Source organism: Hemitrygon akajei, chromosome 18, assembly GCF_048418815.1.
Source record: "Hemitrygon akajei chromosome 18, sHemAka1.3, whole genome shotgun sequence".
Taxonomy (NCBI): Eukaryota; Metazoa; Chordata; class Chondrichthyes; order Myliobatiformes; family Dasyatidae; genus Hemitrygon; species Hemitrygon akajei.
Genome location: NC_133141.1, coordinates 43,842,300 through 43,902,160, shown reverse-complemented (window position 1 = coordinate 43,902,160; position 59,861 = coordinate 43,842,300). Strand labels below are relative to the sequence as shown.

The following is a 59,861-nucleotide window of genomic DNA, read 5'->3' as shown; positions in this document are numbered from 1 at the left end:
AACATCTGGCAAGAAATGGTACTTCGGATCACTGATCTTATTTCATTAGGAATGGGGCAATGAGGCAGTTGGTTGCAGAATTTTTTTTTGGAGGGGTGTGGGTGGAGAAAAGGCGTGTGTGGTAATGGATAGGGTGGTACTGACGGGGAAGAAGGTGGTGATCCTCTGCCTGTAAGGAGCAGGTAGACAAATCTTCAATAGTGGTTGGAAGGGAGTAGGGGGAAGCTGTATGATAAGAGTTGGATTATTGTCAGAAACCAATAAGTCTGGTTTACCATTCCTGCATGGCATTGTAGTCAAAGCAACACCTGTGCCCATTTAGGTTATCTCATGATCCAACCATTTCCCATGGAAGCTCTACCGCTTTGCTTCTGACTTGGTGCCCTGTACATTTGTTTATTCACTATGTGCTGCGGTATGATGTGGGTGATTGTGGTCTTTCCATAACCATGATTGTTCTGGGCAGAATTTTCTACAGAAGTGCCTTGCCATTGCCTGCTTCCGGGTAGTGTCTTTACAAGGCGAGTGACCTCGGCCATTACCAGTACTCTTCAGTGATTGCCTGGCATCAGCGGTTGCATAGCCAGGACTTGTGATATGCACCACCTGATCCCATGCCTTCACGTGACCTGAGCTGGGGCCTATGCAGCTGCCACACCTTGCCTGCGGGCTAGCGGGGGGAAGGAGCCCCTTGCACGTATGGTAGAGATGTATCTCCACCCTGTACATTAGAGAAGTGAAATGCCATCTCAGCACTGAATTTGCAAAAAGTTCAAAGTACATTTATTATTGATGTACAAATTATACAACTTTGAAATTTGTCCACTGGCAGGCAGCCACAAAACAAGAAACCTCAAAGAACCCACTTTTTATTTTAAAAAAAACACAAAAACACCTAAGATGCTGGGGGGGGGGACATTTTGTTGTGGAGCTTGCAGCTGGAGCAGCTTCACAGCCTCAGCACTGCAGCAAGCGGGGCAAACTTGGTGGAGCAGCCTGTCCCTCCCCTCTGGTCCTGACATTCTGTCCATCTGGCCCATATTTAAATGTCCAAGACTAGGTCATTCTCTACACTAAGACCCAGGCCCTGTCGCTTCGATACGCTCTGAGCCTGGAGCCTGCTGCCACATTTTAGACTGTAGCTTAGATCGATTAGACCTCTCTTGTGGTTCAGGTGGACAAGCTACAAGAACTCCTCCACTCTGGCTTTTCTCTGTGTGCCCCATCTCCGTCTTGACCGCGTCCCAACCTCACTTCGACTACTCCTTGACCATGCCTTGACCTCGCTCCGACTATGCCTCGACCCTCGGGTCATCCTCGCCTTCGCTCGCCTCGTCATTGTTTAGTGATCGCTTACCACAATTTCCCAGGTGCCCAGGTGCGAATGGGTAACTATGATGTTGTTGGGATAACGGAGACATGGCTGCAGGGAGATCAGACCTGGGAAATGAATGTACAAGGGTATACGTGCTATCGTAGGGACAGAAATGTGGGCAGAGGGGGTGGGGTGGCCCTGTTGGTGAGGAATGAGATTCAGTCCTTTGCAAGGGGGGACATAGGGTCAGGAGAAGTAGAGTCTGTGTGGATAGAACTGAGGAACAGTAAGGGCAAAAGGACCCAAATGGGTGTTGTCTACAGGCCACCAAACAGTAGCATTGGTATTGGGTGCAAGTTGAATATGGAGTTAACATTGGCATGTGGCAAAGGAAATGTCACAGTAGTTATGGGGGATTTCAACATGCAGGTGAACTGGGAGAATCAGGTTGGTGCTGGACCCCAGGATAGGGAGTTTGTAGAGTGCCTATGGGATGCATTCTTGGAACAGCTTGTACGAGAGCCGACCAGGGACAAGACTATTCTGGATTTAGTGTTATGTAATGAACAGGATTTGATAAGCGATCTTGCAGTAAAGGAGCCGTTAGGAGGTAGTGATCATAATATGATTAGCTTTTATCTGCAATTTGAGAAGGATAAGGGCAGCTCGGAGGTGTCAGTGTTGCAGTTGAACAGGGGAAACTATGGAGCCATGAGGGAGGAGCTGGCCAAAGTTGACTGGACGGATAGCCTAGCAGAAAAGACAGTGGAACAGCAATGGCAGGTATTCTTGGGAATAATGCACAAGGTGCAAAATCAGTTCATCCCCCAGAGAAGGAAGGATTCAAAGGGGGGAAAGGGGCCACAGTGGTTGACAAAGGAAGTCCGAGATTGCATAGCATTAAAAAAAAGGAAATATGACAGAGCTAAGATGAGTGGGAGGACAGATGATTGGGAAGTTTTTAAGGAACAACAGAACTTAACTAAAAAGACAATACGGGGAGAAAAAATGAGGTACGAACGCAAGCTAGCTAGGAATATAAAGGAAGATAGCAAAAGCTTTTTTAGGTATGTGAAGAGAAAGAAGATAGTTAAGAACAATGTTGGGCCCTTGAAGAATGAATTGGGTGAAATTGTTATGGGAAACAGAGAAATGGCAGAAGAATTTAATGAGTACTTCAGATCTGTTTTCACTAAGGAAGACACAAGCAATCTCCCAGATGTATGGATGGGCCAAGGACATAGGGTAACAGAGGAAATGAAACAGATTGACATTAGGAAGGAAATGGTGATGAGAAGACTGATGGGACTGAAGGCTGACAAATCCCCAGGTCCAGATGGTCTGCATCCTAGGGTACTAAAGGAGGTGGCCCTGGAAATTGCGGATGCATTGGTAATCATTTTCCAATGTTCCTTAGATTCAGTATCAGTTCCTGAGGATTGGAGAATGGCTAATGTTATCCCACTTTTTAAGAAAGGAGGGAGGGAGAAAACAGAGAACTATCAACCTGTCAGCTTGACATAGGTGGTGGGGAAGATGCTAGAGTCCATTATTAAGGATGAAATAGTGGCATATCTAGATAGCAGTGATAGGATTGGGCCAAGCCAGCATGGATTTACCAAGGGTAAATCATGCTTGACTAATCTGTTGGAGTTTTTCGAGGATGTAACCAGGAAGTTAGACAGGGGAGATCCAGTGGATGTAGTGTACCTCGATTTTCAGAAGGCATTTGATAAGGTCCCACATAGGAGATTGGTGGGTAAAATCAAAGCTCAGGGCATCGGGGGGAAGACATTGACATGGATAGAAAACTGGTTGGCAGATAGAAAGCAAAGGGTAGCGGTGAATGGGTGTTTCTCGGAATGGCAGGTGGTGACTAGTGGGGTGCCACAGGGCTTGGTATTGGGACCACAGCTGTTTACAATTTACGTCAACGATTTGGATGAAGGCATTGAGAATAACATCAGCAAATTTGCTGATGATACTAAGCTGGGTGGCAGTGTGACATGTGATGAGGATGTTAGGAGAATTCAGGGTGACTTGGATAGGCTGGGTGAGTGGGCAGATACTTGGCAGATGACGTTTAATGTGAATAAGTGTGAGGTTATCCACTTTGGGAGTAAGAACAGGAAGGCAGATTATTATCTGAACGGTGTAGAGTTAGGTAAGGGAGAAATACAAAGAGATCTAGGAGTCCTTGTTCATCAGTCACTGAAGGTGAATGAGCAAGTGCAGCAGGCAGTGAAGAAGGCTAATGGAATGTTGGCCTTTATTACAAAGGGAATTGAGTACAAGAGCAAGGAAATCCTCTTGCATTTGTACAGAGCCCTGGTGAGACCACACCTGGAGTATTGTGTACAGTTTTGGTCTCCAGGGTTAAGGAAGGACATCTTGGCTGTAGAGGAAGTGCAGCGTAGATTCACGAGGTTAATTCCTGGGAAGTCTGGACTGTCTTACGCAGAGAGGTTAGAGAGACTGGGCTTGTACACGCTGGAATTAAGGAGATTGAGAGGGGATCTGATTGAAACATATAAGATTATTAAGGGATTGGACAAGATAGAGGCAGGAAGTATGTTCCAGATGCTGGGAGAGTCCAGTACCAGAGGGCATGGTTTGAGAATAAGGGGTAGGTCATTTAGGACAGAGTTAAGGAAAAACTTCTTCTCCCAGAGAGTTGTGGGGGTCTGGAATGCACTGCCTCGGAAGGTAGTGGAGGCCAATTCTCTGGATGCTTTTTATGGATAGGGGAATCAAGGGATATGGGGACAAGGCAGGAACCGGGTATTGATAGTAGATGATCAGCCATGATCTCAAAATGGCAGTGCAGGCTCGAAGGGCCGAATGGTCTACTTCTGCACCTATTGTCTATTGTTATTGATGAGGTATTTAGTTGTTTTGTGTTTTCGCTTTATGAGCCACCAGTAAGTTGCCGCCTAACTTCAGTAATGTCGTCTTAAACTGGAAGACTGTTCACACTGAGAGTGATCCTGGGCTTCCAGTTGCATATCCCTGTAATTCCAACTTCTGCTTTTAGCCTTGAGCTGACTAATGGGTGGTGCATTTTAGTGGTAGGTATTTTTTTTTAAAAACGCTTGTTTACTTGGAACATGTGAGTACTTGGGGAAGAAGATAAAGGAATCGTGGAGTACAAACACATCAATCAATTCAAATGATCTTCCCTTTAATGGTGGCGCTGGGGAAGATGTGAGGTCCTAGTTTTGAAGAAAGTTCTAAAGCTTAAGATGAAGATTTAGCTTTACACATGTAATAAATATCAAAGCATACAGTGAAATGTATTGTTTGCATCAATGACCAACACAGTCTGAGGAAGGGCTGCAAGCAGCCCTCAAGTATTATCAGTGATTAATCTGGAGGAATGGTGGAGGTTTGAGTTGTTACGAAGGATGAACAGCTCTGATGGGCAGAAGGGTACAGAGTTGCCCATATTCCCCCGCTCCGAGAGAATCACAAACTGTTACTGTTACCACGCTGCTAATGAGAGAGAAAGAGAGACAAAGGGAAAACATACTGGGACTGGAACATCTGCTTTAGACAAGGGAGAGATAACACAGGGAGAAAGAGTCTTGTTGTTCCACCATATTATGACTCCTGAAAGACTTATGGCTCCAGAGAGAGCTGTTTACTTGGTACCATTCTGTTCATTAAAATTACTCAGTGGACAGCCGGAGTGGGCTGGTTTGATGGACTAAGCCATTCAAAACTGATTGACACCTGAGACCCCGTGAGTGGGGATAAAAGTGAGGTCTGGGGAGACACCCCTCAGACACACTAGTGAGCACTGCTTAAGTGTTGGAACCTACGAGAAGGTGTGGGGCATCGGGGACCGAACAAAGGATCGGTCAGTTTAACTCACAGTGTTATAGCGAGGCCAGTGGGGGCTTGTGTGTGTGTCCGCCCTTGCCTGGGTGACAAGTCCACCATAGAAGAACGGTCTAGCTGAAGGCGAGAGGGGTCATGCCTGAATGGCCACAACACATCGACGGATCAAGAACGTAAAGGAAGGTTTGACTGACAATAGCTGTCACTGTTTGCTCTCTCTCTCTCTCTCCAACGATTAAAACACAAGAACCAACAACTACCTCAGCACGTATGAACTGAACTGAACTTTATATTTACATGTGACAATTCATTATCCCCTAGACATCGATAGAGCTTGTTTATTATTGATTATTATTATACCCACACTTTTAGGTTTAGTATTGCTAATGTGTATTATCTATATATTTGCACTGTTGATATTGATTTGTATATTTTACTAATAAACACTGTTTGAAAATAGTACCACCAGACTCCAACTGATTCTTCTATCTTTGCTGGTCAGACACCCAGTTACGGGGTACATAACAGAGTGTGTTGCAAATGCCCCTATAGAGCAAATGCAATGCAGTAATGCTCAATGTAATGTAAGCTTTGGAAACAGCACTGCCTTCAGAATTCCACAGAAAATCTACGAATGTCAGGCAATTGACTATTTTGGTCTTGTATTTCCAGTGTTGTTTATTTTGTGTCCTCTGTTTTGAACTGCATTCATGAATTTGCAGCTCCTCCAGACAAACAGTGACCAGCACCACTACATGCTAGTCAATCTTTTTGTCCCCACTCTATCTTGTCTTCCCCTTTCCTCTACCACCACACAGCTATGTCTGCAACTAGAAACTTATTTCATTTTCTCCCCAGATCTTGTAACTGTTTCTTTCTCTGCAGATGCAAATGGTGTTTTTATCTCAGATTTGTGAGCATCTGTAATACTTTGCTTTTTTCTCACTTCTCCAGCCACACAATGGGTTATTTGAGAAGTGTATCTGGGCCTTGGCCCTGATCTTGTGATCATCAAGCTCTGATGCAAGAATGCAAAACTGCCTTTTCTACAGATCTGTCATTTTACCTTTTAACCTGTTTACCTTTACGGTGTCCACATTTTACCTTTTAACCTGATCTTACCTGGTCCCTCAACACCTTTTTTAGTCAAGAAAGTACAGTGGTGTCTCACTTCCTGAGGTGAATGAGGCTCCCCACACCACAACCCCCCCCCCCCCCCACCCCCACCCCCCCAGCCTAACCATTTTTTTTTACAGGAGCACAATTAAGAGTGTCCTGATCAGCTGCATTAATCTGGTACCAGAATTGCAAGGCATCTGCTTGCAATAGATTGATAACTGCTAAGAGGGCCTCACTTCCACCTGTAAGACATATTTATCAGCATCAGGAGCATTTGTAGGGCCCTTAGCATTATCAAGGATTCAAGGATCCCTCCCATCTGTCCCACGATCTCTTTGACTCCTCCTACCATCAGGCACGAGGTATGGTAGCATTAGGACAAGGACTGTTAAGATGGTGGGGTGGGGGGTGGGGGGGGGGGGGGAAGCTTCTCCCAGGCACAATGAGACCAGGTTTCGAATCTGGCCAGCTTCTTGTACGTTTTCCATTTGTGCTGGGTGGAGCCTTGAACTAGCAACTCAGCCTCATTTAAAAAAAAACAGACAAATGCTAATGAAACTGCAAAGTTGCTGCCTGATGTGGCACAAGGTGCAGAAAGGAACAACAACAACGTGCCGAAGTGTTTTTAGTTTGTGGTTGCAATCTGAACTTGTAAAGTAGAATTGATGTATGCATCTGATTTTGCATTTCTATATAATTTATCCAAGTGCCAATGTTTTGTTTGTACTGAATATTACGATTTATTAATAAAAAATACAGATTACTGTAAAATAAGTGGAATGTATTCTGGAAACTACATGACAGTAAACTAATTCTCAAGAGCATATCATCATTCAAAAGCATCCAAAGCAATTTGTCCAAATGAGCAACTGTGAAGTAACAGACCTTGACACTGTTCAGTATTTTGTTTATAATGAATGCACATTTTTTAAGAGAAAGCACACAATCAGCTCACACAAGGATCTGCAGCAAAATCTGTATAGTGCTAAAACGTTCTCAAGCTGGGTGATGTGACGTGTGATTTCACCGAAGTCCATGCTCTGCCAGAACTGCCAAAACTTTCTTCATGTAGTATGGGTCAGGGTAACCATGCCTGTGAAGAAACAAGAACCCCTTATTAGTTTTAAGGAATCAGTTTCTAAAAATGAATTAAATGGGTTATGTCACTGTATATCCTTCAAATATTCAGTATTTTCATCCAACAGGCTAGACGTGCTAAGCAAAACAAAAGGATATTAAAGGCCACTGAGCCATGAATTCCTTGTGCTTTTTCCATGGCTGTAAGTTATTCTTTAATAAAAGTCAAGTAATTCTAACAAAAATAATTTGGCTAAACAAGCCACAACATCTGGTTGATCTGTACTACCAGTGGGGCAGGCTGTATCCAGATATTGTGGGAGAGCCTGGCTCATTGCCTGCTTGTTTTGAATCTATGGACATAATTATTATGGATTGTGGAAATTGAGTCAAATGCAGTTCAACTTGAGGTTACCAGCCTTTGCGTTATCTCCTAAGGCTTCCAGCACCTGCAGTGTTTTCTTTGTATCCACTGGTGTTTCAGTTCCCCGTTTCACCATCAGTTATGGCTACCTTGAAGTTCTGCTTTATTTATCTCTGTTATGTCTACTTGTCTCATTCCATTTTTACCAGAAGATTCTTTTACCAGTGCATCCTTTACAACATCTGGCTGCAAGCAAATTCCATCCACATTCACACATACCTCCTGTGTGCAGCAATCTCTGTTCACTCTGCCGCTCAGCAAGCCATCTATCTAACCCTAGCCCAATCACGGGACGACTTACAATGACCAATTAACCTACCAACTGCTATGTACTTGGACTGTGGGAGGAAACCGGAGCATCCGGAGGACACCTACACGGTCACGGGGAGAACGTACAAGCTCCTTACAGGTAGCAGCGGGAATTGAGCCCCGGTCGCTATTATGCAAAGTGCCGTGCCAGACATCACACCTCTCCCGGAAGTTCCGGGAGTCTCCCGCATATTGATAGCGGCTCCCTGACACCTGCAAATTATATACAATATCCCAGAAGTCAATTTTTGAGAGGGGAGAGGGAGCATCCTGATTGGTCTCTTTTCGTGCTAAGTAGACCTATCAGTTTTCTCTGTGGGCGGGCTTTACAGTTGACCTCAAAAACAATGTCAGTGTTGCTCGCTGCACTGTTTGCAACAGTGACTTTTCTATTGCCCATGGTGGGTTAACTGACTGTAAAAAGACATGTTGAGGGGAGTTTAACAGGTGTCATTCGTTCATTAGCATAGCTAACGTTATTTAAACTAGCTGGCTAGCTGCTAAGGAGCTACTCTATTGATGTCCTACGTGATGAGGCCAAACTCCCTGTAGACCTGCTTAAAGTTGTAATAGAATAAAAAAAGTGACTCCATGATAATATAAGTACATATTTTACTGTCACATTTTCTGCATATCCCCAACTTGGTTTACAGATTAGACAAAATCACTAAACAATGTATTACATACACCCTTGGAGGTTGACCGGGGGGCAGGGGTGCTACCTCCCTGAAATGAGTTTTTGCAGGGTGGGATGTCTGCTGTGCTAACTGCTATGGTAATGTTGGGTTTGGAGGGGGAAACACTCTTGGAATCACTCCTCCTCGCACCTCAAAACTGAATCATGACAATCAGCCAAATCAAGCTCACTAGCACCATCAAGTCTCCAGTTCACTAATCAGCTCATTTCAGATGTTTGAGAAATGTACTCTTAGGCCTTACCTTAAATACATAAATTATTTACTATTACCTTATACTGCAGCCCGTAATTTCCCTTTAAGCAATGTACTTTTGAACTGTCTTAATGAACTAGTGATTTCACGATCTTCTGAGGACTTGGCGGACTTCACTCTCAAGCATTCAGGTACAGCACCTTTAAGCAAATTATAGTACATAGCCATGGCCAGAAGAGAGGGAGGAGGAGAGGACTCCAGGCCAGGCTGAGATGCAAAGGAATGAAAATCGCTCCACTTAGCATCTTGTTAGCAAATGTACAATTGCTGGAGAACAAGACTGAGAACCTAAGGGCAAGATTGGAGAGAAACATAGAAAACCTACAGCACAATACAGGCCCTTCGGCCCACAAAGCTGTGCCAAACATGTCCTTACCTTAGAACTACCTAGGCTTTACCCATAGCCCTCTATTTTCCTAAGCTCCATGTAGCCATCCAGGAGTCTCTTAAAAGACCCTATTGTTTCTGCCTCCACCACCACCACTGGCAGCCCATTCCACGCACTCACCACTCTCTGTGTAAAAAACTTACCCCTGATATCTCCTCTGTACCTACTTCCAAGCACCTTAAAACTATGCCCTCTCGTGCTAGCCATTTCAGCCCTAGGGAAAAGCCTCTGACTATCCACACGATCAATGCCTCTCATCATCTTATACACCTCTATCAGGTCACTTCTCATCCTCCATTGCTCCAAGGAGAAAAGGCCGAGTTCACTCAACCTATTCTCATAAGGCATGCTCCCCGATCCAGGCAACATCCTTGTAAATCTCCTCTGCACCCTTTCTATGGTTTCCACTTCCTTCCTGTAGTGAGGCGACCAGAACTGAGCACAGTACTCCAAGTGGGGTCTGACCAGGGTCCTATATAGATGCAACATTACCTCTCGGCTCTTAAACTTAATCCCATGAATGCACCGTATACCTTCTTAACCACAGAGTCAACTTGCATAGCAGCTTTGAGCGTCCTATGGACTCAGACCCCAATATCCCTCTGATCCTCCACACTGCCAAGAGTCTTGCTATTAATACTACATTCTACCATCATATTTGACCTACCAAAATGAACCACCTCACACTTATCTGGGTTGAACTCCAACTGCCACTTCTCAACCTAGTTTTGCATCCTATCAATGTCCCATTGTAACCTCTGACAGCCCTCCACACTATCCACAACACCTCCAACCTTTGTCTCATCAGCAAATTTACTAACCCATCCCTCCACTTCCTCATCCAGGTCATTTATAAAAATCACGAAGAGGTCCCAGAACAGATCTCTGAGGCACACCACTGGTGACCGACCTCCATGCAGAATATGACCTATCTACAACCATTCTTTGCCTTCTGTGGGCAAGCCAGTTCTGGATCCACAAAGCAATGTCCCCTTGGATCCCATGCCTCCTTAATTTCTCAATAAGCCTTACATGGGGTAACTTGTCAAATGCCTTGCTGAAATCCATACACACTACATCCACTGCTCTACCTTCATCAATGTGTTTAGGCTCATCCTCAAAAAATTCAATCAGGCTCGTAAGGCACAACCTGCCTTTGACAAAGCCATGCTGACTATTCCTAATCATATTATGTCTCTCTGAGAAATGAGGAATTGCTGTGTTTCACAGAGACATGCTCACTCCGGACATGCTAGTGACCCGAAGGCCTCTCGATATAAAGGTCGGAAGGAACTCCTGATTCAGGGAAGACAAAAGATAAGGGTCCGTGTTTTATGATGAACTCTATGTGATACTCGGATGTAGCGGTTTTAATGTACTCCTGTTCCCCCCGATCTGGAACATATAACGATTAAGTGCCGACTATTATACTTAGCAAGAGTTCATATATCAGGATGCTCTTTATCGACTACAGCTCAGCATTCAATACTATCGTTCCCTTAAAACTTAATAAGCTTCAAGACCTTGGTATCAATACCTCCTTGTGCAATTAAATCCTAGATTTCCTCACTTGCAGACCCCAGTCAATTCGGATGGGCAGCAACCTCTCCACAATCTCCATCCGCACAGGTCCACCACAAGGCTGTGTGCTTACCCCCTGCTCTATTCTATTTACATTTATGACCATGAGGCTAAGCACAGTTCCAATGCAATACTGAAGTTTGCAGACAACAAACAACTGTCACTGGCCGAATCAAAAGTGGTGACGAATCAGCAGATAGGAAGGAGATTGAAAATCTGGCTGAGTGGTGCCACGACAACAACCTCTCATTCACTGTCAGCTAGACCGAGGAGCTGATTATTGAATTCAAGGGGAAGGAAACCAGAGGTCCATGAGCCAGTCCTCATTGGAGGATCAGAGGTGGAGAGGGTCAGCAACTTTAAATTCCTTAGTGTTATCCACTTCAGAGGACCTGTCCTGGGCCCAGCATGTACAAAGAAAGCACTTCCACTTTCTCAGAAGTTTGAGAAGATTCGGCCATATATCTAAAACCTTGATGAACTTCTATAGATGTGTGGTGGAGAGTATATTGATTGGTTGTATCATGGCCTGGCAAGGAAACACCAATGCCCTTGAATGGAAAAGCCTACAAAAAGTGGTAGATACAGCCCAGACCATCACGGATAAAGCCCTCCCCAATATTGAGCACATCTACACAGAGTGCTGTCACAGGAAAGCAGCATCCATCATCAAGGACCCCTGTCACACAGGACATGCTCTCATCTTGCTGCTGCCATCAGGAAGAAGGTCCAGGAGCCTCAGGCTCCACTCCACCAGGTTCAGGAATAGTCATTACTCCTCAACCATCAGGTTCCTGAACCAGGGGGGATAACTTCACTTGCCCTATCACTGAACTGGTGCCACAACCTATGGAATCACTTTCAAGGACTCTTCATCTCATATTCTCAATATTTATTGCTGGATTTTTTTTTTCTTTTGTATTTGCAGTTTGTTGTCTTTTGCACATTGGTTGTTTGTCCGTCCTGTTGGGTGAGGTCTTTCATTGATTCTATTATGGTTCTTGGATTTACTGAGTATGCCTGTAAGAAAATGAATCTCAGGGCTGTATATGGTAACATATATGTACTTTGATAATAAATTTACTTCAAACTTTTAAATTTAGACTTTAAAAAAAGTTTAAATATATATTTTTAAATTCAAGGGCCTTTTTCATTTATTTGTTTTTTGGGGAGATTTGGACTTTGCGAGCTTTGTGTGGTGGTGAAAAACTACCCTGAGTCATTGCAATCTTTCCAGTGAAGCAATTGCACAGGAAGAATCCGTAAGACCGTAATGCATAGGAACAGAATTAGGTCATAACCATCCTTTAGGCACGTATCCTGGAGCTAAGTCCTGAGCCAAAATTTAAATTTTGCACAAATGCATAATATTCCACCATCAACAGTTCAAACACACATTTGTTTAAAAAATAATTCAATCCAAATGTTTTTTTAATATATTTGTGCCTCATCAAAGCCACTGTCAGTACATGAATTCCTTTATCAACTTAAACATGAAATCAAAAGCAACTTTGCAATCAAAATACAGTCTCAATGCACGTTACTTTTGGAATACCACGTTTTTGTGTTGTGGTTTTGAGGCTACACTAGACCGGATAATTTTGAAAACGCCGGTTTTGCGTAAAAACGATAGGCGTCCACACCATGCATTTTTGGAAATATCTCTGTCCATACTGAAATGGAGATTTCAGCGAATCTCCTCCTCCTGCACATTCACAGGACACATCTACCAAAAACAAGCGACATATTTAGTGTTGAATCTCGCTGTAAAAGTGCGCATCTGTGTAGTTACAGACTAGAAAAACTTTAAAAATGATGGACAGCTGTTGGCTCTCACGCAAGAGAACTTAAAACTAAAAAAAAACAAATTCTGGAGTGTATGCAGGCAACCGACAGGGAGTTCACGGACTGTATGATCCGGCTGATAACGAACATTGAAAAACTGTCTAACTCTGTTGCATTAATAAAGCACCTTGTTAAATGTATAAAACATGTCTGCATCAGTGTTATCTTGTATTTCCATACAATGTTACATTAGGATGTTACACATCTATTGTCAGAGAAGTACTTGCATAAATAGGTAAACTACCTTCATACAAGCAAGGACAGAAAACAGGGCAAAGTGAGTATACTCATTTATTCAGTAAGTTATGGGTCAATGTATTTGGTGAGTACATTTCTAACTCTTCTGGCTTCAGTCTCGTTGCTGTCTGTTCTGAAATTGTTAGGTTGCGTTCAAGAAAACAATGAAATAGCGCGCTACCGTCTGACAGCGTTTTCAAAAGTCTCCGGTTACCCTGTCCACACTGATCTGCGTGAGCAGCGTTTTCAAAAATACCCACTCTGTAAAGTGTTTCTGAAAATCTCCGGTTTCGGGGACGAAAACGCCGTTTTAATGTGCACGGAGGGTAAAAATGGAGAGAAAAAGCTTCGGTTATAGATTTATCCAGCGTAGTGCGATCGTAGCCTTTTTAGTAAAAGGTTTAAGAATAAATGCACTTATTCTGTTCTCGGTAAATTGTCAGTGTTGCCATTCCACAGAACTGATATTTTTTTTGTCTCTGACCAGGATGTGATGAACTGAAGCTTTGCCCTGAATTATCACCTTCATTGACTACTTGATCACCACAGAGTGGAATTTAATGAGAATGCATTAGCCAGCATGTAAAGTGTAATATAGTGTAAACTAGGCCTGATCATGGCTTCTTCTATTGCCCTAGTGGGTATAATAATTGAATAATCAATCTGAAAGGTAAAAAATAAAATTAACTTACTTTTGTCTACCTCCAGTTATGGCTGTTTTATGAGGAATCGCATTCCATGTCACGTAGTCTGGTCTTGGAGGATCAGCTGCTACTTTGAAGATCAGGCCTTTATTAAAGGCTTCCTTTAGCAATCCTAAAACCTTCTTTCCTTCAGGAGATTCGGGCAAATAGGCTTTAAACTCCCCTCCTTTGAATGGTTCTCCTGGGTTTGGATCACTTTCCTTTTAAAGAGGGGGAAAAGAATTAAACATTTCGGTAAGGAGCTGCAGATTTGTTTATTCATTCCTTGCATCCTCCTCCCCCTGTGCCTGAGAACAGAGGATGATTCATTTCTGCTGAGGAACACGGGCAGAAAATTCTGTCCTCAGAAAGGGCTTTACCTTTGTCCACCTTCACCTGTACCTCAATGAGTTCCACACCCACCACAACATCGAACTCTTCTTTGATCACCTCTGTCTCCGATCCCACTTCTTTGGCAAGAATTCCACACCTCACGTGGACAACCCTTTCTCCCGTCTTCAACCCTATTCCTCTGCCTGCTCTGGACCTTTTCATCTCGAGTTCCCGAGGAGAAATCAACCGTCTTGACTTCAGTACTCCTCTCTCATCCTTGAACCCTACCCCCTCTGAACACACTGCCCTCCACTCTCTGTGCAACAATCCCAATCTCACCATCAAACCCACAAAGGGGGTGTTGCTGTAGTGTGGTGTGGACACCTCCTCATGCATACTACCCCACTCCAGATCATCAGAAAACTCTCTGACACCACCACTGACCTCATCCGCTCTGGAGAACTCCCAACCGCTGCCACCAAACTCTTAGTTCCCTTACCCCACAATGCTCACTTCTACCTCCTACCCAAGATCCACTAACCTGATTATTCAGGTAGGCCTATTGTCTCTGTCTGCCCCACTGAATTTGTGTCTGCAGATCTCAACTCCATTTTATTCCCCTTGGTCCAGTCCCTTCCCACCTACATCCACAATACTTCACATGCTCTCGATCTCCTCAGTAACTTACAATTCCCTGGCCGTGAGTGTCTCATTTTTACCATGGAATTTCAGTCCCTATACACTTCTATCCTCCATCAAGAAGGCCTCAAAGCTCTCTGCTTCTTTCTCAACGGAAGAACCAACCAGTTCCCCTCCACCACCACCCTCCTCCGCCTGGCAGATCTGGTCCTCACCCTCAGCAAATTTTCCTTCGGTTCCTCCCAATTTCTCTAGACTGGAGGGGTAGCCATGGGCACTCGCATGGGTCCCAGCTATGCCTGCCTCTTTGTAGGCTTTATGTTCCAAGCTTCCCCAGTAACACTCCCCAACTGTTCCTGCACTACATTAACAACTGCATTGGTGCTGCTTCATGCACCCACGCTGAGCTCATCAATTTCATCAACTTTGCCTCCAGCTTCCACCCTGCTCTTAAATTCACTTGATCCATTTCTGACACCTCCCTCCCTTTCTCAATCTCTCTGTCTCTATCTCTGAAGACAAACTGTCAACCGACGTATTCTATAAACCTGTTGATTCCCACAGTTATCTTGGCCATAACTCTTCCCACCCCACCTCTTGTAAAAATGTTATTCCTTTTACTTAGTTCCTTTGCCTCTGTTCCCAGGATGCAGCTTTCCTTTCCAGGACATCAGAGATGTCCTCTTTCTTCAAAGAACAGGGTTTCTCTTCCTCCACCATCAACGCTGCTCTCAACCACATCTCCTCCATTTCCCTTAACAGTGACAGAGATGCTCTTGAACCTTACCTACCACCCCGTGAGCCTCTTCATCAACCTCCGCAACTTCTGCCACCTCCAAAGGGAACACACCACTAAACATATCTTTACCATCCGTGCCCCCTCCGCATTCCACAGGGATCACTCCTTCCATGATTTCCTAATCCATTTGTCCCTCCCCACTAACCTCCCTCCTGGCGCTTAACCCTACAAGCGGCCCAAGTGCTACACCTGCCCACACACCTCCTCCCTCACCTCCATCAGGGCCCCAAACAGTCCTTCCAGGTGAGGCAAAAATCTGCTGGGGTCGTCTATTGTGTCCAGTGCTCCCAATGCGGCCTCCTCTACTTTGGTGAGATCCATCGTAAACTGGGGGGCTGCTTCGTCAAGCACCTGTTCTCCATCCGCCGAAAGCGGAACTCCTCACTGGTCAAACATTTAAATTCTAAATCTCATTCACGTTCTGACATGTGCCAAGACGAGGCCACTCTCAGGATGGAGGAGCAACACCTTACATTCTGTCTGTGTAGCCTCCAACCTGAAGGCATGAACATCGATTTCTCTTTCCAGTAAAAAAAATTCTCCCCCCCTCCCCTATTCTATTCCCACTCTGGCCTTTTACCTCTCCTCACCTGCCTACCACTTCCTGCTGGGTCCCCTCCTCCTTCCTTTTCTCCTATGCTCCACTCTTCTGTCCTATCAGATTCCTTCCTCTCCAGCCCTTTACCTTTCCTACCCACCTGGCTTCACCCATCACCTTCTAGTTGTCCTCCTTCCCCTCCCTACATCTTTTTATTCTGCCATCTTCCCCCGTCCTCCTCAGTCCTGAAGAAGGGTCTCGGCCTGAAAGATTGACTGTTTATTCATTTCCATAGATGTTGCCTGACCTGCTGAGTTTTGCTTAACATGGGGTACTTGTTGCTACACCAGTCTCTAAACAGTCTGGACAGAATGAAGACTTAGTCCAATATCAAGGAGGTCCAGGACAGTTGGAAACCAAGCTCTGCTACAGAGGGCATTTCAATACTTTCACTGTCCCCAGTGGTCTTTCTCCATTTAGAGCTGTTACGGGTTAGAGATTCCTACCACTCAGGGCCCCAAACAATCCTTCCAGGTGAGGTGACACTTCCCCAGTGAGTCTGTTGGGGACACGAACGGTGTCCGGTGCTCCCGGTGTGGCCTCCTGTATATCAGTGAGACCCGATGTAGATTGGGGGACCGTTTCGCTAAGCACCTACGCTCTGTCTGCCAGAGAAAGCGGGATCTCCCAGTGGCCACCCATTTTAATTCCACGTCCCATTCCGATGTGCCAACCCACGGCCTACTCTACTGTCGTGATGAGGCCACACTCAGGTTGGAGGAACAGCACTTTATATTCAATCTGGATAGCCTCCAAATTGATGGCATGAACATCAATTTCTTAAACATCCAGTAATGCCCCCCCTTCCTTCACCATGACCCATCCCCCTTTCCCTCTCTCACCTTATCTCCTTGCCTGCCCATCACCTCCCTCTGGTGCTCCTCCCCCTTTTCTTTCCACCATGGCCTTCTGTCCTCTCCTATCAGATTCCCCCTTCTCCAGCCCTGTATCTCTTTCACCAATCGCCTTCCCAGCTCTTTACCACCCTTCCCCCTCCCAGTTCCACCTGTCACCTTGTGTTTCTCCCTCCCCTCCCCCCACCTTTTAAATCTACTCCTCATCTTTTTTTTCTCCAGTCCTGCTGAAGGGTCTCGGCTCGAAATGTCGACTGTACTCTTTTCCATAGATACTGCCTGCTGCCAGTTCCTCCAGCATTGTGTGTGTTCCTTGATTTTCTTCAAAGTGGCTTTGACCACATCAACTGGCAATCTCCTTCCATGACAGCTCTGTTCTGGTGCCAAACATGAGAATGACATGGCCTGCTCCACTGAGCAGAACTAGGGCTTCAATAGTGGCCATGCTGGCCTTCTAAAGGACATAGAGCCTGGTTTGCTTTTCCTTTTAGTGAGATCGCGGCATTGGTAATATTTTTCCTACGCCAGTAGCCTAGGTCTCAGAAACATATAGAGGGCAGAGATGCACTCTTGACATGCACTCTCAGAGTGACCATATTCTAAAAGAACTCTCTCTCCCCATCTATCCTCCTCTCTTCCTGCCTCTCTTGCTCTCCACCACCTACCCCTACATACACCCCCCTTACCAACCCCTCCCCCGCCTCAACAGCAAACTTATCTACACTTTTTATAAAGTCACCCTTCAGCCTCCTAATCTACAAGGAAAGAAGACTTTGTCTATCCAGCTCTCCTGATAATTCAAACACCTTTAGTCCTCCCAAATCTTTTTTGCACTCTTTCTGGTTTAATGACGTAAATGGACACGGACAAGGAACGATCCCTGCAGAAAGCAGAAAGAGGGGGAGTCTCCCAGTGGCCACACATTTTAATTCCATGTCCCATTCCCACCAATCTTATTTCATCCAGAAACTTACTGACCATGCCACCTTCCTTCTCATCCAAATCATTAATATAAATGACAAGCAACAGTGCACCCAGCACCGTCACAGGCCTTCACTCTGAAAAGCAAATCCTTTACCACCACCCTGTCTCCTACCATCATGTCAATTTCGTATCCATTGCCCCAGGGAAATAGGTCCTAACCTTTAATTATAATTCAAAACCTTCAATCCCAGTAACACTCCTGTAAATTTTCATTTGCACCCTTTCCAGTTTAATGACATCCTTCCTATCGCTCAGCAACCAGAATTGTTCGTAGCACTGCAAACATGGCCTTACCAATGTCTTGTACATCTGTAATATGATGTCTCAACTCTTAACCTTCTAGATCAGCCTAACGTGTAGTACCTTGTCAAAGGTCTTGCATGTTTTAACAGTTACTGGAACCTTGGCATTTATCAATAGCTATTCATCATAATATAAGACCATAAGATATAAGAGCAGAAGTAGGCCATTCAGCCCATCAAGTCTGCTCTGCCATTCAATCATGGGCTGATCCAATTCTTCCAGCCATCCCCACTCCCCTGCCTTCTCCTCATACCCTTTGATGCCCTGGCTAATCAAGAACCTATCTATCTCTGCCTTAAATGCACCCAATGACTTGGCTTCCATAGCCACTCATGGAAACAAATACCACAGATTTACCATCCTCTGACTAAAGTAATTTCTCTGCATCTCCGTTCTAAATGGATGTCCTTCAATCCTGAAATAGTGCCCTCTTGTCCTGGACTCCTCTACGATGAGAAATAACTTTGCCATATCTAATCTGTTCAGGCCTTTGAACATTCAGAATGTTTCTGTCAGATCCCCCCTCATTCTCCTGAACTCCAGGGAATACTGCCCAAGAGCTGCCAGATGTTCCTCATACGGTTGATTCCTGGTTGATTAATCCAATATTGACAGCACTGGACAAACTGAGAACAGAAATGTGGCCTTCAAGTAATATAAGTAGCTTAATCCTTCTTAATTACACCAGATTACTCACCCCTTGGATACCATCTGGGATGTCATAGGTTATTTGAATGGTCATTGCTCTTGGAAATCCATCCAAGCTAATATTCAGAATTGAAAACTTCATGGTAGGCATGCACTGGCTTTCGTTTTTATTTTGAACATTGGCTCGACATTGGCCACAGTCTACCTTTGACAACTCGTCACTTTTCTTGCAGTTGTTACATGCCATGGTTGGTTCACTTAGCTCTTGTGCATCCATTCCTATAGCAGGACTTCTGGGTTGACTTTGCTGAGAATTTCTCATGACCTTGTTTTCTTGAGGCATTATCTCATTCCTCTCAGTTTGCTGCTCTACGTATTTTGTTTGCATTTGGTCTTTTGAATCTGTAGCTGACTTGGTGATATATTGGCCATAATTCCCTTGATGCAACGATGAGGCCAATATGCCTGTATAAGACACTGGCAATGACTGCATCCCGCTATCCACCTTACTGTGATGCAAGCTGCTCGCTTTATTGTACCAGTGGCTTTCCTTTGTTAGCTTGTTGGATGCAAAATGAAATTTATCAGGTAACGTCTTCCTTGCATTGATTCCTTCCACATCTCCAACCTGCTTGATCATTTTTGGACATTTATAATCAACCTGACCATGAAGCGAGTCAAAACTACTCCCATCATCAAGGGTTTTTGGTGACCTCTTCTGATTCATAAATTGACTTGGCTCCTGCCTTGAAATGAATACAGGGCTATCCCTTTCATTCAGATTCTTCATCTGCTTATACAAAAGCTGCTCCTCTCCATCTGGCTGAGAACTACAAGTGCTGGAGCTCTCCGCTGCCTTCCCCTGACCTGTGGTTTCAGTAGGTTCACTGTTTGACTGAAACAAAGATGGTTCTCTTTTGGCAGTTGTTTGCAGACTGACACTACCTGTGTGGACGTCTGAAGTGTTCAAGTCTTCAGATTTCCTGCCATGAGGAAACTGACCCAATGATGACAAACTATTTGCAGATTTAGTTAGGTTCTCTTCCGCTGCGTCCTTGGACTTTTCAGCTTCAAGAAATGGATGTTGGTTATAAGCTGATATGGATGTAGTGTCCATCCAGGGTAAATCTTCCACAGATGCATATTTTAACTCAGGCTTAAAAGATGCTATCACTTTAAAGCAATGCTCATATGTGCCAATAATGTGGAAACCAGTCTGCGAAACAATGAATTTTACCTTGGGGAAGTTTCTTTTTAGTTTACTTTTCCAAAGCGCCACAGTTTTCTCTGTAATGGTTTCTATGCCCAGATCCCTATAAGGAAGGAGCTGCTGAGTCAAATGCTTCATTATCAGGGTGTAAACTGACAAAATATCTTCCTTTGCAGCTTTGACATTATCTTTGTTCTGTGCTGCCAATTTCAGTCCCGTGGTATCTCCCAGCAATTGTTCATTCACCATAACATCTGTGCTGGATATAATCTGTCGAATAGTCAATGCATGGATGTCCTTCAGATAAGACCACACATCTGAATCCAATAGAATCTCTTCAGTGAAGAGCGCAACTTCAGTGGGCTTCTCTTTGAAACTGCTGAGAGCTTCTGAAGGCCGTTTTGATTTCAAGCATCCAGAGAAACTACTGGTTCTTCTCAAAGGTGTTTTAGTTGACGGACCTTCTGAATTGTTGGTGGTAGCAATGGAATGAGCCGTCTGCATGGTGTCTAGCAGCTCTCCTTGATGAAAGAGAGTTCCAGCCGATGTTTCGAAGTGGCATGGCTTTACAGGACCTTGGGCTTTGTTGCTTTTGTTATATTGGAAATGTCGGAGTCCTTTATTTGTACAAAGACTGGAAGAATCTTCATCTCCCTTGAACAAAATATCACAGCCTGTTTTGTCAGGACTTTTCAGTAGCTTGGCCTGATCAGTTAACACAGAAAAATCTTTGTTGCTCTTGGCAAGAGACCCTTTTTTGGGCGTAACCAACTGCCCTGTTCCACTGACTAATGATTTATTAGTATTAGTAAGTATCTCATCGGTAGTAGTATTGTGCTTGGGGACTTGCTGTTGATCCCAATTCCTGGTGTCTGTTGGTGGACTTCTTGCCTTACTGAAGCCAGTCATCAGTTGGTCAGCTGTCTGCTCAGGCTTAACAACCAGATCATCCTTAGCAACACTGCTTCCTGCAAGATAAGCACTATCAACTTCCCTTTTACCACTGAAAGTTGGAGCCAATTTGTGATCCTTTCTGACATCTGAACCATGTTGATTAAGTGAACCGCTATCCTTAAATTCTCGCAGACAGTAAGATGCACTACTATTAGTAGTCTGGTGGCTTTCAGGCAAGCTGCCTGATGTCACATACCTTTCTTTCTGTGAAATAATTTCCAATTCCTCTTTCAAATCCTGTAGGTATTTCTTGGCCAATGAACAGTCATTTGAAGTGCCTATTAGGTAAAAATATTTTGGATCTTCATGGAAATTTATTTGGGGGAACTGTGCCTTGAGATTGATAAAGATGTTCTGTAGCAGATTGACATCAGAAGTTAGACTTTCCTTCTCGACCTGTTCCTTGCGAAGCCTGAACTCAAATTCCTGGTAGAGTTGAGAAAGTTCATGATGTGCTCGCAGCAGTGATGCTCCGCAGTCCAAACAGCCAGGTGCTGAATGCAAAATTGCCGTGGTGATGCCTTCATTGCTCATATCTATTACCTCCACGCGGTATTTGTGCAGGATGTTTTGATACCGGTCTTTATAAAATTTCTGAATATACATGTAAATATCAGAATCCATCAATAAAGTGTAATCCTCTAAAATGCTAGTGCGGTCCTCTTTTAATTGTTGCAAATCACCACCTCTCCTGCCACGAAGTGAACTTTCCAATCTAGACTTAGTTTGAGATTCTAAGCTATCCCCCTTGGCATTAGAGGCTGCACTGGATTTCCAGGCATCTTTCCCTGCACTGTTTGAACCACTGAAATCTGCACTTTCCGGGCTGTCCCGCAGTTGGTGCTTAGTTTCATTCAAGCTGGCACTGCTTTGGTCAGAATTTAAAGTGAGCAGGTGATGAATCTTGCCACTGAGCTCCTTGATGGCTGAGAATGTTCCACCCACGGTACATTGTTCAACTTTGGGATCAAAACCAAACTGGATATCTCTGTGTGTCTTCTGCAAACGTTTCATTAATCTTTTCCCATCAAGGAGTTTTCCATAGTCTATTGTCATAGAAATATGGGGGATGACCTGTTGGCATATAAAAGATTGACAGCAGTTCTTAAGAGTCCATAATAAATAGTAAATGATTTGAAAACTGAAAGAAATGTTAGTTTTACTTAAATGGCTTTAATCGGATGAAAATATTAAATTAGAATGTGTTCACCTGATTCAAGATTGTTTAATGTCATTTCCAGTACATAAGAGTAAAGGAGAACAAAATAATTGTCACGCACAGAAAAAAATCACAATAAGATAAAGAACACAATAAATTTTTAAAAACTTAAACATAAGGTTGCTTATTTATTTATTTATTTATTTATTTATTTATTTATTGATGCAGTTCAGAATAGGCCCTAGTGCCACACTGCCCCCGAAACCCCTGATTTAACACTAACCTAATCATGGGATCATTTACAATGACCAATTAACCTACTTGGTACGTTTTTGGAGTGTGGAAGGTAACTGGAGGACCTGGAGAAAACCCACACATTCCATAGGGAGGACGTACACAGACTCCTTAGAGATGATGTTGGAATTGAACTCTGAACTCTGACACACAAGTTGTAATGGCGTCTCGCTAACCACTATGCTACTGTGATGCCATTGATTGTATGTCCATAAAGTGACGCTAGGTAGAAGAGTCTTAACATAAGGTGGCTGACAGGAAATGATAAAGTAGTGGTGGGTGAGGGTGTAGAGGGGTAGGTTAGTGGGTGGAGGTGTTGATCAGCCTTGTTGCTTGGGGAAAGTAACTGTTTTTGAGTCTGGTGATCCTGGTGTGGATGTTGTGGAGCCTCCTCCATGATGGGAGGAGGGTAAGCAGTCCATGAGCAGGGTGGATGGGATCCTTCATGATATTGCTGACCTTTATTCCAGCACCTTTCTAAATATGACCTTGATGGAGGGTAGGCCCCTCTTCTGACCTATCTTAAATAAAAAATGAAATAAATAAAGAAAGGTGAAGGGGAAACCGTACAAGGATATGAACTGTGGTAAGCTGCATCCAATGTTAACTTCAGAGGGATGTGAGGAGGCTATGATTGTGTAAACATGAATATCTGTAATAAACTCAAGAGACAGTTCCAATGTACTACACACTCTCCAGTGATGCTGTGGATTGATTGACATGACTTCATTTAGGAAAAGCAGGGTTAGAGCTGCTTACTGCATTGGTGCAAGTTTATACAGCCCACTTTACATTACAAACACAGGAGAGTACACTGTGCACATATTGAAAGAACTTCAAGATGCATAATGGCATTCTATGTGGCCCTATTAATACAGCAACAAAAAAAGTTAACAAATTTAAATCATAATCACCAACAAAATAATCAACATACTTAACATCTGAATTCAAAAAGATTCCCCAACGTCCTCTAGTCGAAACAAAAAGCCCTCAGGTTAATTTCTCAAACCATAGTTCAATGCAAACCAGAAACATTACACTGCAAAAACATCAAATTTTCACAAAGATTTTCAAAAACATTCAGTGGCACTTTATTAGGCACAGGAGGTACCTAATAAAATGGCCACTGAGTGAACTGTATATTTGCTATTTATCCTCTAATGGTATAATAAAGATTCAAAGTACATTTATTATCAAAGTATGTATGCAGTATACATCCTGAAATTCGCCTTCCCAGGGACAGCCACGAAACAAAGAAACACCACGGAACCCCTTCAAAGAAAACATCAAACACTCTCACGCAAACAGCAAAAAACACAGAATATAAAACATCAAACCACAAAGTCTCTGGCACAGTTTAGGAATGTTCAGTTCAACTTAGCACTGCGTCATTCATTGACTGCTGGCAGCAGAGCCAGTCCACCCCAATCAAAGCAATTAAGGAAAGGAGTAACAAGAAGCCAAAACCACATGAATTGCAGAGTTCAGTCCACAAACCCTGATCACAAATGCCGATTAAACCTTGCCCAAGACTCATTGAGTGAGAGAGAGAGAGGGAGTCTAGTCACACATAGACACCTTCCTCCAGGAGCAGCGAGCGAGAGGGAGAGAGAGACCGGTCAAACACAGGCAGCTTCCTCTGGCAGCAGCGAGTGAGAGGGAGAGAGAGACCGGTCAAACACAGGCAGCTTCCTCTGGCAGCAGCGAGCGAGAGGGAGAGAGAGACCGGTCAAACACAGGCAGCTTCCTCTGGCAGCAGCGAGCGAGAGGGAGAGAGAGACCGGTCAAACACAGGCAGCTTCCTCTGGCAGCAGCGAGCGAGAGGGAGAGAGAGACCGGTCAAACACAGGCAGCTTCCTCTGGCAGCAGCGAGCGAGAGGGAGAGAGAGACCGGTCAAACACAGGCAGCTTCCTCTGGCAGCAGCGAGCGAGAGGGAGAGAGAGACCGGTCAGATGCAGGCAACTTCCTCTGGCAGCAGCGAGCGAGAGGGAGAGAGAGACCGGTCAAACACAGGCAGCTTCCTCTGGCAGCAGCGAGCGAGAGGGAGAGAGAGACCGGTCAAACACAGGCAGCTTCCTCTGGCAGCAGCGAGCGAGAGGGAGAGAGAGACCGGTCAAACACAGGCAGCTTCCTCTGGCAGCAGCGAGCGAGAGGGAGAGAGAGACCGGTCAAACACAGGCAGCTTCCTCTGGCAGCAGCGAGCGAGAGGGAGAGAGAGACCGGTCAAACACAGGCAGCTTCCTCTGGCAGCAGCGAGCGAGAGAGAGAGAGAGACCGGTCAAACACAGGCAGCTTCCTCTGGCAGCAGCGAGCGAGAGGGAGAGAGAGACCGGTCAAACACAGGCAGCTTCCTCTGGCAGCAGCGAGCGAGAGGGAGAGCGAGACCGGTCAAACACAAGCAGCTTCCTCTGGCAGCAGCGAGCGAGAGGGAGAGAGAGACCGGTCAGATGCAGGCAGCTTCCTCTGGCAGCAGCGAGCGAGAGAGAGAGAGAGACCGGTCAAACACAGGCAGCTTCCTCTGGCAGCAGCGAGCGAGAGGGAGAGAGAGACCGGTCAAACACAGGCAGCTTCCTCTGGCAGCAGCGAGCGAGAGGGAGAGCGAGACCGGTCAAACACAAGCAGCTTCCTCTGGCAGCAGCGAGCGAGAGGGAGAGAGAGACCGGTCAAACACAGGCAGCTTCCTCTGGCAGCAGCGAGCGAGAGGGAGAGAGAGACCGGTCAAACACAGGCAGCTTCCTCTGGCAGCAGCGAGCGAGAGGGAGAGAGAGAGAGACCGGTCAAACACAGGCAGCTTCCTCTGGCAGCAGTGAGCGAGAGGGAGAGAGAGACCGGTCAGATGCAGGCAGACAGCGCTGAACACCTGCTTGCCTTCCACTCTCATCCTCATTGATTTCCATCTTCCTCAACTCTTCATTTGGCAAGATCGGCAAGAAATAGAGTCAATCATGGGCCCTCACCCCATCTGCGGGCTGCACGCTCCACACAAAACCTCACCGAACTCCCTTGGAGACAGCAAAGAGCCAGATTGCTCGATCAGCCCGGAAACACACCGTCAAAATGTAAATCACAGGTTCCAGTAGTAACAGAATCAGATTTGAAAGAAGTAAAAGAAGCAGCTTCGTGAACTGTCTGAAGGACGTCATCATTGGTCACGTTGCTTGCTAGCGTCATGCTCGATCCAGAGGAAAAAAAAGACATTTTCTGAAAACATTTATATCTTTTCGGCTGAACCCTTCCCATCAATGCAATATGAAGCCTTACTTTGTACCTTACATGCAAAAATCTAAGCCTTAATTTGTCGGTTCACAGTAACCACCATCATAAAGTAGTCATGAAATATGTAACAAAAAATATATCTGAAAAGATTTGAATGATTCTTAATTACCTGATCAATTTTGATCTCAGAATCAGCAGATTTCACTTTTAATTTGTGCTGTTTCCCATTAACTGTAAGAATCTGATTTTCAGTTTGAAGAACACGTTGAGCCACTGAGTAAAGAATACAAAAAGATACAATTAAGACCATAGACATGCACATTTGCTAACGTTGTCACACACTTTCTGGGGTATCAATAGGAATTGTCAAACAGGTAAACTCGAAACAGCACACTGAAGCCTCAGTGGGCTAGAGATCTGAGTTTCATCCTGGTATCAAATGCTGTCTTGTGGAGTTTGCATATTCTCCCAATGACCATATAGTTTTCCGTTGGGTGCTCTTGTATCCTTCCACGTGCCAAAGATGGGCAGGGTTGCCATTGGTTACCATGAGCATAGGTAGGTGGCAAAGGAAGGTGGAGCAGTGGGGAAGAAGTGATGCAAGAGGAAAAATAGATTTGGTGTAAATGGATGTTTGATGCCCAGTGGTGGGCTGAAGGCCCTGTTTCCATCCTGCACGACTCTACATCTATTTCTGCCCTACTCGTGCCCAAACCTACATTTCACTCTCCTCTGTCAAGCCGCATCTGGAGGACACTGGAGAACGAAGATGTGCCCTAGCTTCTTTACTCCACTACAAACCATATTCCTCAACCTCTCTCACGTGCAAATCCATCCTCACAACCACTGAGAAGTATGTGGCGTTGAATGACTTCTCTGTGCATCTATTTTATTGCCCACCCAACTTTGCTACCTCAACCTTAAAGCTGAGTCCTTCTCTCGAGATAAATCCCTAACCTATTCAGCCTTTTCCTTTAACTCGGGTCCTGGCAATGTGCTTATAAATTTTCTTTGCACTCTTTCAATTTTGTTAATAACTTTTCTGTAGGTAGTATTGGAGTATAAAAGTTGAAATTGTTTGCTGTGTAACCAAAACTATGTAGTCAGCTTTGAAACTTGCTATTTGCTATGCATGTACCCAATTTAGTAAGAGATGTAGATTAGAACATGATTAAGTCACGAAATCTTAAGAATGTAGAAGACAATGGTGTGTTAATGAGAGGTAGCTAAGAGATGTAGATTAGAACATGATTAAGTCAATGGGTAGAAACAATAGTGGCGGATGTACCTGTGATACGCAACTACAGACCGATTGCATGTGCTAATGCAACTAAACCAGGAGATTGCTATAAAAAATGCTATGTACAAGGATCAGTGGGCAATCAGCGACTAGCTCAATGACTGTCTCAGCTTTGATTTGCAAATTAAAGTTTAACCCTTCTTGAAGAATCTTCTGCGTCTCCTGGTCATTTGTGGGGCACGAGAAACCACGACAAAATTGGTGACCGCGGCAGGACCGGATAGAGACCCGCGGAAAGGAAACGGCAGATTGGGGACGCTTCCCAGTCCTCTAGGGACCCCCACAGGGCTAACAGAATTAAGGGTGCACCCAAACAAAAGGTAAGCGCTTTTTGCGACAATTTGGACTAAGAATTCTGTTGGCTTTGGGGAGGCCTTGGAGTCTCAGAAGTGTGGAACCACTGCCGAAGTGTCTCTCCGGTCCAAAGAATCTGGCAGAATTGGGGGTTAACAGGAGGCTCAGAGGATTGATCAAGAACACTGCAGTGAGGGGAAGTACAACTAAGTTAATAAGAAGTTAAGAAAAAGTCCACGTGGTGTTGGTAAATCCCTGTGGGTACCGCTTCGTATGAAACGAAGGGCTGAACGGGCAGGGAAAGGAAAATAGAGAAAATCCTCGTGGATACCGCCTTAAGAGACAAGGGTCTGAATAGACGAGGTGCAAAGAGCAAGTTCTGTGGGTACCACTCTGAATAGAGGTCTGCACGGGCAGAACAGAATAGACTAGGCATAGAATTAGAGTAAATAATGTTATCCAGTAAACGAACTGTGAATGTCTGAAATACCTTAAAAGAGAGAACAACATGACAGGTAAAGGAACGGCAGTAGAGATTCTGAGCAAAAAATTCCCGTTAATTAAATATGAGATCACAAAAACTTCAGAAAAATGGGAAAAAAGAACCAAAAACCTGGTCACAAAGTGGCCAAGAGAAGGAACGTTTGATGTAAGTCTGTGCGAAGAAATGGAGGGACTAATTAAAAATTACAAACCAAAAGATAAATCTAAGAAAACAGGGCAAAAAAGAGAACGAGGGACTTCCGGTAAGATGGCGATTGTTTAGCTGCTCCGAACTTTTGTTCCGTTAATGTCGCTATCTTTGCACTAAATGTCTCCATTTTTTAAACCTTAGGAATTTTTTCGATATCTCTTACTTGCCTGTGAACATATCTAACTTACAATGTCTAGCAAGAGTTCAAAATCCGGGAGAAAGGAGGCTATCGCTCCGTCGGACGAGACGCTGGCTGCGCTCGTACAGCTCCGAGACGAAATTTTAAAGGAATTTAAAACCGCTTTCAAACAGCTGGAAGACAAACTGGATCGGATCAACGATAAAGTGGACAAGCATGCTGAACACTTATCTCGCATCGATTCGACTTCTGAAGATTTAGAAAGTCGTGTTCGATACTTGGAGACTCTCTGTTCCAGCCTAGAGGAAAAATCTAACAAACTTCTTTCCAAAATGGTGGATCTCGAAAATCGCAGCAGGCGATGTAACCTCAGAATTCTTGGATTGCCAGAGGCAACTGAACAGGGATCAACCGTGAAGTTTTTCGCCGAGTTTCTCTGTGAGATATTCGGGAAAGATTTGCTTCCGAAGCCGCCCGAGCTCGAACGGGCACACAGAGTTTACGTTCCCCCCGGAACTTTGGGCTCCCGTCCGTGACCAGTAATCTTGTGTTTCCATCAATACCAGGTAAAACACAGTCTGATTGTAGAGGCGCGTCGCAGGGGGTCTCTTCCTTTCAAGGATACAACCATTCGCTTTGTGGAAGATTTTGCACCCCAGGCCTTAAAGATGCACGCTGAGTTTAAAGGCATAATGAAAGTGCTGTTTGATCGTGGTTTTAAACCTTCCCTTCGCAACCCTGCTGATCTACGAATCAAGCTTAATACTGGAAAATACAAGTGGCTCAGGTCGGTGAAGGAAGCTGAGGCATTTGTGGCAAGTCTTCCGGCTATCCAGTCATCTTCGGAATCTGATCGGACCTCCTAAAATGGTGGATAAGTACTCCTCGTAGTAAAATTACTTTTTCTGGACTCAGACTTCACTTGAATCAATCAGACATTATTCATTGAAACTCTAAGGGCTGTTGACAATCTCTCCCGGGATTTGGTGTGTGTGTAATCTATTTTTACTCTTGTATAACCTTATCTACAGAGTTTTACAACTGACTCTAACTTGTTTTGGAGGTTCGAAGTTTTTAGTGAAGGCCTCCCTGTTTGTTGGTTCACAGTTTAATTGCTGATTTATTTTTCCCCTTTTTTTAATATTTACTTATCTTTTTTTTCCTTTCTTCATCCCTTTTTTCTAATCTCTGAATTTTTTTCTCTCCTCTCTGTAAATGGTTGATAAATACTCGTCTTGAATTTATAATTTTCCCCTTCCTCTCTTTTTTTAACCTTTTTTTTCCCTTTCTCTTACTTTATTCTTCTATAATTTTTCGCGGGTAGGTTAGTTTTGGTTTTCTTCCGATTTTCTCTGTATTAAGTTTTATATTTCTGCAGAAGGTGTTCTAATCTGTAGTTATGTTTTCCAGTGCATAAACTAGTTACTATTTGCTATAGTATTTATACGGAACTGCTGTCAATGACACAGATCTGGAAGTTGTATTTGGGTTAATTTTTTTGGTAGAGTTAGCTACTTGTTTTGGTAGCCGTCTAGTTTTGGGTTGTGTGGATGGGGTGGATTTTCCAGTTCCAACATCACTCACTGTATTTATTGTTTCTTTTTATTGCTCAGGACATGTATATGTTTTGATTTTACGAATCTATGTTTACATCTCTGCTCCCAGACTGCTAGTGTACTGCTTGACTTTTTATATGCCTACTGCCTTTTATGCATTAGTAATTGATAATGGCTAGTGCACTTAAATTCGTGAGCTGGAATGTAAAGGGATTGAATCACCCTGTTAAAAGGAGGAAGGTATTCTCACATATCAAACAACTCAAAGCTGACATTGCTTTCCTTCAAGAAACTCATATTCGTTGTTTTGATAACTCCCGGCTTCTGTCAAAGTGGGCGGGTCAGCATTTTCATTCATCCTTTGCCGCTAAAGCTAGGGGAGTTTCCATTCTTATTAACTCAAATATTCCTTTTGAACTCCATAATAAAATATCTGCTACAAATGACCGTTTTATTATTGTTTCTGGTAAACTATATAACACTAAAGTTGCACTAGCAAACCTGTATGCTCCCAACTTTGACGATGTTAACTTTTTTGAACGGTTTTTTTCCTCACTACCAGACTTAAACTCATACTCTCTTATACTGGGTGGTGACTTCAACTGTTGGTTGGATCCTAAACTGGATCGATCGTCCTCTGTTACCAGATCACCTACTAAATCTGCCTTAGCTATCCAATCGTTTCTCTCTAATTTTGGTATCTCTGATATATGGCGTTTCCTCCATCCTACGGAGAGAGATTATTCTTTTTTCTCACATGTTCACCATACCTTCACTAGAATTGGCTATTTCTTACTCGATAACCAACTTATCCCATTTGCCCACTCTTGTGACTATCAGAGTATACTGATTTCTGACCATGCCCCAATTACCCTCTCTCTGAACTTTCCTGGTCTCCCTCAGAGGAATAAACACTGACGGTTTGATTCAACTTTATTATCGGATGATGATTTCGTAAAATTTATTAAGGATCAGGTAACCTTTTATTTTAACACTAATACGTCACTTGAAGTGCCATCCCAGATTGTCTGGGATGCCATGAAAGCATATCTGAGGGGTCAAATAATCTCTTACACAGCAAATCACAACAGAAGATCCCGTGCAGATCGATCAGACCTCATTAACCAGATTAAAGATTTGGATCAAATATATGCCCAAACTAAGAACCCTGAAATATACAAGAAGCGCGTTGAACTCCAAACTAAATTTAACCTTCTGTCCACTCAACCTGTCGAACGCCAACTTCTCGAAGGGATAAGTCTGGTAAATTCCTAGCCAATCAGCTGAGGTGCTCCAAAGCCAAACAACATATTACAAAGATCCGGAAGGAGAACGGAGACTTTACATCGGATCATTTAGAAATTAATGACGCATTTAAAATTTTTTATTCTCGGCTTTATTCCTCTGAATCTCTGAATGACAATATCTCTGTTGATCAATTTTTACATAATCTGAATATCCCCTCACTCTCATCTGATATCAAAGCCAAACTCAATGCGCCTATATCATCAGAAGAAATATCTTTTGCAATTTCTGCACTGTCCTCAGGGAAATCTCCTGGACCTGATGGGTTCCCTGTAGAATTTTATAAATCATTTTCCTCACTCCTTTCTCCTCAGTTACTTTCAGTATTATCTGACTCGTTTAATTATGGCAAATTGCCACCCTCTTTCAATGAGGCATCTATTCTTCTTCTTTTAAAAAAGGGCAAAGACCCAACAGAGTGTTCCTCGTACAGGCCGATCTCTCTGCTCAATGTTGATGTAAAGATCTTAGCTAAAGTGTTGGCTCATAGATTAGAAACTGTTATTCCCTCCATTATCTCTGATGACCAAACAGGCTTTATTAAAAACCGTCTCCCTTTTTTTAACATTCGGCGTCTATTTAATATTTTATACTCAGCTCCAACTGGGACTCCTGAATGTGTTATTTCCCTCGATGCGGAGAAAGCATTTGATCGTATAGAGTGGAACTACCTCTTTGCAGTCTTAGAAAAATTTGACCTCGGCCAAAGTTTCATCTCTTGGATCCAATTGCTGTACCTGTGTTCTACTGCTTCTGTTTTAACTAATTTTCAGAAATCCCAAGTATTTAATCTCAAACGTGGCACCCGTCAGGGATGCCCCTTAAGTCCCTTTCTCTTTGATTTGGCTATAGAACCTCTGGCGATAGCATTTCGAGACTGTCCTGAATTGACCGGGATTTGGAGAGGGGGTGTTGAGCATAAAGTTTCTCTCTATGCTGATGACTTATTACTCTTTCTCTCAAATCCGTCTACATCCTTACCTCTAATGTTTTCACTTCTTGACCAGTTTAGCCAGATCTCTGGCTATAAACTTAATTTACATAAGAGTGAACTTTTCCCAATAAATAAAGAAGCACAAGAACTAATATTTCGTGATCTCCCTTTTAAAGTAGTCCATAATCAATTTACTTATCTTGGAATTACAGTCACAAGGAAGTTTAAAGATCTCTTTCGTGAAAACTTTGTCAACCTTTCATATGCAATAAATCAGAGTCTGGTACAATGGTCACCTCTATCTATGTCTTTGGTAGGTTATATTAATGTTGTTAAAATGCATGTTCTCCCCAAATTTTTATACCTATTTCAATCTATCCCAATTTTTATTCCTAAATCTTTTTTTGATTCCTTAGACTCTATTATTTTGTCATATCTGTGGCAGAATAAGCGCTCTAGAATTAATAAAATCCACCTCCAAAAATCTAAAAAAGAGGGTGGCATGGCTTTACCTAACTTTCGCTTATATTATTGGGCAGCTAATATACGTTGTGCTGCCTTCTGGTCTTTCTTCCACGGCCAACCCGAGTGCCCTAACTGGGTGGCAATGGAGTTGAGCTCCACTAAAGAATTATCTACATCTGCACTTCTTGGCTCTGCACTCCCTAGCAGTCTGCCCAGATCAATAGCTAATCCTCTTGTTAGACACACTTTGCGTATATGGGCTCAGTTTAGGAAATGCTATGGTTTCCAGGGGTTTTCCATTTCTAGCCCTGTCGCACACAATCACCTTTTTTTACCTACTACGTACGATTCAGCATTCCATGTTTGGTATAGGAAGGGCATTAGACATTTTGAAGATCTTTTCATCGATAATCGCTTCGCTTCTTTTCAGCAGCTCTCTGTTAAGTTCAACCTGCCTAACGCTCACTTTTTCAGATATCTCCAAATCCGACACTTTATTGCTCCTTTAATTCCTAACTTTCCTGAAATGCCTGCGAAAAATGCTATGGACCTATTTCTTTCCATTAATCCACTAGGTAAAGGTTTAATATCAATTATCCGAGATAAACTAGCAGCCTTACGACGGGCCCCTGTGGATAAAATTAAAATGGCCTGGGAGCAGGATTTAAATATCTCCTTATCCGAGGAGAGCTGGGACTCAGTTCTCAAATCGGTTAACTCAACCTCTCTTTGTGCTCGCCATTGCCTTTTACAGTTTAAGATTGTTCATAGAGCCCATATGTCTAAATCTAAACTATCTCGATTCTACCCTGGCATTAGTCCGCTCTGTGATAAATGCAAGAGGGGCGTGGCCTCTCTCATCCATATGTACTGGTTCTGTCCTAGCTTGGAGAAATTCTGGAAAGATGTCTTCACTACATTATCGGGTATTCTGAATCAGCGCCTAGAACCAAACCCCTTAATTGCTCTGTTCGGTTTCTGGGGCGAGACAGATTTACCTCTGAATCCGACCAAATGCCGAATACTATCCTTTGCCTCTCTCCTGGCTAGACGCTTGATCCTCCTTAGATGGAGAGATGTTGCCCCGCCCACTCATGCGCAATGGCTTAACGACATCATGGCCTGCTTGGACCTCGAAAAAATTCATTATTCAGTTCTCAATTCGGATCTAAAGTTCCATAAGGGCTGGGGACCTTTTATCGAGTACTTTCATAACCTTCCTCCTGACTAGGGTTTTTTTTTTCTTCTTTTCGGTCCCTTGCTTTCAGCTCCCTTTTTTTTTCTGGTAGTAGGCATTATTATCCTCTGTTGCTAAGTGTATTCACAGTCTGGGAGTTTGACTGTCCTGACCTATACTCTTTATATTGTGTTGTGGTCGGTCTGGAGTTGCTGTTGTTTTTTCTTGTGTTGTGGGACTGGGGGAGGACACTAAGCTTACCTGTCTTTAATTTAGGTGCTTTTTTTGTTAAATTCTCTTCCTTTGTAGCATATTGTTATTGTATGCTTAATTTTGCACTGTATTAATGCTCCTCACTGGGATTTGGGGTTTCTAATTTGTAAAATGTTTTGAAAAACTAATAAAAAAATGTTTTTAAAAAAAAGAACGAGAAATGGAAGTGCTAAAACTCTTCAGAACGGAGGGAGAAAGGCTGAGGAGAACAGGTAAGAATATTGATTACAAGCGAGGAAGACACTAAGGTGCTGGAGAAACAGCCTGTTAGAGAGAGAGGAAGGTACAGTGAGAAGCTGGCTTCGGCTCCATACCCGGATGCGAAAGAAACAGAAAGGCCCCTTCCCTATAATGAGGAAGGAACCCCTAAGCAGTGCCCCCTGCTGACGGGAACAGCAAACATGCAGGGAGAAGTACAAGTTTGGGATAATGAGGAGGAAAAAAAAACAATACGAGAAGGAAAAAGCGGCGATATGGAAGGAGATACAGGCAGAAAGGATAAAGGTGGAACAGGTACAGAGAGAGATGGAAGAAGGGATTGAACGGATGAAATACTTGAGAGAGGTAAAGGAGTATGAGGAGTATCGGTTATACCATAGAAATAAACAGACTAGAAAAGAAAGTGGCTCATCAGGGCGGGAAGAGATGAGGCATTCAAGAAGAGGTGGAAAAAAGATAGGAGAGTCTTGGAGAAACACAAGAGAGAAGGGAAGCAAGCACGAGTAAGGATCATGAGGAGTCCCTGCCACAGGTGTACAGACACGGACAGGAAGAAAGAGAAGGTGACTCATTGGAGGAGCAAGAGTTAAGTGGAGAGAGAGAGAGGATGTGAGAATCTGTGGGGAAGAGGTAAGAGGCAGAAGCCTAGAAGAGCAGAAGGAGGCGGTAGGGAAGCGTCTTGCGGAAGTAGAGAGAGAGCTAGATAAGTTACTGAGAGGGGATTGCCAGAGGAGATGCGAAAAATACTCCAGGGGCCAACCAAGTATTGAATCAGGACAGAAAGGAAGGACTCCACAGGGAGACCAAGGGAAGAAGAGGACCCCGGAGACATTTGTGTGGGAGGCAGAAAAGACATACCCTGAGACAGATGGGGAGTCAGGTGAGGAGAAGAGCCAGGGCAGGTGGGAAGAAGGAGGAAGAATGATGCCGTTGTTAGTAAAAGGATCAGGACAAGTGCAGTACATCCCTTGGGGATCCCAGGACCTAGAAGGGCTGAAAAACACTCTGCCCAATCTACATGAAGGAGCAGGGAAATGGATTAGAGCCTTTGAAGAAGAAACAGCGGGACGATTATTGGCTATGGGAGATTTGAAGGCACTATTGATAAGGTTGATGGGAACCTCCAAATTTAACGAACTAATGGAAATGGCTGGCATAGTAAACTCGAACGACCCAAGAACTGATGGAGACGAGTTTGACAGAGTGAGGCAGAGGGTATGGCAGGCCCTCAGAAAGCTTTATCCACCCAAAGTGGACCCCAAAGCCTTAAAAGGGGATCCACTGGGAGACACTGAAAACCCAGCAGCCTATGTAGAAAACCAGTTGAAAAGGTGGAGACTGGAGACTGAGCAGGAGGTGCAGAATAGCTTATTTATGACCTCACTGTTCCGACATAGCATTTTGGATGCAATGCCTCCACAAGTAAAATCCAAACTGGAGGAAGTGGTTGGCTGACGTCAATGACCCCACAAGAATTTAGAGACCACGTAGTCCATGCGGTTGAGAAATACCGGAAAGACAAACGAAGGTTGGCTGAGCAGCAGGAAGAGGTGCAAAGAAAGTTAATACAAATGCAGCTCGAAGAACTCAAAAAGAAGGAAAAAGAGAAAAACAAAAAGATGCTGCCAGCAACCACCGGTCCGAGTACAGCCATCAAACTGGACAAAGCACTGCTATATGGAGGAACCGATCATACTGTAAGACAAGGGCTGGTAAACCCCATGCCAATAATCGTCTTTGGAGGAACATTCCCACAAATGCCCTACCAGGAACAGACTAAATTCAAACAGCCCAGACAGGACTGGAAGTCCCAAGGAGGGGGACAGAGGAGCTATGGGCAGAGGGGACCAGTGAGGAAACAGGGGGAAAGAGAGGTAGAGAGATTGTGCTGGGGATGTAATCAGCCAGGTCACATGAGAAGAGATTGTCTGTTTACACCATGGCCTGTCACACACCAGCAGGAACCGATAAGAAGGGAACTAAAGTTTAGCCAAGGACCAGCCCCCACAGGCCCAAGCGGACCTGTGAACCCCTATGCAAGGTATTAGGGGTACCCCGAGAACTTGAGTGGGAAGGGACATTACCCAATGATAACAAGGGAGGCAGACGAGGAACCCATTGTTCAGGTTATGTTAGAAGGGCAACTGACACCAATGATGATAGATACTGGAGCCACGTACACTTGTGTACAACCACAGTATGCCCTTCACCTTCCCATGTCAGGAAAGTTTATTAAGACGGTAGGGTTCTCGGGGAAAACACAGTTGACACAGTGCACGGCTCCAGTGCAGTTGAGAATGGGAAATAAAGGAATTGTTTTGCCGGTGCTAGTATTTAAAGGAACTCCGATTAATTTGTTAGGCAGAGATGCCTTATTGAAACTGGAATTAAAATTAGAATGCACCAGAAATGGGCTGAGTGTGGAAAGAGCAGGGGCTCAATTGATAGTACGAGAAGACAAGAAGGCTAATGTCTTTTGGATAGGAGACGTCGCAGATCAGATTCAGGAAACCTGGGAAAAATGGAAAAAGGGCGTGCAGGCTATATTACCCAGGGCTGTAATGCCCAAATCTGAGCTACATTGTACAGTGATTTTTGACGAGACTCAGAACAGGGAGTTAGAGGAGAGATGGCACCTGGAGGTATGTACCCAACAGCACCTGGAAGGGGAGGCTGTGATAATTGGAAAGCAAGGGGCAGCTTTACAAGTTAAGTGGAACACCTTTTTAGAAAAATGGTACAGGATACCGGAGGCTGCGCCCCACGTAACGTTGTTGGTAAACAAGGGATATCAGTCTAAAGACTTAGGACCCTTAGTTAAGAGTGCTGAAACCATAACAGTGTGGAGGAAAATCACGCCAGAGGTGTGGATATCAGAAGACAACAATTGCATTAAAATAATGGTAAGTGTAGATATGGTAGGGACAGTGAGAGAGGTCGAAATAACTCCCCACCCACACCTGCCCTTGCTGGGAAAGGAAAGAGGCCAGCAGAAAGATAAAAGGTTAGATGAGTTGCCGTCTATTCTGTGGTCACAGCATGACACGGACATAGGGAAAATAAAAACAGCTAGTCCAGTGGAAATAAGGCTGAAAAGGGGAGCAATTCCACCCAGGAGACCACAATACCCTCTAAAAACAGAAGCAGAAGAGGGAATAGCATCAACAGTGCAGGGGTTGCTTGAAATAGGAGTGCTTAAAAGAACAAACAGTCCATGCAATACCCCGTTGCTGCCGGTCTTAAAAGCAGAGATTAAAAGCAATCTCTAAGTAGAGATTGGTGCATGATTTGCGAGCGGTAAATGATGTGGTAGAGGACTGGCCAGCGGTAGTCCCCAACCCACACACGCTTTTGACTAATGTTCCACCAGAAGCAAGTTACTTTTCAGTGATTGATTTGTGTTCGGCTTTCTTCAGCATTCCTCTAGCCAATTAGTGTCAGTATTTGTTTGCATTTACCGTAGATTCCGGATTATAAGCCGCTACTTTTTTCCCACATTTTGAACAGCTTTGAACTCTGCGGCCTTTAATCCAGAGCGGCTAATACATGGTTTTTTTTCATGCCGCCTCGTAAACATTTTGCCTCGTAACAGTAGACCAATAAAATTGATGAGTAGTTCACAGAGGTCCAATGAAATTGTACGATAAATCAAGCGCACTTTCACAATTAAATTATTGTAAATCAGTCATTTGTACTCACCCTCATCAACATGGAAAACACTCGAAGAAAAGCATTGTGCTGCCTTTATGGCAGTTATTTAGTTTATAATATTTTCGCTTAGTAATTCATTTGTTAGTTAAAGTTAGAAGTGTTTTAACTATATTTGTTTTCTGTACTACATCCCGGGATGCTATGACGTCACACCCGGTTTCGCCGCGTCTTGTGGGATACCGGTTTGCGATAAACGGGAAGGTGGGGGCATTACGCGAGCTCATCAGACCCGAGCACATCAGACCCGAGCACATTAGACCCGATCGCGTTACGCGAGCTCATCAGACCCGAGCACATCAGACCCGAGCACATTAGACCCGATTAGACCCGATCGCGTTACGCGAGCTCATTAGACCCGAGCACATCAGACCCGAGCGAAAACGCTGCTTTTAAGTTAAAGGCGATCAATAACTTTTCCTGGTAGGCTGCAGTATATATATTTTTACCAGTCGCTAGGAGATATTGGAATGTTGTTCGTGCTGTTCAGTAAAAAAGTATATGCAACGTAATTTGTGTTACCGATACGTATGTATATTTAAAAGTAGCCGTATTACAGGCACGGTTCGAAAAAAAGCATTTGCAATATATATTTGTTTGTTACCATATGGATTTAATTAAAAGTTAAAAAATCCTCACGTGTAATATCTTTCTGTGTAAATATCTCATATTACAACGTGGGACACCTGCGGCCGAAAATCCGGTGCGGCCTAAAATCCGGTGCGGCCTGTACAAGTAAAAAATTGATTTTATTTCTAAAATTAGAGCCAGCGGCTTTTAATCAGGTGCGCTCTGTAGTCCGGAATCTACGGTACTTACAGAGGTGCTCAGTATACCTATACCAGAATGCCGCAAGGATTTAAACATTCACCACACATTTTTAATCAGGTATTGAAGGCAGACCTAGAAGGCATGCCATTGGAAAGTACATTGTTACAGTATGTGGATGACCTGTTGATTTGCTCCCACAGCAAGGAACAGTGTGAGCAGGACACTATAACTCTGTTAGAGAAGCTAGCGCGTGGAGGACATAAAGTATCCAAAAAGAAACTGCAATTTTGCATGCAGCAAGTGGAGTGCTTAGGCAGGGTAATATCCAAGGGGGTGAAGGCGATAGCACCAGATCAGATTGAGGCAATAACTAAGGCCCCCAAACCCCAGACTGTAGGGCAGATGATGACGTTTTTGGGAATGGCAGGGTACAGCTCAGATTGGATAGGAGAATATGCTGAGATTGTGGCACCTTTGAGAAAGATAATGAAAGAAGCAGGACATACAAATTTGAAGAACGGCTTACAGTGGAATGGAGAGGCGGAGATAGCTTTCAATACTATTAAGCAGGAATTGCAGTCAGCACCAGCATTAGCTTTGCCTGACTATGAGAAGGTTTTTCATTTGTATGTATCCAACCGACAGGAGGGTTATGTCACAGTGGTTCTAACACAAGAGACAGGCACAGGAAAAGCAAAGCAGCCGATAGCATACTACAGTATGAGACTAGATGAGGTGGCTCAGGGGTATCCACCCTGTTATCAGGGATTGGCGGCGCTGTACTATGCATATGAAAAGGCATCATCGGTAACCCTGGGCTATCCTGTGACTCTGTACACACACCACAAAGTAGCAGAATTGCTGGAAAGAGGGAAATTTGTGCTGACGCCAGCCAGGATAGCAGTGTATCAGATGCTATTGACATTTCCAGATATAACTATACAGAGATGCACTACCAGTAATATAGCCGATTTTGTCCCTTTAGACTATGAAGGAGAACCCCATGATTGTGTAGGGAAGACAATGGCATTTGCCAAATTGAGAGCAGATTTACGGTCAGAACCACTACAGGATATAGATAAAAAGGTTCTGTTCGTAGATGGCTCTTGTTATAGGGATTATGATGGAAATCACGCAGGGTTCTCAGTAGTGCAGCAGGATCAGTCGAGCTATAAGATTATTAGGATGGAGTCCTGTCCCCAACCGTGTTCCGCCCAACTAGCAGAAATCAAAGCCCTGACAGCTGCGTGTGAAATGATGGAAGGTGAGGAAGTAGACATCTATACTGATTCGGCATATGCTCATGGAGTATGCCATTTGTTCGGGGCAGTGTGGAAGCAGAGAGATTTTAAAAAAGGTAATGGAGATCCCATACAACATTGTCAGCAAATTCTAGACTTAATAAAAGCCATAATGAAACCTAAAGCATTGGCTATAGTAAAATGCCAGGCACATAAAAAGGGAAAGGATGTAATAACAAAGGGAAATCAAGCTGCGGACGAGGCAGCCAGAAAAGCATCTGGGTGTACATCAGCTGTCATTGCCCCCCAGGTAAGCCTAACTCCAGAACCTGACATAGAGGACCTAATTGAAATACAAGGTAAGGCAACTTTGGCAGAACAGACAATGTGGAGAAAAAGGGGGGCCAAGCAGAACCCGGAAGGCTTGTGGAGCACGGAAGACTGTTTGTTGGTAGCGCCCACCCCTCTACTGTGATTTCAGAAGCGCATGGGATTGACCATTGTGCAAGCGGGGAAGTGATAAAGAAAATAAAGGAGGATGGTTTTTGGTCACCTTATTTACAGGCTTTAGTGGACTTTGTCTTGTCACAGTGCGAGGTATGTGCACAGAATGCAGGGTTCGGACATCAGTTCTTTGATTGGTTAGAAAGTAGACTCGGAGGATGGGGAGCATGGCTGACTAAAATAACAATAACTGTTAAGTATTATATTGTTGAGCTGTGCGCTTGTGCTGTGCTGTTTTCTTCCTTGTCTCAAATCTCTTGTAGTGCGTGCTGCAACCAAACAATTTCCAATGCTCGTGGCAATTACTGAAGCAAGCTTAGTGGAGAAAGAAACACCGAAAATGTATCGTTACAGCCCAAGATCTTAAGGCACAAACTAACGGAGATGGGAGTAGACTCTCACATGGTGGATTGGATAGTGGACTACTTGACAGATAGACCTCAGTATGTGCGGTTGGGAGACTGTAGGTCTGACACGGTGGTCAGCAGCACAGGGGCGCCGCAGGGAACCGTACTCTCTCCGGTCCTGTTCACCCTGTACACATCAGACTTCCAATATAACTCGGAGTCCTGCCATGTGCAGAAGTTTGCTGATGACACGGCCATAGTGGGGTGTGTCAGGAATGGACAGGAGGAGGAGTATAGGAAACTGATACAGGACTTTGTGATATGGTGCAACTCAAACTACCTGCGTCTCAATATCACCAAGACCAAGGAGATGGTGGTGGACTTTAGGAGATCTAGGCCTCATATGGAGCCAGTGATCATTAATGGAGAATGTGTGGAGCAGGTTAAGACCTACAAGTATCTGGGAGTACAGTTAGACGAGAAGCTAGACTGGACTGCCAACACAGATGCCTTGTGCAGGAAGGCACAGAGTCGACTGTACTTCCTAAGAAGGTTGGCGTCATTCAATGTCTGTAGTGAGATGCTGAAGATGTTCTATAGGTCAGTTGTGGAGAGCGCCCTCTTCTTTGTGGTGGCGTGTTGGGGAGGAAGCATTAAGAAGAGGGACGCCTCACGTCTTAATAAGCTGGTAAGGAAGGCGGGCTCTGTCGTGGGCAAAGTACTGGAGAGTTTAACATCGGTAGCTGAGCGAAGGGCGCTGAGTAGGCTACGGTCAATTATGGATAACTCTGAACATCCTCTACATAGCACCATCCAGAGACAGAGAAGCAGTTTCAGCGACAGGTTACTATCGATGCAATGCTCCTCAGACAGGATGAAGAGGTCAATACTCCTCAATGCCATTAGGCTTTACAATTCTACCGCCAGGACTTAAGAACTTTTTAAAAGCTATTATTAATGCTTTTTGAGATAGTGATTTAGATGCATATCATATTTTTTACTGAGTTAAGTATTGTATGTAATTAGTTTTGCTACAACAAGTGTATGGGACATTGGGAAAAAGTTGAATTTCCCCATGGGGATGAATAAAGTATCTATCTATCTATCTAGCTATCTATCTACAACACCTGCAGGATGAACAAGAGCAAAACGACAGTGTGGGAGTAGATTGTAAGGGCTTCTGAGTCTTTTTCCTGTCTCAGGTACAGACGGACAGGTTTTTGGCTCAGCGGCCCAGGGTAACAGGGAGAGAATACTTTGAAGTCTTGGCGCAGAAAATTATAGTTTAACCCGAGATTTGGGAATAAGTGCTTGAGTTTATTGGGGCTTTTGTGCGCAGACTCTTAGTCTTTTCTCTGTGTGAGACCCTCTGGGTCTCAAAGGGGGGTTATATTGGAGTATAAAAGTTGAAATTGTTTGCTGTGTAACCAAAACTATGTAGTCAGCTTTGAAACTTGCTATTTGCTATGCATGTACCCAATTTAGTAAGAGATGTAGATTAGAACATGATTAAGTCACAAAATCTTAGGAATGTAGAAGACAATGGTGTGTTAATGAGAGGTAGCTAAGAGATGTAGATTAGAACATGATTAAGTCAATGGGTAGAAACAATAGTGGCGGATGTACCTGTGATACACAACTACAGACCGATTGCATATGCTAATGCAACTAAACCAGGAGATTGCTATAAAAAATGCTGTGTCCAAGGATCGGTGGGCAATCAGCGACTAGCTCAATGACTGTCTCAGCTTTGATTTGCAAATTAAAGTTTAACACTTCTTGAAGAATCTTCTGCGTCTCCTGGTCATTTGTGGGGCACGAGAAACCACCACAGTAGGTGACCAAAACTCCACAGAATACTCAAAAGTAGGCCTCACCAATGTCTTATACAACTTCAACATGACATCCCAACTCCTATACTCAATGATCTGATTTATGAAGGCCACTTTCAATCTACTTTTCAAAGGGATACTGCTTTGAGGATAAACTAACACAGTATTGTAGATTATAAACACAAAAAAAAGTCTGCAAATGCTGGAAATCCAAAGAAACACACACAAAATGCTGGAGGAACTTAACAGGTCAGGCAGCATCTATGGAAATGAATCAACAGTCGATGTTTTGGGCCAAGACTCTTTTTCAGGATTGGAAAGGAAGGGGGAAGATGCCAGAATAAAAAGGCAGAGTGAGGGGAAGGAGGATAGCTAGAAGGTGATAGGTGAAGCCAGATGAGTAGGAAAGATAAAGGGCTGGAGAGGAAGGAATCTGATAGGAGAGGAGAGCAGAACATTGGAGAAAGGGAAGGAGGTGATAGGCAGGTGAGAGGAGGTAAGAGAACAGAGTTGGGGGGGTTAAAAATGTTACCAAAAGGAGAAATCAACATTTATGCCATCAGGTTAGAGGGTACCCAAACGGAATATAAGGTCTAGAATCACAAACAAGAGAAAATCTGCAGATGCTGGAAATCCAAGCCACGCACACAAAATGCTGGAGGAACTCAGCAGGCCAGGCAGCATCTACGGAAAAGAGACTCTTCAAAGTTAAATACTGCAAGTATCACAACCAATATAATGGACCCAAAAGAAAACAATCCTTGCCTTTGACAACTAAACTGCTTTCCATTTCTCCTTTTGTTTTAAGCTCAAATTAACCTTGTTCACTTCATCATTGTTTGCCTGACACTCTCATGCCTTGTTTTTCCTGGAATTTCTTGATTTGCATCTTACCTTCTGCCTCTTCAAAGACTATAAGTGCAGATGACAGCAACTCTGTTGGGAACACCACATCAATGATTTCACCTCCTCCATTCTTAGCCCTCAAGAAATGAATCATGAGTTTGTCTTCAAGGCTCCGCTTTGAAAGACCCGTGGGGAGATCAGACACCTCTATAGTTCTGTCCATTTTTAAACTGCAACAGAGAGGTTTGTTTAAGCTCAAAAAGCTAACACTGAATGCTGCATTTTCTTTATTAACAGTGGCTACATTTTAAAGGCAGTTCATTGACTGAAAATCACGTAGGACTGCTCATGAGATATGAAAGATGCTACTTAAATCAAGATTTTTCCTTCCTTTTTTCATTCACCTCACATCCTGAGTTTCATGCAGTTGAAACCAAGCCTGGGGGTGGGTTTGACATGTGTAGAAGTACGATCACATTAAAATTAATGTTGTCAGCAGGGAAAGATTACAGGCCAACACACACAAAATGCTGGAGGAACTCAGCAGGCCAAGGAAGTGGCTGGGTGCATGAAAGCATGTGAAAATTGGAGCCTTTATCAGGAATCTCATAGGGTCAGGAGAAGTAGGGCAATGTCAGGAAGTTGGTTGGGTTGAAGGATTATCCTTGTTGCCATGGTAAGGCATTGTGCTCTTGCTATTGATGTGGGTCAGGAGTGAGATCAGTCTACCTTCAAGTTGGGGTGGAGGGGTAGTTCTTCAGCGATCAATGTATAAGAGTTAACCCAGACACATCACAATCCAACATTGTGTGATCATTGTTAGGTGCTTCTTGGAGTCTTAAGTTCCCTTTTAATGGGGAATGATGTCATCCTGGTGCTGCTGATATGAAGACTCAGGAATGCAAGGGTAACCAAGGTCAAAAAATGCCCCATTGAACTAATATCTTCAACATAAACACAAGAGATTCTGCAGATGCTGGGAATCGTGAGCAACAGACACAAAATGACTGCGCCTAATCAGTGAGGGGGAGCAGGAGAAGAAGCAGTGACTTCATTTAGGTCCGCAGCTGAAGTTTAAAAAAGCCAGCGCTTCGCGGCAGTTTTTCGGAGTTAGACTGTGCTCAATTAGTGAATGGGATTCATTCGAAAGGGCAAATAAAAATAAGGCAGGAGCAAGCGGAGCGGTCCAGTATTTGAGTGGGGAGGCTTTGGAAAGGTAAGTATCTGGTAAGTTTTCTTCTTCCTCTTTAATTCTTCATTCCTTATCAGTTCGGGCGGAGTTAATGCAGTGAGAATGGCACCAGGGGTCATGTTTTGTTCTGTGTGTGTGATGTGGGAATTCTGGGAGATCTCCAGCCTCTCCGATAACCACATCTGCACCAGGTGCACTGAGCTGCAGCTCCTCAGAGAACGTACTAAGGAACTGGATGTCTCGGATTGGGTCCACGGCATTCTAAAGGGGGAGGGTGAGCAGCAAGAATATTGGCACCAATGATACAGGTAGGAAAGGTGAGGAGGTCCTGAAGAGAGATTTTATGGAGCTAGGTAGAATGCTGGAAAACAGGACCTCCAGGGTAGTAATCTCTGGATTGCTGCCTGTGCCTCGCACTGCTGAGGTTAAGAATAGGATGATGTAGTGGATGGATGCGTGGCTGAGAAACTGGTGTAGGGGACAGGGCTTCAGATTTCTGGATCAGTGGGATCTCTTCTGGGGAAAGTACAACCTGTACAAAAGGGACAGGTTACACCTGAACCCAAGGGGGACCAAATATCCTTGCAGGCAGATTTGCTAGAGTTGTTCAGGAGGGTTTAAACTAACTTGGCAGGGAGATGGGAACCAGAGTGATACTGCTGAGGATGAGGTAGTTGGTTTACAAACAGAGGCAGTGTGTAGTGAGGCTGCTAGCAAGGAGAGGCTGATGATAGGGCAACATTACAGTCAAAAGGATGCGTTGCAATGTAAAAGGAGGACAAAATCGAAAAGGGTGAATGCAGGACTGAAGGTGTTATATTTGAATGCACGCAGTACACAGAATAAGATAGATGAACTTGTAGCACAATTCAAGTTGGCATATACAACGTTGTGGGCATCACTGAATCATGGTTTAAAGAAGATTATAGCTGGGAGCTTAACGTCCAAGGGTACACATTGAATCGAAAGAACAGGCAGATAGGCTGAGAGGATGGTGTGGCTCTATTGATAAAGAATGAAATCAGATAATTAGAAAGAGGTGACATAGGATCTTAATGTGTAGAATTGTCATGGGGAGAGCTAAGAAACTGCAAGGGTAAAAAGACCCTGATGGGAGTTATATACAGACCTCCAAACAGTAGTAAAAATATAGCCTACAAATTATAATGGGAGATAGAAAATGCATGTTATAGGGGAATTTCAATATGCAGGTAGACTGGGAAAATAAGGTTGGTGCTGGGTCCCAAGAGGGGGAGTTTGTAGAATGTGTACGAGATGGCTTTTTAGAGCAGCTCTTAGTTGAGCCCACTAGGGGATCAGCTATTCTGGATTGGGTGTTGTGTAAAGAACCAAAATTGATTAGAGAGCTTAAAGTAAAGGAACCCTTAGGGGACCAGTGATCATAATATGATAGAATTCACCCTACAATTTGAGAAGGAGAAGCTAAAGTCAGACGTATAGGTTTTACAGCGCAGTAAAAGGTCTTAAAGAGGCATGAAAAAGGAGCTGACCAAAATTGATTGGAAGGGAACACTAGCGGGGATGATGGCAAACCACAATGGCTGGAATTTCTGGGAGAAATTCAGAAGGTGCAGGGTATATATATATATATATATATATATATATATATATATATACACACATCACAAAGAAGAAGTATTCTAAAGGCAGGATGACACAATCATGGCTGACAAGGGAAGTCAAAACCAACATAAAAGCCAGAGAGAGAGCATATAATAGAGTAAAAATTAGTGGGAAATTAGAGGATTGGGAAGCTTTTAAAAACCAACAGAGAGCAACTAAAAAAATCAGAAAGAAGGAAAAGATGGAACACAAAGGTAAGCTAGCCAATAATATTAAAGAGGGTATGAAAAGTTTCTGCAGATATATAAAGTGTGAAAGAGAGGCAAGAGTGGATATTGGACTGCTGGAAAACGATGCTGGAGAGGTAGTAATGGGGGAAAAGGAAATTGCGGACGAACTGAATAAGCATTTTACATCAGTCTTCACTGTGGAAGATACTAGTAGTATGCTGGAAGTTCGAGAGTGGCAAGCGTGTGTTGAATTGCCATTACTAGTAAGAAGGTGTTTGGGGAACGAAAGGTCTGTAGGTTGATAAGTCACCAGGGCCAGATGGTATACGCCCCAGGGTTCTGAAAGAGGCGGCTGAAGAGATTGTGGAGGCATTAGTAATGATCTACTTTTTTTTCTTTCAAGAATCACTAGATTCTGGAATGGTTCTGGAAGACTGGAAAATTGCAAATGTCATTCCACTCTTCCAAGAAGGGAGAGAGACAGAAGAAAGGAAATTATAGGCCAGTTAATCTGACCTCAATGGTTAGGGAGGTGTTGAAGTCGATTATTAAGGATGTGGTTTTGGGATACTTGGAGGCACATGATAAAAATAGGCCGTATTAAGCATGGTTTCTTTAACGGAAAATCTTCCCTGACAAATCTGTTAGAATTCTTTGAAGGAATAAGAAGCAGGAATCGGTGGGTGTTGTATACTTGGATTTTCAGAAGGCCTTTGACAAGGCACCACACATAAGGCTGCTTAACAAGTTAAGAGCCCATGGTGTTACAGGAAAAATTCGAGCATTGGCTGATTGGCAGTAGGCAAAGAGTGGGGATAAAGGGAGCCTTTCCTGGCTACCTGCCAGTGACTAGTGATGGTCCACAAGGGTTGGAATTGCTTCTTCTTATGTTATATGTCAATAATTTAGATGAGGGAATTGATAGCTTTATGGCCAAGTTTGCAAATGATATGATGATAGGTGGAGGGGCATAGTAGTCTTAAGAAAGCAGAAAGGCTACAGGAAGACTTAGATTAGGAGAATGGGCACAGAAGTTGCAGATAGAATACAGTGTTGGAAAGTATATGGTCATGCACTTTGGTAGAAGGAATAAAAGTGTAAACTATTTTCTAAATGGGGACAAGATTCAAAAGTCTGAGCTACAAAGGGATTTGGAAATCCTCATGCAGAATTCCCTAAAGGTTCATTTGCAGGCTGAGTCAGTGATGAAGAAGGTAAATGCGATGTTAACATTCGTTTCGAGAGGACTCGAATATGAAAGCAAGGATGTGATGCTGAGGCTTTATAAAGCACTGGTGAGGCCTCATTTTGAGTATTGGAGAAGGTTCAAAGGAGGTTCACGGAAATGACACTGGGACTGAAAGGCCTATCATATGAGGAGCGTTTGATGGCTCTAGGCCTGTACTCACTGAAATTCAGAAGAATGAGGGGGGATCTCACTGAAACCTATCAAATGTTGAAAGGCCTCAGTAGAGTGGATGTGGAGAGGATGTTCCTATGGTGGGGTAGTCTATAACCAGAGGACGCTGACTCATAACAGAAATGAAGTGGAATTTCTTTAGACAGAGGGTGGGGAATCTGTGGAATTCATTGCCACAGGTGAATGTGGAGGCCAAATCATTGGGTATATTTAAGGCAGGGGTTGATAGATTCTTGATTAGTCAGGGCATGAAGGGATACGGGGAGAAGGCAGGAGATCGCAGCTCAGAAGGAAATGGATCAACCACGATAAAATGGCAGAGCAAACTCATTCTGCTCCTGTATCTTCTGGTCTTATGGTCTAACATGTCGAGAAACTCAGCAAGTCAGGAGGCATCTATGAAGAGGAATAAATAGTCAATGTTTTGTGCCAAGACCCTTCCTTAGGACTCTCCAAAACATTGACTGTTTATTCCTTTCCGTAGATGCTCCTGACCTGCTGAGTTACTCCAACATTTTGTGTGTTACATCTATAGAATCTCGTTATTACGTTAAAGATTACAGGCTTCATCAGTCAACTTACAAGATTGCACATAAGAATCATAGGAAGCTTGGTATCAGATGCCTGTAAAAACTAAGAGAATTCACATTAATCAGCGTACAACAAATTCTTATCTATATAATTATGTGATGACCTGTAATTTATTATAAATGCAACAGTTACTACAGTGACCTGAGCAAAAAAGGTGTTTAACTTGCGCTGTTATTTTTCATGTGGTCAGTTTTATTGACTTTAGCAAAACTTTTTCCAATTTTTCTTTGTGCCCAGGACCTGTAGGAACACACTGATGGGACTTTTTCTCTTTTTCATCTGCTATTTTTCAGGGGAATTTGGAGCATTTCCCTTTACTCAGTTTTCCTGAAGATTGAATGGCATATCTGTAGCTGTAAACTAGCTAGTAATAGCTAACGAGATACAAACATTTGAACTTAGTCACCCAGTTGGCCAATCAGTAACAGTTAACCCTGTAATTGTTGGACTTGGCAATTATTTACTTCTATTTTAGTACGTGACTATCAGGGACCAGGGTGGAATTCCTTTTCTGTTCACTTCAGCCCATTGTCCACTCCCATAAGTGAAGGAATAGGACTAATGAGAAAACTCTGAGAACTAGCACTGACTTGATCAGTTGAATGCCCCTGAAGAAAGTATAAATGAAAAATAACATAAATTTTTGGTTGGCCTGCTGGAGGATACCAGAGTCTTATTTTGACTATATTAGGTAAATGTTTGATTTTCTAACGGACATGCATGAATCAGGTGGATTGGCATCACATACTTATGGTCTGTTTCTGTATCTGAACTTACACATTGCCTTTCTCTGTGCCTCTGTGCAACTTGACAAACGCGATAAACAGGCAGACACTGTCAAGATGTTGGAAATAGAGCAATCTGACAACTAACATGTGATAATGAGCCAGGTTTTCCATTGGAATTCAAACCGTATTTTTCAAGGATCAGCTTTACTTGTCATATACATTTATCTGTATTAGGGGTTTGCTGTGGTGTGTTGGTCAGGGCTCGATGTGCAACAGGAAACAACAACTTTCAACAATTATAAAGAATTATATAAAAATAAAATTATTGATAAATAAGAAATAAAATTATAAAAAGTGGCCTAAAGTGTTTACGTGCAGAGCAGTGACGGGGTAATAGATGCGGGGAGCTGACTAGAATAATTAATGAGATGAGTTGAAAGTTAAGGGGTAAAAGTTTAGGGGTAACACGAGGGGGAACTTCTTTACTCAGAGAGTGGTAGCTGTGTGGAACGAGCTTCCAGTAGAAGTGGTAGAGGCAGGTTCGGTATTGTCATTTAAAAAAAAATTGGATAGGTATATGGACAGGAAAGGAATGGAGGATTATGGGCTAAGTGCAGGTCGGTGGGATTAGGTGAGAGTAAGTGTTCGGCACGGACTAGAAGGGCCGAGATGGCCTGTTTCCATGCTGTAATTGTTATATGGTTATAACTGCCTGGGGAAAGTAACTTTTAAGATGGTGTGAAGTTTTTGTTTAATAGTCCTATAGTACTTTCCCAAAGGGAGCGTTTGGAAAATGCAGTTTACTGGGTGGGTAGTGTCCACAATCGTTGCCCACTTCTTTGCCCTGGACACATACACTCAGTGGCCACTTTATTATGTACACCTGCTAATTAATGCAAATATTGAATCAACCAATGTGGTTCAGACCAAACATCAGAATGGGAAAGAAATGTGATCTGAGTGTCTTTGACCGTGAAGTGGTTGTTGGTACCAGACAGGGCGGTTTGATTATCTCAGAAACTGCTGATCTCCTGGGATTTTCACACACAACAGTCCCTAGATTCTAGGGGTTCCTAACCTGGGGTCCACAGACCCCTTGATTAACGGTATGGTCCATGACATAAAAAAGGTTGGGAACCTCTGCTCTAGAGTTTACAGAGAATGGTGTGAAAAACAAAACCATCCAGTGAGAAGTAGTTCACCTTGTTAATGAGAGAGGTCAGAGGAGAATGGCCAGACTGGTTCAAGCTGACGGGAAGGTGACAGTAACTCAAATAACCACACGTTATAACAGAAGAGTATCTCTGAATGCACAACACATCGAACTTCGAAGCTGATGGGCTCCAGCAGAAGACCACAAACATACTGTACAAGTCTGACAGTGATGGTAGACTGCAGCCAATGACCTTTTCTGCTGACCTGATAGCACACAAATTTGTGGATTCAAATCAGTTTAACAAATTTCAAAATAAAAAGCTGGTATCACATCACTCATGGCTCCGTAGGAATCTCTGAGATTCATGGAGTCAATATGTCAGCACTGAGTGGATCTATCTTGGCAGGGACTATATTTCATTAGGTGTTTGAGGAGATTTGATATGTCAGCAAAACTCTAGCAAATCTCTACGGATGTACCATGGAGAGCATTCTGCCTGGTTGCATCAGAACCTGGTACAGAGGCTCCAATGCACGGGTTCAAAAGTGGCTACAGAGGGCTGTAGGCTCAGCCAGCTCCATCACGGACGGGCTCGACCCTCCCCATCTTCGAGGACATTTTCAAAAGGTGGTGCCTCAAGAAGGCAGCGTCCATCATTAAGGACTCACGCCATCTGGGGCATGCCATCTTCTCACTACCACCATCAGAGAGTGTGCCTGAAGACACACACTCAACATTTTAGGAACAGCTTCTCCCCCTCCACCACTAGATTTCTGAACGATCCATGAACCCATGAACATTGTAACTGATAGTATTTTTTTATATTTCTTGCACTGTACTGTTGCCACAAAACAACAAGTTTCATGACAAATGATAAATTTCCCAGGGCAGAAATAGCTAATACAAGGGACATAATTTTAAGATGAATGGAGGAAAGTATAGGAGGAGGGGAGGTCAAAGGTAACTTCTTTACAAGTGGCAAGGCATATTCCCAGCATCCACCACTCTCTGTGTAAAGAACATTTTCCCATACTTCCCTCTGATCACCTGTGACCTGCAACTAACAGACTTCTGAATCAGCCTGGCTTTGTGAACTCCAGTTAACCCATGAACATTGTAACTGATAGTATTTTTTTATATTTCTTGCACTGTACTGTTGCCACAAAACAACAAGTTTCATGACAAATGATAAATTTCCCAGGGCAGAAATAGCTAATACAAGGGACATAATTTTAAGATGAATGGAGGAAAGTATAGGAGGAGGGGAGGTCAAAGGTAACTTCTTTACAAGTGGCAAGGCATATTCCCAGCATCCACCACTCTCTGTGTAAAGAACATTTTCCCATACTTCCCTCTGATCACCTGTGACCTGCAACTAACAGACTTCTGAATCAGCCTGGCTTTGTGAACTCCAGTTCTGATTGCTGTTTGCTACTTTTATTGTTTGTATGATTTGTCTTTTTCTCTCTCTGCACACTGGGTTTTGATGGTCTTCTTGTTTTAATGGGTTCCACTGTTTTGTAGCTGTCTGCAAGACAAACCTCAAGGTTGTATAAAGAACACTTTGATAATAAATGTACTTTGAACTTTGAAAATTATGTCCTCTTTTGTTACCTTGTTCCTTGGAGTATAGGAGGCTCAAAATATAGAGGTATATACTGTAAAATCATGAGGGGCACAGATAGGTGTTTTTTTTACCAATGCTGGGCAGTCTAAAGCTAGATGGCATAGGTCCAAGCTGAGAGAGGAAGATATAAAAAGGACCTGAGAAATAGTTTTTCACACAGAGGGCGGTAGGTATATGGAACAAACTGCCAGAGGAAGTGGTAACGGCAGATACAATTACAATAACTAAAAGACAATTATTGTTCAAAGTCCGTTTATTACCGAAGTATCTGTACTTTATACAACCCTGAGATTTGTTTGGTGCAGGCAGCCACACAACAAGTAAACCCATTAAAACCCATTATAAAAACCGTGAAGCACCCAATGTGGAAAGAGAAAAAAACAAATCGTGTAAACAATGAAAGTAAGCAAATAGCATTCTATACTTAAGTTTAGAATGATATGGGCTAAACGCAAGCAAACAGGACTAGGATGAACAGTCATCTTGGACGGCAAGGATAAGTTTCTCCGTTTCCGTGCTGTATAATTCTTTATTTCTCACAGGGCCTTAATTTAGCATCTCCCTTTAAAGCTACAACTTCCTTATTGTCGACAAGAGCCTGAGTCTAAATTTCTAAGCTCTTAGCTGGGACCTGAACCCACCACGCTGAGGGTCGGAGTTAAGGGCGCCACTCGCCGCCGGGTGCCAACTTGCTATTTTGGAACTTTGCACACCCAGATTTAAATGATATTTTAATTTGAAAGCTCTGGCGATTAGCTCAGGCCTCTGGATCCTAAAAGCAACTACACAACCAGCCAAGTGGCGAGGCCACGTTCGTTTAAAGCAGAACCCTCTGTGCTGGCGAAACGCATCACGATTACAACCAGTCTCAGAGTGAGCCGTTTATCCGAACAAAGTTCGACCCCACCGTAGGAGCCCCCGCTTGCTCTTGTCGAAGCTTTCGCTTTTGCAAATACAGTAGCTTAATGCAGATGTTGCTGTCTTGTTTTCTTTCGTAACCACCCGCAAACCCCACCACCGTCCCCTTCCGATGAAGAAAAGCCCCGAGGAGTTTGTGAATATTTTTCAGAACAGAAATGCCTCGGATTCCTACCTCTGCCGACCATCTGACCCCCAGATCCGCGTTGAAAAACAACAAAAAAAAACACGCAGCCAAAATGTTAGTATCGAAAGTGAAAGTCTGGTTTCAGCCCTCAATCTGATCCTAGTTGCAAGAACCAGTACTTCCACTGCTCGGTCACACAGAGCTTCGATTTTCTGCTAAATGTGGGCTTCATCTTTTAAACCTTAGGGAATGGGACACGGCGGTAGCGTGGGGCTGCCAAAATCCTCAATGTTGTCCCGGGGATCTCCTGGAATCTTAAAGGCTTGAGGCAAAATTCATTGGGGCATTGAACACAATTGTGTTAGACTTTAAAGATTTTAGCGCTGTTGTGGAGTGGGTTAGAAGACTTACACAATGAGACCTCGAGTGTAAGCCCAGTTTTTCAATTAGGAAAGTGTTAGTGAGGTCTTGTGAGGAGAGATACAACTTGACTCAAACCTGCAGCAGGGAGGGGCATTTTGCCACTAAGGAGTCTGGGACACCCGCCTTAATGAAATGCCGCTAATCTCAGGGAAAGTTCAAAGTTCAAAATAAATTTATTATCAAAGTACGCATGCCACTATATATCGCTCAGAGAGTCATTCTCTTGCGGGCATTCACAGTAGAACAAATAAATACAATCGAGCCAATGAAAAACTACACACAAAGTCTGACAAACAGCCAAAGTGCAAAAGAAGAAAAAAAAATGAGCAAATAAATAATATTGAGAACGTGGAAGTGAGCACATAGGCTGTGGAATCAGTTCAGTGTTGGAGTGAGTGCAGTTACCCACTCTGGTTCAGGAGCCTAGTGGTTGAAGAGTAATAACTGTTCTTGAACTTGTTGGCTTGGGACCTAAGGCTCTTGTATCTCCTTTCCGACAGCATTAGCAAAAAGAGAATATGGACTGGATGGTGAGGGTTTGACAATGGATGCTGCTTTCTGCATTGGATCAGGTGGGGTGCATGGCATGGACCGTGTCCATCGCTGGCATCTGTATGACACTCACCTTAATGTAACGCTACTATCTACAGATCCCTCTCCAAGCCACGCATCATCCTGACTTGAGGCTGCAACACCAGCTCTTCATCCTGGATGACACCTCGTTGCCCTGTGGCTAAATACAGATTTTAGTATTTGATGTTTGTACCAAGTATATACAAATCTGATTTGAGAACAGTTATTGCATTACAATCCAGTAGAATAGGCTGAGGTACTGTAGATCCAAACACTTACGTTATAGTTGGTCCAGCTGTCTTTGAAACCTCTCCATTATCTTCTCACTCTGTAGCACTCAGCTCCCTAATTCCTGGCCTTTCCTATCTACAACACTGAAATCACAAGCGATGTAGGGTGTTAGTCAGCTTTGATATAATGTTCCACTATTTATTCAGCTAGAAGGAGTTTGCTTTATGTATTCACTTACAGTCCATTTGAAAATCTGTGGTGAGCCACCTTCTTAGACAACTGCCATTGTTTTACAGCCACTAGACACAGAAACGTCATCCAAGATGGTGGACTAGTCTCGTAGCCTCAGGTCAGGATCATGTGTAGCCTGTAGTGAGATCTGTAGAGCACAATGGGTGATTGATTTGTACAGACCTCTCATATTGACTGCATTCTTCCATATACTATTAATTCCCCATTGCACTTGACCTGGCTGTCTTTGGACTCCTACATTATTCCAGCAAAGCCCCAACATAAAGAGTAGAATCTCATCATCTTATGTAACACAGAATGTCCTCAGGGCTCCATGTTAGATTCAAGTTTTTCATATTCCTATGTTTCCCATAATTCCTTACAGCATGGTGACTCAGCCCGTCAAGTCTGTGTTAGACCGCTCAGAGCAATCTCGTTAACCCCTTTGACTACTTTGATTTCTGTAACCTATTTTCTCTCTGCTTCCCCCAAATTCTCCTACCACCTGCATAGAATATTGTTGGAATGTGGGTGGAAACTGCAGCACCAGGGGAAAACCCAACAGGTCAAAGAGAGAATGTGTGAACTCAGATCGAATCCTGAGTCACTGGAGCTCTACCTGATGTAGCAACCACACTTTATAGTTTCTATTAGAAATGGCCATTTCCGATAAAATTTTATCAAGTTACGAGACTAATTCTGTCTCTCTCTCTCAAGCAAGTGCCACCTGAACTCAATCTAAATCAGAATCAGGTTTATTATCACGTCATGAAATTTGCTAACTTAGCAGCAGCAGTTCAATGCAATACATGATAATATAGAAAGAAAAATAAATAAGTAAATCAATTACAGAAAGTATATATTTGTGGATTGAATAGGTAAATTAAAAATAGTGTAAAAAAGAAATAATGTACTGTATGTTTTAAAAAGAAGTTAGGTAGTGTTCATGGGTTCAATGTCCGTTTAGGAATCGGATGGCAGAGGGGAAGAATCTGTTCCTGAATCGCTGAGTGTGTGCCTTCAGGCTCCTGTACCTCCTTCCTGATGGTAACAATGAGAAGAGGGCATGTCCTGAGTGATGGAGATCCTTAATAATGGATGCCACCTTTATGAGACACTGCTCCTTGAAGATGTCTTGGATACTATGGAGGCTAATACTCAAGATGGAGCTGACTAATTTTACAACTTTCTGTAGTTTCTTTCAGTCCTGTGCAGTAGCCCCTCCCCCAATACTAGACAGTGATGCAGCCTGTCAGAATACTCTCCACACTACATCTATAGAAGTTTTCAAATGTTTTAGGTGACAAACCATATCTCTTCAAACTCCTAATGAAATATGGCCACTGTCTTGCCTTCTTTATAACTGTATTGATATGTTGGGACCAGGTTAGATCCTCAGAGACCTTGACACCCAGGAACTTGAAATTTCTCACTCTCTCCACTTCTGATCCCTCTGTGAGGATTGGTTCGTGTTCCCTTGTCTTACCCTTCCTGAAGTCTACAATCAGCTCTTTCCTCTTACTGACATTGAGTGAAAAGTTGTTGCTGTGACACCACTCAACTAGTTATATATCTCACTCCTCGCATCAGAGATTCTACCAACAATGGTTGTATGAGCAACATAACTTTTCCACATTTCCAGCATTCTCTGTTTTCATTTCAGTTTTCCAGCATCTGCAGTGTTTTATTTCTCCAGCTTGTCTCTTCCAGTTCTAATACTGTTTTTTTCTCTTCTTTTTCATTCACCTCCAATTTACATCTCCTCCAGGGCAATTATTTGCAATGAATATGTTTACATCGCTGTCTCTCAGCTGGCAATAGTGCCATTCATATCCTTCAACCCTGCTTTGTCACAAGCCTTTACATAGAAGAACCCATTACTCTCTCACTGTTCTCCCATTATTGACTTCACCTTCCCATTCTCAGTAGCTTAAAACATGTCTGATTTCTAAGTTTTCTCAATTCTAAGGTTTCTAACCTGAAATATTGACTTTTTTTCCCCTCTTATGGATGCTACTGAATACCTCCTTCTTATTTAGTATCAATCTCCTGTCAACCCAAGCACACATTGATCTCCCATGTAAAACAAAAATACTTGGTTGCTGAAAATCTAAAACTGGAAATACCTGGCAGCCCAAGCTGCATCTGCAGAGGGAGAAACAATGTTAAAGTTAACACTTCAAGCTCATGATCTTTCATCTGAGCTGAGGAAGAAAGGAAGATTTTAAATGAGAAGAGTTGGGGTGGCGGTGGTGGGAGTAAAGGGAAGATCTGTGATTGTGGGCAAGGAAGGGGGAATCAAAGGTGTAAAACAATGTTGGAACAAGGCTAACAGATTGAGTAAATGTACAACAGGAGAAGTGTGAATAGGAAAAGCAAATTGTTATCTGGAAGTGTCGACACAAAAGAGACCGCAGATACTGGAGTGTGGAGCAAACTGCTGGAGGAGCTCTGCAGGACAAAGGGATAGTCTGACATGTGGAGTTGAGTCTCTACATTGGGACAGAGAGTGGAGAGAGGTGGGAGGGAAGGCTGAAGTAGGAGGCTGGCTGGCGATAGATGGAACCAGGTGTGGAGGGGGTTGATGTGCAGGTGGAGCCAGATGGAGGAGGGGGAGGGGTGGATGAGGAAGATGCAGCGGAAAGGTGGTAAGTGGAAACACAAGAGGGTGCAGTTGCCGGACACTGATAGATAAGGAAGGTGATGAGTGGACCCCAATAAGGTAGTTGGAGCAGAATGGGGGAGAAGACGGGGGGAACTAGAAGGTGTGTACATGAAAGGCAGATGGAACCAGGTAGGGGAAGGGAATGAAATTGGATGTCAGGGGTTGGGTTAGCGGAACCAGAAGGAGAGAAAGAGAGAGAAAGAAGCACAGAAAGTGAAAATGGAAAGCTCAATGTTGAAAAGTGGTGACTGTGGAAGGTCGGTATGTGTTTTCTGGATGTGCAACTAAGCAGAATATTTCCTTCACATTCAAGGACTCTCTAATATTTAGCTTGACTGTTTTGTTTCCCTTGCTTAACCATCGGATGTTGATCAAATATTTCAGAACTTGATGATGGACACATCACCTGATGAGGTCCATGCATCCAGCAAGGTGCAGCAATTTATTCTATTTTTGTCATTGTTTTTCTCTAGGTAGCTTTGCGTTTGCCCCTTATGCACATGATGTACACTGTGGTTAGTGGCTTTCTGGCTCACCGCTTGTTGTGACGTTGAATGAGTCACATGGAAATTGCAGCTGCAAACATATAAGGTCTTTATTCAGCAGAGCAAACAGGCATTTTAGAAGAATTCCTCTTGGCCGAATCGCAAAAGGATCTCACTAAATTCAAAGTACATGGAGGATTTATACTTTAATCACAAAAATAACAGCAGGTGATTAAGCACATTTTGAATAGTTACAATATACTGTGGTTTAGTAACGAGTGTGGACAAATAGCTTTACAGATTTACATATTTACAATGGGAACACATTTTAACTAACAGAACTTTAAATATTCAAGCACTTATAGATGGTTTGAAGTTTTCTGGGCACAAAACTCCTGACACTCAGAATATAGATGTTTTATCATAGTATTGAGGGACAGTTCCCTGGATATACAGTACAAACACTGCAAATATTGATTGACAGGACAAATATTTCAGAAACTATGTGCTAAGTGACAGGATGGGCATTTAATCCCTTCTCTGATCTCATGCTGAGAGCTCAAAATGTGGATTGACTAATATAAAATTATTTATTGTTTTGCCCTGCATGGCTTGCAAGAGTGCAAAACCGAAAAGTCGGGTTTTAAAATATTGATTGATGTTGCATTTTAACAAAGTATCTTTGTACAAGTATCTAAAGGGAAGATTCTCATCTCAGTTTCAAAAACACATCTCTTAAGTGATCAAATCACAGTATGAGAAAATCTGCAGATGCTGGAAATCCAAGCAACACACACAAAATGCTGGAGGAACTCAGCAGGTCAGGAATCTGAGTACAGTCGACGTTTTCCATAGATGCTGCCTGGCCTGCTGAGTTCCTCCAGCATTTTGTGTGTGTTGCTCTTTTAAGTAATCTCCCAGTCTGCAATTTTTGCAGACAATAACTTCTATCTGATTATTGCTTGCAAGTTACGTGTGTACAAGTTTGTTGAAGACTAGTCCTTGCTTGTTTTAAGGGCTGCTGTATATATAACTCCTGATTAAATTTGACATTCACTCCCCAACACTAAGTACGCAAGCAAATTAAGTAATATCTGCAACAAGGTGACAAATGCATTTGTGTCTAACATTTGTTCAGCAGAATAAGGCTGGAAAGAGGTACCAGAACTGTAAATAGTCTCGGCATGATTTTAACTTAGGCTGTGAAATAGATGAATAAGTATCCTGTAGAGTGACTGCCTTTTCAAGCAAAAAAGTGAAATTGGACTCAGGCTGGGTAAAGAAATCAGAGCCTAATGTGGTCACTGTTATGATGTGTGCTTTGATCCTCTCTGGTGGTACACAAGTGTCACAATGTTGAAATCTGTTCAATTTAGTTATAAATAAGCATTCAGATAATTTTTTTAAAAAAGAGTTAAAATATTTTATTTAATGTGAATATAATTTTATGTTGAGAAAAAGATATTACTTTATAAACATGCAAATGTGTTTAGCTGAAAATTTCGAGAATCTATGTGCAAGTTATTATAATATTGAGGACCCCCCCCCACACCCCTCATACAAACTCTTCTCCCTCCTACCATCTGGCAAGAGGTACTGAAGCACTCGGGCTGTCACGACCAGACTGTGTAACAGTTTCTTCCCCCAAGCCATTAGACTCCTCAATTCCCAGAGTCTAGTCTGACACCAACCTACACACACACACACACACACACACACACACACACACACACACACACACACACACACACACACACACACACACACACACACACACACACACACACACACACACACACACACACACACACACCCTAAACGCAACTCTACTCCCTTTGCAATTTTTGATCATTTCTTTCTCAATTCCTGCTAAAACATTGTTTACATTTACCTAATTTATTATTTTATTGTAATTTTCCCTTTACTGTGCCTATTGTCTTGTTTATTAATTATTGTACTGTCTTGCACTATTTTGTGCACTTGATGTAGTCCCGTGTAGGTCTGAAGTCTAATGTAGTTTTGTGTTGTTTCAGGTAGTCTACTGTAGTTTTGTGTTGTTTCATGTACCACCATGGTCCTGGAGGAACGTTGTTTCATTTTTACTGTGTACTGTACCAGCAGATTATGGTTGAAATGACAATAAAAGTGACTTGTCTTGACTTGACTTGAACTCTGAATCTGCCATTGACTTGTAAAGGCTTGCAACCAATCTTCAGCACGTGATTGATTGGTCATGCCTGCCAGAATGCCTCTGTGTGCGTGCGTGCGTGCGCGCGTAGGGGGAGGGCAATACACGCTGTACTGTACATTTGCCA

The 59,861-nt window shown here is 43.3% G+C and overlaps 1 protein-coding gene across 4 annotated transcripts; it reads right to left on the bottom strand.

Moving 5' to 3' along the window:
* Positions 1-6,989: 6,989 nt before the first annotated feature.
* LOC140741380 (uncharacterized) lies at positions 6,990-53,444 on the bottom strand. Of its 4 annotated transcripts, XM_073071542.1 has the most exons (7): positions 52,987-53,334; positions 48,374-48,424; positions 43,414-43,595; positions 25,930-26,033; positions 18,976-22,164; positions 13,778-13,989; positions 6,990-7,367 (listed from the first exon to the last, which is right to left on the bottom strand). In XM_073071542.1, the coding sequence occupies exons 3-7, from the start codon at positions 43,586-43,588 to the stop codon at positions 7,298-7,300; spliced, it is 3,750 nt and encodes a 1,249-aa protein (XP_072927643.1). In that variant the 5' UTR covers positions 43,589-43,595; positions 48,374-48,424; positions 52,987-53,334; the 3' UTR covers positions 6,990-7,297. The 4 variants fall into 4 exon arrangements, with proteins under 4 accessions (XP_072927643.1, XP_072927644.1, XP_072927642.1 ...); XM_073071543.1 differs by lacking the exons at positions 48,374-48,424; positions 52,987-53,334 and adding an exon at positions 53,350-53,444; XM_073071541.1 differs by lacking the exon at positions 48,374-48,424.
* Positions 53,445-59,861: the final 6,417 nt, after the last annotated feature.

Excerpts from the sequence above, each read along its gene's own strand:
- LOC140741380 (XM_073071543.1), bottom strand. The coding sequence starts at position 43,588 with ATGGACAGAACTATAGAGGTGTCTGATCTCCCCACGGGTCTTTCAAAG. Across the intron at positions 22,165-25,929 it reads CTGAGATCAAAATTGATCAG|GTCATCCCCCATATTTCTAT; the intron begins GTAATTAAGAAT and ends ATATGCCAACAG. Across the intron at positions 13,990-18,975 it reads TCCCAGATGGTATCCAAGGG|GAAAGTGATCCAAACCCAGG; the intron begins GTGAGTAATCTG and ends CCTCTTTAAAAG.